This window comes from Monodelphis domestica, chromosome 3 (assembly GCF_027887165.1).
Source record: "Monodelphis domestica isolate mMonDom1 chromosome 3, mMonDom1.pri, whole genome shotgun sequence".
NCBI lineage: Eukaryota > Metazoa > Chordata > Mammalia > Didelphimorphia > Didelphidae > Monodelphis > Monodelphis domestica.
In genome coordinates this window covers 527,704,769-527,776,857 of record NC_077229.1, presented here as the reverse complement: position 1 = coordinate 527,776,857, position 72,089 = coordinate 527,704,769, and the positions used below count along the sequence as shown (strand labels likewise).

General features: G+C 37.3%; 1 pseudogene; it reads right to left on the bottom strand.

Annotated features, from left to right (window-relative positions):
* Positions 1-38,345: 38,345 nt before the first annotated feature.
* On the bottom strand, positions 38,346-52,736 carry LOC100616885 (pre-mRNA-processing factor 40 homolog A-like; annotated as a pseudogene).
* Between the last annotated feature and the right edge of the window lie 19,353 nt (positions 52,737-72,089).

The following is a 72,089-nucleotide window of genomic DNA, read 5'->3' as shown; positions in this document are numbered from 1 at the left end:
GCTTACCTGTCTGCAGCGACCATGCTCTTCTACATGTTCGTCCTGGTGGAGGGAGGACTGGCTTGGAGTCGTGCTGGCTGAGGGTCTCTCTGGCACTCCACATCTGTCGAGTGTACAAAGAGTGTCTGATGGCACCTCCCTCATAGAGCCATGAGGAGCATTCCATGAGACGATGCTTCCAAAGTGCTCGTCACGGAGTAGGAGATGGACAAGCACGTGTTCCCTGACTGCCCTCTCCAGAACAATGAATGGAGCCACCTAGGCACCTCTTGTAAGAAACTCAGCACTGCCAACGGCATGTTCACCATTTTCTCCACCAATCCAGGCTCTCTTTTGCCTCTGTAGCAGCATGCAAATTGCCCCAAAATGGAGGGAAATCTGAGTGACACAAACAGCAGAAATTGGAGAAAAGGGTAAACAGAAGGAAATGGACCTCAATTTATTTTGGCCTCAGCGCTCTAGGCATCATTAACCCATTAGATAACTCTTCAGAGCCTGCTGTGTCTCTCAAGCCCGTTGTTCTCCACTCACAATTCATGTAATTTGTCTCCTTCATCACCCCAATCTTGGACACCTTTCTATGGCTGTCTTAAGGCTGAGTGATCCACGGTGTAGGGTCTGGGTTCCGGGCAGTTAAGATCAGTGTTAGTCAATTTATTTCAACCAATATTTTATGAAACCAATGCTCTGTGCCCAGCTCGGCACTAGATGGTAGGCAACACACAATGCTTCCATAGGCTCCCTGCACTCATGAAGCACACAGTTAGCAGGGAGATAAAAAGCATGTACAGATAAAACACCAAAAACCAATGATAAAAAGTGAAAAGAATGAAAAACAAACGCAAGTGTAAAAAGTAATTGCCAAAATGATGGAGGTAAACGAGTCAGGGGGTGGTTCAGTGACACTCAAGTAGGAGGAAAATCCCTGGAATTGGAGGCAAAGGACCTGAGTTTAGATCTAGCTCTACTGACTACCTGCATGGCCCTGCCAAGCATCTCAAGTTTGGGGTGTCTCTGTTTTTTCATAGGCCTAGAAGATCTCGTAGTCCTCTTCCAATGGTCAATAACGTGATTCTATGTGAGCACGCAATATTGCTACTGAATTGTAAACGATGGAGACATAAAAAATAAGGGAAAAGGAAAGGAAGAAATTCCAAAAAAGGGAAAAAACGGGGAAGAGAATGTGAGGGGTATAAATGGATATTAAGAGGATAATTTGGCCTGGCTAAAGTTTCACGTGAGTGGGAGTAAATTATGCCGAGAATGGCAGAGCAGGACCAGGTGAAGAAAATCCTTTAGTGCAGAGCAAAGACACGTTAACCGTGAAGTGGGGCACTTCAGAAAGCTAGTCTGGACGCCCAGAAGTTCAAATGATGGATCCAATATTCATTTATTAATCTATTGATTAATAATACATATCTAACTGGCCAGGGCAGCCTTCCTAGTGAAAGTTGCACTGGGCTGAAGTTACAAAGCAGCTTTTACAGGGTGCAAGGTACAAAGCAAACAATGGTCATGATGAGACAGACCCTTGATGGAGCGAGGGAGCAGCCTTATCGTCTAGAAGTCAGTGGCAGGGGTACAGGGCATTCTGTGTATATCTTATCCCAGCCACCGGCATGAAGGGAGTTATTTTCTCACGGATTCTAACTATTCGGATCTGGCTGACCTTCACAGGAAAGCTCAGTTCTGATTTCTACTTTCCCAGAAAAACGATTTTTCTGCTCAGTGACTCAGTTTATCTGACTTTAACAGTTTTCTTTGTAATAAGGAATAAACAAAAACTTTTTAGTAGAGTATTATTCCTATGCCTAATTTTAAGAAAATTCATTCTAGTGTCAGCGTAAAGGCCCTATGTGAGGAAGAATTTAGTGAGTAAAGTGAATATTAGACTTTCATTCAAAGGTCTGGTTGAATGCCATTTATATCACTTGCAACCCCTGTGACCTTGGGCAAATAGCTGAACCACTCTGGATTTTGGTGTTCGCATGGATATGATGTAGTCGCTCCTTGCCCTGCCCAGTTAATGAAGTCACAGAAAGTAAAGAGAAGCAATAAGGTCCGGATTTCCCTGTACAGATCATGAAATTCCCCTGATAATAGTAAAGACATTGGATACCACTTTAGAAAAACTAAACTTGCTAGTTCTGGAAGTTAAGGCAAATGAAGCAGGAAGCAGATAATAGGATGTGACTCAAGCAGTGCACCAGAGAGCAAGAGGAATAGGGAATTGCTGTTTCTGAACTTCCTCTCTTAACAGCTAAGGGAACTTGTAGCAGAGCTACTCCTCTTATGAGACAGACAGATACACAGAAATAGACGGAAAGACAAAGAGAAGCAGAGAAAAGGATAGAAAGAGACAGGAGGGGGAGGATGACTAAGAGGAGAAGGAGGAGGAGGAAGAGGAGGAGGAGGAAGACGAGAAGAAGGAGCAGAAGTGCACATGATGAATTGGCATTGGCAAAGAGAAGGGTCAATATTTTGTTAGAAATTAAAATGGAAAGGAAATGGAGGATGACTTCAAGGGGTTTTAGGATTTAGTAAGAGAAGAGGAAGAGTACAACAAATTGTGTTTGTCTTCTAAGTATAATAGAAGATGATTTTTTGGCTGAGGAGGAAGGAATTTCAGGTTTTGTAGGCAGGAGGGTTGTAGGTAGCTTGAGAACAGAAGAGGTTTTGAATAGTCCCTGAGAGAAGTTGAGTCGAGAATTAATATCTTGTTGCAAAGCAGGCTGAATTGAGATTAAATGCATTTGTAATGGGTCCAGTTGGCTCAATTATGTGATTTTCTCCTTCTCTGTTCAGCACTTAGTGATTAGGAGCAGAGAATATGGATGATGGAAGTAATCAAGGGCTGGAATTGGACAAGGAGAAAAGACTCTAAAGTAAGGTCAAGTTAGAGTTTACCTTATTAACGATGGGCTTGATAGTGGGCAGAGATTGTAGCACTACAAAGGTAATGACTATGATTGGAACTGAGGGATGGAGGACTTAGAAAACCTCGTGAAAACAAAGAGGATTTTGAGGAATATGGCACAGGGAGAGTGGTAGTAGGGATGAATCCAATAAAGGGAGTTCCGAAATTTAGATTTAATGGAACACCTCTGGGTGATGTCAAGACAGAAGTGTGTATGTTGTAGGTGCAAGTTAAGGAGACGACTCAAGGAAGCAATTGAGAAGTTGTTATTTTTGAGGGGAAACCAACATGTGATTAAATTCTTCAGAATAAAGCCAGAATGAGGGTGAAGTGGATGGACATGAAGTTAAATATGGAACTCCTTAAGAAAAAAAGGAATGATTATAATAATATTCAGCTTGGTGGCAAATTTGTTGTTTTTATATTATTCATAGATATTTCCCCTTTATCTTCCATAGATGTCTCAATTTGAAAGAATAAATGGGTGAAAATTGGAGAGAGAAAGATCAGGCATGGTGTATAGAAAGCTTTCTAATAATTTAGGTTATCCAGAAATACATCAGATTGGGTGCCTTAGGAGATGATGGGCTTCCAACTAGAAGTCCCCAAACAAAGGCCATATGATCCCTTTTATAAGAGGCAACAGATGGGATTCTGGTTCAGATAAAAGTTGGGATACTTTCCAAACCGAGATTCTATGATTTCCTATGTATATACCTAAAGATGAGCATCATGTCCTTGTTTCCCAGTGACGCTGAGATGAAGTATCTCTAGTGACTACAAGTCACTGCGTGTAATTAATTAATTGAAAAGTATTTTCATGCAAAAATCTCACTTGCATAAGTCAATGCAAAACCCAACGATATTTATTTCAAATCGATGTATCCTTTTCACTGACTAGAAACTCTACGTTACCTAGAAAATTACTGCAAAAAGCCAAGATGGCTATGCTGGTGAGAAGGTCACTTCTCTCTGGAACATCCGAAGACTCCTCATATTCCTTCAGTGATGGTGCATGTCTCAAGGCTGCATTTGAATTAGTCATTTATAGACAAACTGCTCAACAGCACCCAGCTTACTCCTAATTCACCCTCCTGAAAAGAGCTTGTATTCCTCTTGCACTTCACATGCTCCTGTCAGATTAGCTTCACCATGACTTGTGACGTAAGCAGGGCTGCCATTATGATCTTTCTTTGAAGATGTTCTCTGAGATCCAGAAGGACCACACAGCTTCCCTGAAGTCATGCAGATCATCAGAGATGGAACCAAGAAATGAATTTGCCTCCCACTGAAGGGCTTATTCCTTCATGTAAATTCAATGCAATTTAAGGGCTTGGAAAAGCTCTTTTCTCAAGGCCAGCACTGCCACCTCCCTTTCTCCTTCGCAGGCTGCCTCCACAAACTTCCCATCATTCATCATCTTTCTGTTGTCTAAAAAGTGCTGACAATATAGCTTTTATTCTAAATTCTGTCTTTCTCAACCCATCTCTTTGCGTCCATTTCCTCTCTTTTCAGTCTCTTCTTAGGCATCTGCAACCCATCCTATCTTCGGAACATATTCAACTGAACAAACTCTCTCCAAAGCTATCAACAATCTTCCTTTAAAATAAATTAATTAGCATTTGTTTTCTCTGTTTCTGATGCCACCCCATTGAAAAAAGAAGGAAGAGGAAATCATTTGTAACACATATTAGTCAAGAAAAACAAATTGCCCCCAAGCCCTGTCTAAAAATGCAAGTCCTTTGCACCTTGAGTCCTTCATCCCTCTGTCTGAAGACCAGCACCCTGTTCTGTCTTCCGTCCTCTAGAAATATGATGGGTGATGTCACCGATCAGAGATCTTACTCTGCACTATTTTTATTATTGCATAAAATTAAAATACACTCAAAATTCATTTTAAAAAATAAAAGCATTTTTAGCTCGTGGATCTTACCAAAAAATGAGCAGGTCTGATTAGGCCTGCCGGCCATAGTCTAACCATCCTTATTTGTTTGTTTTTTTAATGGACTCCTGTTTTGGCTTACTTGATTTATGCAGCTAACCTGGAAAGTTTCCCCATGTTTCTCTGAAATCATCCATTTCACCAATTCTTAGCATGGAATGATATTCCATTATGTTTATATGTCTTACTTTTTTCAGTTCCACCAATTTTGTGTACTTCATTTAGTTTCATATACTTTATGATGATGAAAATAGCTGTTATAAAAATCTTAACATGCCCATGCATATATTTGTAGATATTCATATTTTCCCTTCTTTTTTTCCCTCTTCATTTCCTTTCTCCCTTTGGTGAATTTCTTTCAGAACCTCCATTTTTAGGAAAGGTCAACCATCCTTTATTTGCTGAAATTCTCTCTCACATTCTGCAACCCCCTCCACTTACAGCTCTTTCTTATTAGAATGTAAACTCCTCGAGAACAGGGACTATCTTTTTGTATCTTCAGTAATTAGCAGTGTCTGGCACTTAGTAAGTGTTTAATGCTTGTTGTTGACTTGACGTGATCTCTGATGTGAAGGACTAGTATAATTTGCTTTACAAAATGACTGGACCAATTCACTTTCTCCTCCCTCCCACCCCAATAGCATATTAGTGCACCTGTTTTTCCACAACCCCACCAACATTTATCATTTTGCTTTTTTGCCATTTTTGCCAATTTGACAGGTAAGAGATAGATCCTCAGTAGCTTTAACTCATGCTTCTTTAATTATTACTTAATTGAAACATTCATGGTAGTTAGTTTGGATTTCTTCCTTGAAAAAATGCCTGTTTATATTATTTGACCATTTTTCAACCAGATGAATTATATCATAATTTTGAAACAATTCCTCATAATGTCTTGGAGATGAGACATTTATGAGAGAAACTTGCTGCAGAAATGGTTCCCCCTCAAGTTAAATATATCTCTTATTTTTGTTTGAAGCCTCTTTTGATTATATGTAACCAAAAAATGTCCATTTCATCCTCTATCTCTCTATTCCACATCCTTTTTGACCTGTGCAGCGCTTGCTATAGCTGGACTCTCTCTTTCCTCTGTTTTTCCAACATCGGTTCTCCTACTTCTTATTGGTCTCTCTCTTTTCTCTTTTTTTCTGGGTTCATCATCTAGATCACTCCTCCAACAGTGAGTATACCCCAAGGCTCTATCTTCAGACATATTTTCTTCCACATCATGTTTTCTAAGAGTCAGAATTTTGTACCAACAGATTAATAATTGATTTTGTGTTTCCTTTAGAAATGTTCTCTATCAGATAGTCCCATCTATGCTTCAAATTACCTTGCCCTCATTGGACCAAACTGAGTGGCACTTTGATAAATGTTATCACGAGAGTGCAGTAGTATAATCCACATAGATCAAATGATTTTAGATCCCAGGAAATTAAACACATCCCAACTGATCCAAGAAAGGAAATTCACCATCTTTCAATTCCTCTAAATCTGCAACATTTCAGTCCTTCTTTCAACAACCATTTTTAAGTGCTTCATATTTTCCAGCTCTGGAAATTAACCATGTGAATTGAGCCAAGTAGATTGCTAGGATGCAGCTACTCACAGGGTTTCCCTTCCCTGCTGTAATGGTTGATCTGCTAAAAACTCTGGGCTTATCCTTCAAAGGGCAGTGGCAGTCAGCAGTACCTGCAGTCTCTAGCTCAGCTGTATGCCACTGTTCTCTTTCCTTTGAAAAACAATTTAATTCTTTTCCCAGATTCAATGTTGATACAGTTTTAAATACTCATTTCCTGACATGTTGCCATCCATGTTGTCTCCCTTTTCCCCATTCGACTCCTCTCCCCGAGAGTACAAGGCACTTTGATTAGGGTTCTACAGATGTTATTGTACAAGTGTATTTCCATGTTCAGTAAGTTGTGGGAGGTCAGTATTCTCTTTTCAGGTGGAACGTTCGAATCCTTCCGATTTTTGTCTTTGGGGTTTTTGTCTTTAAGCGGGGGGTGAGGGGGGAGGTTTCTAAGTTTCCTGTTCTAAATGCTTCTTGACTTGGATCAAGGTTCCTCCAGTGAGGAAACATCTTTATGGAAGGGGGATGCCAGAAAAATATGCTGACATACATGTTTTATGCAGATTAGTAACTAAGTATAATGGAAACAGTTTCTTCCCTGGGTAGTAAGGTCATTCTTTTTGGTGTCCCTTAAATAGGCAGTTCTGATCCAGCCTCCCAGGGTGAAATGCTTCCTTTAAATCTGAAAGAGATCCCTATTTATATTTTATTCTGCTCCTTTTTCCCTTAAAAACACCAGAATCAATTCATTTCAAAGGGGGACAACCTTACATATGCATTTATGTTTTCATGTAATTAGTCATAGCCATAAAATAGTAAAAGTCCTGTCATACTCCTTTAGTCACAACTCCTGTAACAGAATGTCCTCTTTAACCCTTGATCCATGCCTATTGTCTCTGTCATTCAAGAAGCTTTTAGAAAACATCCCTTGGCTATTCTAGGGAATACACTAAAATAGAATTTGGCCCAGGACTTGGAAAAAGGAGTTGACTGAATAAATATCTGTGTTGGGATATTTAACAATGTACACAATTGAGGAAGAACAAGTTATGATGGCTCTCTTCATTTGGATACACACAAGTTGAATTTGTCCCTCAGGGTGCTCCTGTGTCAAATCAAACTTCCCCATTTAAGTGAATGGAAATGCAATGAATCCAATCCAGCCCATCCAAAAAAAAATGCATGCATTTTTGGTTTTCTATGCTTTTAAATATGAAAATGTACTTTATAAATAACAAATAAATATATTTATGAATACCAAGAACGACTATAAAGAAATAAACTTGATTATGAAAATCCTATTTGCTTTCAAGGTCCAGGGCAAAGATGCTGGTGGAGAAGGTTTCCATTTCGTGTGCTATCCCACAGGATAAGGTGTGAATCAAGTGGCCTCCAATGCACAGCCTGTTGCAACTTTTTCTGGGTGTGTCTTTTCAATAAACTAATTTTTTTCCCAAATCTTCAAAATGTCCTTAATCTTGCTTATACTGATCACCTCATCCATCTTGGGCTCCATCCCACTAATTCCCTCCAAACCTTTGTGTGCTGCAGCTGCTGCAACTCCTTCAATTCCTCCGTTGGCTGGACCTATGGTGAGGGGTTAAGAAATTTTCCCCAAAAAAACTGATAATATAGATAAAAATAAAGAAGAAAGCAAAAGCGATTCAATGCAGATGCCTGCATGGCCAGAGAAGCACTGAACTACACGAGACAGCATGTAGTAACTTGTGAAACCCAAGTGGAGGGTGGCACAAGCTCGTGATTCAAATGTCCACTCGTGACATAAAGCGAAAAATCCCCATCGGGACTGCTCGTGATTTAAGACACTCGTGTATCAAGGTACGGCTGTCTATACTCCATCCTATTCTTCATTTCCTTGATTTTAAAATGTCCTTCCTTCACTTTATTCAATTTGGGCAAGTATTTGTGAACCACAAAGTGGAGACAAAAATGACTTCCTTGGAACTGCCTATCATGTGCCAATTTAGGGTAGTTGTTGTTGTTTTAATCTATACTTTCCTTCCTTCTTCTACACCCTGAATATTGTAGCCTATCAGTGAAGCAAGTAAACAGGGAACTACATCATCCACAGTGGGGCTAAAGCATCCAAAGAAATGTGAACGTAAATGACTGATTGCCAACAATGATCAAGTTGATGACTTTTCAAGTTGTGACTCAAACCTGCAAAAAAGCAAAAAAAACTCTCCCATCTGACACACACCTCTAAAGCATGCACACACACACACACACACACACACACACACACAGTATTTCTATCCCTCCATCAATATTTCATGATTATAATTAGTCATTTAATCATTATAATTAATACCAGTTGCCTTGTCTGAATCTGTTTCATTAATCCCTTTTTATTCAGTTTCCAGTAGATTGCTAATACATAAAATATTTTGAAATAAAAATGAAAATTTTTAATACAATAGCTATATTTTTCACATGTATTTATTTCAAAAGTCAAATACCAATCACTAAAATTTATGACTATACTAAAGAGTTCCTGCTTATATATGCATGGATATTTTCTAATACTGTAACTAATAATACTATTTGCAAATTCCCTTTATTTGCATAGCACTTTTTTTCAAAGTGTTCCACATGCATAATTTCAAATTATCTTCATAATAATGCTAAGGAAAATGAGATAAAGAAGGCTCAAATCATTTGTTCAGAAGAATACTGATAATATCAGAATTAGCACTTGAACAGTAGTCAAAACTCTTACCAAATTTATTCATATTTTTCAAATTCTAAAAGGCAACTGGGAACCTCAGTGAATATATTACTCAGTCTGGGGTCAGAACGATTTGAGCCTCAGCTACTTACTTACTAGCTATGTGATCCTGGGTAAGTCATTTGATCTTTGCCTTACTTTTCTCAATTATAAAATTAGAATAAAAATAGAACCTACCTTACAGGATTGCTATGAGGATTAAATGAGATAAAGTTTATAAAAGCATATAATCCATTTTTAGAAACTGGAAATTTCATATAAGGGATGCACACGAATATACATAATGTAGCACTTAAACATAATTAAATTTTATTGAGTTAAAAAACAATTTTAGCTTAAAAATAAGAATTAAGTGAACTATAAATAACTAATTAAAACACTTTAATGGAAGTCTAAGAAAAATTAAGTTCCTTTGAATTGTTTAATTTAATCATATTTATTTAAATTAACTTATGTATCATTGTTCCTTAAACATTTTTTTTTCTATGTGTAGGGTAGGTCTCATTAGTCAATTTATACATTGCATTTTTTTGTTTGATCTTATTTTGTTGATTCCTTTTGTTATCATATCACTACTGTTTATAAGTTGAGAATTCCCCTTCCTGGTGTTTGAATTCTTCCTTGCTAAAAAGGAAAAACTTATACCAAAATATTGGAACCAGTGAACACATCTAAATTACACATTATTCCTTAATAACCTCCTGAATATTTAGACATTAGAAGGAAAGTTGTATTATCTGTTACCAGAAAGCTTCATTAGATAAGCTTTCTTTCAGTACTGTTTTTGTTTGATTTTAAATTGATTTCATTGATATCTTTGTTTTATGCAAGCTAGTTCTTCCTTAATATTCCTTTCTCTCTCCCCTCTAAATACTCATTTCTTATCATAAGTTTTTTTTTTTTTAAAGAGAGGAATGAGAATAAAGAATCAGTAAATATATATCAATGTCAGGAAATAAAGATTCTCCTATCTTTTTATTTTGAGACAGGCTTGTTCTTTATAATTTTGCAACATTTAAAGTCAATTGTTCCTGTTTTATTTTTTAATTTTATTTAATCATTCTACTCATGTATATTATCCTGGATACTTTACTTTCTATCAGTGTTTGTACTTTCCATATTTTTTAATGTTTGTCAATTCTTACAACTTTTATTATAATGTAATATATACTACAATAATATTTGTCAGACTGTTCCCCAATTGATTGGGATCTATTTTATCTTTAGTTTCATTTTCATTAACCTCTTAATAGTCAATGTGATTCAGCTTATTTCATTCTATATAAGAATGAATTTCTTCCACGACCTTTTTATCCTCCTTTTCCATTTGACCCATTCTACTTTTCATGGAATTTTGCTCTTCCTTGAATATTTTTTTTGCTTCTTTTCCCAGTAGGTCATTCCTATTTTTTAAAAATTCATTTCTTCATTGGCTTTTTGTGCTTCTTTTTTCCAACTGACTAATTTGCTTTTTAAGCTGTAATTTTCTTTTTGCATTACTTTTGTTTCTTTTTCCTCATTTTTCTTCAATTTGTCTTATTTGATTTTTTAATTCCTTTGTAAGTTCTTCTAGTGCTTCAGAACAACTTCCATTTTTTCTTGAAGTTTTGCATGTGGTTATTTGGATCTCACCATCCCTTGTTGACTCTAGACTTTACTCCTTGTCTCCTAAGAAATTTTCTAGGGTTAGGTATTTCTTATAGTATTTGTTAATTTTCCCAGCCTTTTTTTGCTTATGGACTGGAAATTCTGAAAGTTGATGATTCTATCTCCTCTGTCACTGGCTTACAGGATTCAGCACTGTGAGCCATTTTGCCCTGGGGTTAGGTCCTCACCACAGTAGAACAGGCTTGAAAGGGTCCAGCTTTATCGACTTCTGTGCCTCACTGTGGTTTGTTTCCAGGTCCTGGGACTTTAAGGAGTGGGTCTGAGGTCTGAGGTACTCTGTTGTTGGTGTAGCCAGGGTCCTGGGATCCTGAAACTGGCCTATTCCCAGGCTCAGAAGCTGGCACAGTAGGTGGGGTGGGTGTTGTCAGCAAGCACTCTGCTAGGTATAGTTTTGATTCTGGTTACCCTTTTCCCATGAAAATCAACTCTCTCTCTGCCTACCTTTCAAGTTTTGTTTAGTGGGAGAGCCCCCTCACTGCGTCTTGGAGTAGGTTTTTGACTCCTGTTGTTTGGAAGGATTTGGTTTGGAAGGATTGTCAGAGCAGTTTCAGCTTTGATTGCTATTCTATGTAAGTCCATATAAATGTTCCATTATTTTTGTGGATTATATTGGAATCCTTTTTAACCTCTCTAACAGTAATTATCCAGCTTCTTTTTCAATATTTGCAATAATGAGTTGCTCAAATTGTTTACCTGATCAAGCTCAGAGTAAGACCAAAATCTTATGCCCAAACCTGAGGCAATTCTTTAAGCTATCAGTATCTCAAGGGTTAATTGAATCACCAGTGGGTGATAGCTCTCTGAGCTCTCAATCATCAAGCCATCAAAACTGACAGAAACCCAGAAAAAACCCAGAAAAAAAAAGACTAAAGTTTAAGAGGGTATCATAATCTCCCAGAAAACAGAGAAAATGAGAAACAGAGAAAATGAGCAAACAACACAAAAAGCATCTAATGTTAAAGAATTTTTGTGGAGACAAAGACCTCAGAAGGGGACAGTGAAAGCAAAACAAACATATTCAAAGTCCAAAAGAATAATATGGATTTGACACAGATTCTGGAAGAGTCCAAAAAGATTTCAAAGAGGGGCAGAGGAAAAGTGGTGGAGAGAAATGAAAGCTATGCAAGGAGACATGAAAGAGAACCAAAACCTGACAGAGGAAAATCAGGCCTTAAAAATTAGAATTGAGCAACTGTAAATTAATGATTTCATGAGAAATAAAGAAAGAAACAAAACCAAAAGAAAGAAAAAAAAGAAGAAAATATTAAAAATCTTATTAGAAAAACAAAGTCATGATTAAAAAAAAGTGGACATTATAATACAATTGTTGAAGAAAAGTATGTAGATATTCTTGAACAACAAAATAAAATTAAAATTGAAAGCATTCAAAGATCTCCTCCAGAAAAAATCCTCAAAAGACAACTTCCAACAATATAATAGCTAAATTCAAGAGCTCCTCCAATCCAACGAGAAAATCCTGCAAATAGCCAGAAATAATTCAAATACCATGGAGCTACAATCAAGATCACATAGGTCCTATGGGATTCTACATTAAAAGATTGAAAGGCATGGAATATGATATTCAGGAAGGTGAAAAATCTAGCTTTATAACCCAGAGTCACCTATCCAGGAAAACCAAGTATATTATTTGAAGGGAAAAAATGGACATTCAATAAGATTGAAGATACTAGACATTCCTTGAGGAATAAGCCAGTCCTAAACAAAAAAATTTGAAGTTCAAACATGAGACCCAAGAGAAGCTTAAAAATGTAAATAAGAAAGAGAAAATTTAAGGGATTCATTAAGGTCAAATTGCTTGTATTTTTACATGGAAAGAGGTTATTTGTAATTTTCAAAAATTACTCTTAGTAGAAGAGAAGATAGAAGTAAAATATTCGTAAAAATGGGTTGGGAATTAAGCTGATTATGATGATATGATGTATATGATGATATATGATTATGTAATATGTATAAATATGTGATGATATGGAATGATATATGTATGATATGAGAAGTATACATATGATATGATATGTAACAAAATCAAGGGGTGAAAAAGAGGATTGCTCTGTGAGAAAGGGAAGAGAGGGACAGAATGGAGTAAATGATATAATATTAAGTGGCTAAAAATCATTATGAAGAAGAGAGGATAAGGGTGCTGAAGGCAGTACTTAAACTTTACTCTTATCATAACTGGCTCAGAGAGGAAAAAACAAATATACTCAATGGGAATATAGAATTTTATCGTACCCTACAAAGAAATAGAAAGGGAATAAGACAATGGAAGAGGGAGAAGGAAGTATGGAGGGGTGATATAAAGCAAAACATTAGTGAGGAGAAACAGAGTGAAAGGAAATAGAGCAGGATCAAAAGGGGAAACAAAAATTCATAATATGGAGAGAAGTATCAAGTTACATTTGTATAATCTAATGAAATTGCTTGTCAGCTCCAAGAGTGGGGAAGGGAAAGAAAATGTATCATGTAAACATGGACAAATATTTTTAAATTTTTAAAAAGTTAAAAAATAAAAAAAATAAGAGTTGCTCATTTACTTATGAGCCTGGCAATTCAATTTTGGATAATTCTTATCATTTGAAGTTCATTTCTTAATTGAAATTTACCTCCATGCAAATTCTAAATTGTCACAAAATCTAAAATTCAGAGATTTCAGAGACTATGAAGCCTAATTCTTACCAGACCAACATTAGCTGCAATGATAACAGTTACTGTTTATAGAGCAATTTAAGGTTGTCAATGTACTTTGCAGATATTGTTTCATTTTATCCACACAATAACCCTGGGAGTTAGATGCTTTTATCATTCCCATTTCATTGATGTGGAAATTAAAGCAGACAAAGGCTAGCTTGCCTTGGGTCAGTCAAATTATTATGTGTTGAAGACCTGGTTAGAACTCCGGTCATCCCTTCAATCTGTTGTACTACCTGGCTACCATGTAGAATGTCTTCTCCATTCATTTGAGAAAATGTCCTATATCTCAAGATAACCCATCCCATTTTTGCACAGATCTAGGAATCCATGCCCATTTTCTCCCAACATAAAACTTAAATTTGTTTCTCTACAACTTCCAAGTATTGTTCCTAATTTCATCCTCTGTAACCAATCAGAACAAGTCTAATATCTTTTACACATAAATTATTTTTATATACTTGTAGACAAATGTGATGAATGTCCTTATTAAATCTTCTTTTTCCAGACTAAACGTCCCTAGTTCCATCAAGTAATCTTTGCTTGGGATATCTGTCATGTTTTGCCTTTTATTATTATAATGTAGTGCCCGGCATCCACTTCTCCCCATTCCCCAACTCAGTGAGCAGGTAGCCCAAAAAGCGACTTGCACAGATTTAAGATTGTTTTGGGGTCTGGTCTTCGGACATCATATCTTACATGCCTTTATTTATATTTACCTTTAATAGTCGGCCAGTGGACAAATTATTCAAAGCAGAAACATTTCATAAAATGACAATTCAGAAAAATAACAACAAAATTTACCCCCCACAAGATTTGGATGCAATCTCCCTCAAACATGCATTGGCAATGTAGACAGCGATAAAGAACAAAGGTAGACGGGTGCAGACATAAAGAACATAATGTTGTTAGAGTACACACACAGGAAGAAGCACACCCACAGAAGGGTCATTCTCACTTTCAGTGCCTCAGGACCTCTGTTACCTTCTATTGATTTCATCACCCTACCTCAAATAGGCCTGTCTCCTCACTGATCTTAGTTTCCATCTGAAACTACGGTTTTATAATTACTAATTATATTGCTAATATAATTAATTGTGTTATAACAATGATATCATTAATATAATCTATAATAAAATAAAATATTAATTATTAAGTTAATGGGTAGGAACTGGGGGGCTGTATAGTCTTTACTTCTGCTCCACTAGACAGAGATTCTGAGGCTGAGATCAAAGTGTTCTTCTTGCTATCTGTCTATTAAATTTAGGTAGAGAAATGCCTGGGCAAAAAGCCTTCCTTTGGGTTCTCTTGGCTTGTTGCCTCAAAGACTTTCATTTCCCTAGCAGGAGATTCTCGGAGTCAGCAAAGAACTTCTTCAGATCAAAGATCAGAAGCTTCCCAGCTAGCTAAGCCCTTAGGCTTAATATTATACTCTTTTCTTTTGGTTATACTTTCTGGTCATTGAGCTTGGCTTCTCCACTGACAACCTCACTCCAGTCCACGAAAAATATTTTGATCTCTGTAGGCTTGACAATAAAGCTGAAAATGGTTATGTACTCATTAACTAGCAAGCACCTCAGAGGTTAGGGTGCCTGGTTTTCAAACTCATCCACTCTATCAAAATGGGGGTGAGAGGGGACGAGGAAAGAAAATGATGCCAAGCACCAAGGGCAAGGTCATTGTGTCCTCTTACTCAAACTGTATTTTTAATCCATGGAGATACAACCAGCCCGAGACCGACCTCAGAGGTACTTTGAGTGTCTATACATCTATTTTTGTTTTTATGCCTTAATACTGCTACTAGATTATGAATTCGTTGAGAGTGGTGGATTATATCCTATTTATTTTATATCCTCATATCACAGTCAATTCAATAAACTTTTATGAATATGTCCTGCGTCAGGCCCTAGAAGGAATAAGAAGATTAGCAAACATGTCCTCTTTCCTCAAAAAGTTCACAATTCAGAGGAAGGAAAAATTGACTTCTCCTAAGAGTAATTGTGATGGGTGAGGGGAGGAAGTGACTCTTGACAAAGACATAAAAATGGATATGATTGACAGGCAGAGATGGAATAATTCCTGGCAGAAGGAACATGAGCAAGGACGGAGAGATGGGAAAGCCTCCGGTGACTGATCAAAAATAATAATTGCCATTTTCATTCATAGAGAACTTTAAACTCTAGAATGTGCATCATAAACCGAAACTCCTGCCCATTTTGCCAGTGTTTGTAAGAGTTAGAAAAGGGAGCTCCAAATGGATCAACATCTAGAAGACAAACTAACAGAAATATACAAATCAAATATATGTCATGCCCAGTGAATAGCCAAAGGGTATGGGCCAATAGTTCTCCAAATGAATGGCCAGTTAAACATTACAAACTCTTAACCATATTAAAGATTTCTCTAATAATCTAAGAAATGCAAATCAAAACCCAACTGAAGTATCACTTCACAGAGCAAAGAGCCAAATTTGACAAAAGTTAAAAATACTTTATATTGGAGGGGCTGTGGATAAGAAAGTATTCTAACTTACTGTTGGTAGCTCCGTGAATGAATTCAATCATCCTGAAAAATCATTGTGAATTAGACTGAAAAAAGGTAGTAAAATGTCCATCCCTTCATATCCAGAGATTTCACTGTAAGACATATCTCTCCAAAGAGAAATACCGGAGCTTCCCATAGATATCTCAAGATATGAATAGCACTGCCTTTATGGTAGCAAAAACTTGAAACACAGGAAGTATTCTTTATTTGGGAGATGATTAAATGATTTGTGTTCATTAATGTAATAGAATACAATTATTGCACTTTAATAAATAGTGAATATGAAGGATTCAGAGAAGTATGGGAAGACACAAACTTAGGAAGAATGAAAGAGGGACAGCTAGGTAGCACAACAGATAGAATCCCTGGAGTGGGAAGGAACTGGGATAAAATCTGGTCTCAGACACTACCTAGCTGTGTGACTCTGGGCAAGTCACTTAACCCCATTTGCCCTTGCCACTTTTCTGTCTAGGAATTGATACTAAGACAGAGAATCAGGTTTTTGGTGGTGGTGGTATTTTTTTAAGAATGAAGAAACCATAGCACAGAAAACCCGGTGTAAATGATTGCAAACAGTTAAACAGAAAGAAAAACAAAGTAAATTAAATTCAATGCTATTGTAATTAACAAATATTTGTCTCTGGAAAAGAACTGAGAAAATATATTTTTCCTCATTTCTAGAGAGGGTAGGATACACACACACATATATTCACTCTCTGACATAATTGATTTGGTTACTGTCTCCCCCTTTTCCTTCCTTCCTTCTTTCCTTCCTTCCTTCCTTCCTTCCTTCCTTCCTTCCTTCCTTCCTTCCTTCCTTCCTTCTTTCTTTCTCTCTTTCTCTCTTTCTCTCTTTCTCTCTCTCTCTCTCTCTCTCTCTCTCTCTCTCTCTTTCTTTCTTTCTTTCTTTCTTTCTTTCTTTCTTTCTTTCTTTCTTTCTTTCTTTCTTTCTTTCTTTCTTTCTTTCTTTCTTTCTTTCTTTCTTTCTTTCTTTCTTTCTTTCTTTCTTTCTTTCTTTCTTTCTTTCTTTCTCTTTTCATTGTAACAATCCTTACAGCAAGACTTGGATAGGTTATTTTTATGCGTTTAACATCTTTGTAATTTAAAATTTTTTTCCAGCTAGAAAAACAAAAAAAATTGTTACTAGATCAGAATTAGAAAGAAGACTCTAATATATATTAATTATATATGTATACAGATGCATATATATGTATATATATACATACATACATACATACATACACACATATATACATATAGAGGCAATTAAAATATTTTGGAAATCTTTGGACAGAGTGGTTAGAGGGAGAGAATACACAAATAAAAGGGGGGTGCAAATGTTTGCCCCAGCCACATTAGCAGCAATTGCACTGACCAAAAGAGTCAAGCAGTTTTGTAATAGCAGGTAAACAGTTTCCTTCCTTGGATTCATGCCACAAGGTAGACTTCAGAGGTAAATGCTAATGGGAAAAGTAGCAAGAACTATTCCTCCCTTTGTCTTTTAGTTAGGGCTACTCATTCAGGAAAAATAATGACACATTAAGCAAAATGTGGAGGAAACAGTGGTTGAAGTCATCCTTTGTATTTGCTTGTGTCTCTTTTCTTACGGTAGGAGGGTAGGAGACATTTCTGGAAGCCACACAGGAGATTGGGACCTTTCCTAATGCAGAGCTGGGATACCAAGTCCCAGGCCAGGCCTGGGGTTGGGGGTGGGGTTGTTTCTCTAACTAGACATTCACATTCATAACTACACCCCCAAGGTCAGTTGTTCCAAATTCAGGCTTTTTAGTCTGCTCCCACCAAAACACAAGCCTGTCCTGTTGTGACACCTAGTGCTATAATCTTTTTCACCAGTGATGGCTTGCTGCACTGGAGAGGTCCCATTAACTCAGAACTGAAAGAAAAAGAAAAACAAAGAATAGCAGGAAACAAGATAAAAAAGACAATTACTCTGTCCATTGGTTCAGTTGAGCAAACATTTTTTGGCCTCCTCCATCTAGTATCATCCATGTGCTATTTCTTTCTCTCATCTTTGCATCGTATATACTTCGATAAAAGTTTATAAAACTTTATAAAAATCCCTCATCAAAATGTTGAACAGAGGAAGACCAAGGATAAATAATCTGTTGGATTCATATATTGAGGCTGGCATTGATTTTTTATTCAGCATTCTTTGGAAGAAATCATTCAACCAATTGTTAACCCACCCAATTCTATTATTATTGAGTCAGCTTCTCTTCGCTTTGTCTTCATTGCTACCATAAGGGATCTGGTCAGATGCATTTCCAAAATCCAACCATCATTTGTAAACCCCAAAGTGACATAAAAATATGAAATGAGATTAGTTTGTGTACTTGCAGGTACTCCTGCAACAGGAACCTGAGGCAATGATGCCACCCCATCCCTAAGGCAAAAATCCGCTCTTTGTGATTGGAGTCCATCCCATTTTATTCTCCCACAACTACGAACCATGAAGTTCCTTCACTTATTTTAAGGCTTTCACTTAATTTTTAAAGGTAAATTTACTTTTCTCATTAAAACTATGAGGATTACAGGAAAGACAATATAGTTATCTAGTTCCCTAATGGGTAAAAGAAAAGGAGTTCTCTAGCTGAAAGGAACTACAAAATCCTGCTACTCTGAATCTTCTCAGATTCAAAATTCCCTCCAAGCATGCTGTGGGGTCCTTATATTGTCGAATCATGTGCCCCAAAGTAGGGGGCATGGCCCCTCCCTTGCATGGGATTGGTCCATTCAAGACCAATCCCATGCCAGGAAATAGTAGGGTGGGACCCCTGAGCCATACTGCCCCCCAACGTTTTAAAACCTACATGGGGGACTTCCAGGTAATCATGGCTGCAATCTAGATGCCACACGCTTCCTCTCCCCGGCACTGAATGAAATAGACTACATCAAAGGAGTATAAAAATCACCTTTGGAGGAAGAGAAGGACTCCCCAGTACTCCCCAGTACCCCAAAGAGGCAAAGGTACGTGGGGTTTGAACATTTCCACACTATAATAAGAAGGAGGAAAAGCATGCACAAAAACATGAACTGAGCTGCCCTTCCCCCCCCCCCAACTTCCCCACCAAACCAGAGTGAGCTACCTGAGCACTCACTGGGACAGCGAGTGAATGGGGAATGTCTCTGTTTGGGGGAACACACCAGGGTCCTTGGGATCTGGGGACTGCCAGGAAAAAAACGTCTCAGGGTAGTTTCACGGGAGAATCCTGCTCTGAGCACAGGGGGCCCAGGGAGCCATACTCGGGGAGGTTAGCTGAGCATCTGGGCAGAGCTAAACACCTGGGCAGTGTGGCTGTGATCAGTGGCCCAGCTCTCTAAGAAACCTCCGAGGCTGGGAAGAACTAGTCTAAGGCAACCTAAATTCACAGAAAACCCACCCATACCACCCAGACCCCAAACCAAAAAGGAAAGGGGAATAAAACCACCAAAGGGATGGCTCACATGGCCCAAAATCAAGCATCCAAAAAGAAAGGGGGGAAAAAGGTGACTATTGAAAACTTTTATGGTGGGAGTACCCAAGGAAAAGAAAAGATTGAAGATGAAATCCAAACAAAATTAGACAATGCCTCCCAAAATGAAAGCTATAAACAAGCTCTGTAAGATCTCAAACAGAACTTACCCAAAAAATGGAAACCTGGAAAGAAAAATGGGAGAAAGTGATCAGCAGTCTGACAGATAAGACTGCTCAATTGGAAAAAGACCTAGAAACATCCAATAGAAGGGCAGACAAAGCTGAAAAGCAAAACCAGTCCCTAACGACCAGAATTAAGCATGTTTCTGTGACCTAGTGTATGGTCAATCTTTGTGAATGTGCCATGTGGTGCTGAGAAGAAGGTGTATTCCTTTTTGTCCCTATTTATTTTTCTCCTTATGTCTATTAAGTCTAATTTTTCTATGATTTCATTCACTTCTTTTACCTCTTTCTTATTTATTTTTTGATTTGATTTATCTAAATTTGATAATGGTTGGTTCAAATCTCCCACTAATATTGTTTTACTGTCTATTTCTTCCTTCAATTCTCCTAGTTTCTCCATTAGAAATTTGGGTGCTATATTATTTGGTGCATACATGTTGATTAGTGATATTTCCTCATTATCTAAAGTCCCTTTTAACAAAATATAATTACCTTCCCTAGCCCTTTTAATCAGGTCTATTTTTGCTTTGGCTTTATCAGATATCATGATTGCAACTCCTGCCTTCTTTCTATCAGTTGAGGCCCAAAAGGTCTTACTCCATCCTTTAATTATGACCTTGTGGGTGTCAACCCGCCAGATGTGTGTTTCTTGAAGACAACATATGGTAGGGTTTTGGATTCTAATCCATTCTGCTATTTGTCTACGTTTTATGGGCGAGTTCATCCCATTCACATTCAAAGTTATGATTGTGACTTGTGAATTCTCTGTCATTTTGATATCCTTCCCTAATTCTAACCTTTCTTCTTTAGCTCTAACCTTTTAATCCAGTGATTTTCTTTAAATCAGTCTCCCTTGTCCCCTCCCTTGATATTTTTTCCTTTCTACCCCCTGCCTTTTTGTTACCTCCCCCTCCCCCTCTCCTTTGCTCCCCTTTTGTTTCCCCCTCCCCCCCCCCTTGGTTTTCCCTTCTCCCTACCCTTTTTGGGTAAGATAGAATTCAAGATCCCAATGGATCTGGATGTTTTTCCCTCTCAGAGTTGATTTCCCTGAGAGTAAGGTTTAAGTGAAAACTCTCTTCCTCTCCTTCTTATAGGAGTTTTCTTCCCCTCCCCTTCCTGTGTGAATCTTTGTGTGAGAAAGATTATTCTATTTGATTTTTCTTTTCCCCCTATTTACACATTACATTTTTCATATATTAATATACATAGATTGGTATAAATGTAGTCCTTATAGAAGAGAGTTTGAATAAATTAAAAGATAACAATTTTCTCTTTTTCCCTTTTCATCATATTTAGCTTTTTCAGGTATTCCATGCTCTTTGTTTTTCGATATCGAACTTTCCACCGAGCTCTGGTCTTTTCTTTCCAAAAAGTTGGAAATCTTCTATTTTGTTGAATGCCCATACTTTCCCTTGGAAATATATAGTCAGTTTTGCTGGATAGCTGATTCTTGGTTGAAGACCCATCTCTCTTGCCTTTCTGAAAATCATGTTCCATGCTTTACGATCATTCAGAGTGGAACTTGCAAGGTCTTGTGTGACCCTGATTGGCATTCCTTTATATCTAAATTGTCTTTTTCTGGGTTCTTATAAGATTTTTTCTTTTGCTTGAAAGCTTTGGTATTTGTCAATTACATTCCTGGGAGTTGTCTTTTAGGGATTTAGTGTAGAGGGTGTTCTGTGACCTCTTTCAGTGGCTGTATTGCCCCCTTGTTCTAGAATCTCTGGGCAATTTTCTTTGATTATATCTTGTATTATGATGTCGAGTTTGCTGTTTATTTTTGGATTTTCTGGTACTCCTATTATTCTTAAATTATCTCTTCTTCCTTCATTTTCCAAGTCTGTCACCTTGTCAGTGAGATATTTTATGTTTTCTTCTAGTTTCTTGATCTTTTGGCTTTGCTTTATTGATTCTTGCTCTTTTACCTGCTCGTTGTCTACCAGTTGCCTAATTCTTACCTTTAAAGCCTGGTTTTCCTTTTCAGTTTGGTCAAACCAGTTTTGTAGTTGCGTGAAATTCTTTTGCATTAATTCCAACTTTTCCTCCCAGAAGGCTTCCATCTTTTTGATCATTTTCGATTTAAATTCTTCAAAAATTTGTGGAGAGTTTCCATTTCCTTTGGAAGGTTTTGGAGCATTTGCTTGTGTTTCCTCTTCTATCTCCTCTGTATTTTGTGTTTTTGCTCCATAAAATGTGTCCAAAGTTACCCTCTTCTTGTTTTTCTTGTTGTTTTGAGGATTTTTTGCTTCTCTGCTTTTTGCCATCACTATCTGAGTGAGGGGGCCTGGCTCTTCTGTTATCTGTATGGTGTTCAGTGGCTTTAGCCCCAGGCAGATTGTCTGTCTTCCCCAGGAAGCCCAGAATTGCTGATGTTTCAGTGTTTCGGTGTTACTACCCTCCTCAGTTCCCTCCTGATGCTTATCTGTTGCCTTATTTCTATGCTCTGCACCTGGCTTGACACTCTCAGATGAATTTCAATGTCTTTGCTGGCCAGTGGAGCCTGCACTCTGAGGGGGAGGGGCCATGGCTTCCTAGAGCTCCAAGGGCTGGTGATAGGATTAACCTCAGACTGAGTATGCCCTGAGGCAGGGACCTTAGGTGAGACTCAGATGGAAGGATCTGGTCAGGGGGCTACAGGCTCCCCCCATCTCTCTCTGTTTCCCTGCTGTCTGGGTGCCCCCTCGACTGGCTCAGGTTGTTTTCAGGGTGTGGCCTTCAGAATAGCTGGCTCCCGAGGCCCTTTTGCCTGCCCTGAGGTTCCTGCTGCTGCCTAGGTTTCAGCGCTCTGGGTTAGGGGGGATGGGTCCTGGGACCTCCCTTTTGCCTACCCCTTAGATCCGAGTGATCTCGGGTTCTGACTTTTGGGGGGCCGTACCTTTTGATCCAGGTCCAGGAGGAGTGTTCCCAGGGTCTATTCTGTTGTTTGTTTTGAATTTCGGTGCCCGAGGAGCATTCAGTTTGAGATCGGTAAGGAAGGGTTTCTGGAGCTCTGAACTTTATCTTTCTCTAAGCTGCCATCTTGACCAGAAGTCCACACTTGGACATTTGTGAAACTCTACACATTTTATACCGTTTTATCCTCACAACAATTCTGGGATCAAGATACTATGACTATGCCGATTTTGCAGATGAGGAAACTGAGGCAGGCAGGGGTGAAATGATTTGCTCAGAGTAATAGGTAGGAATGAACTCAGTTCTACTTGTCTCCAACGACAGCTGTCTGCCCTGAGATTTGCCTGAAAATGAGGAAACTGGGGCTAATAGAGGTGAAGGGACTTTCTCAAAATCAAATATTAAGAGTAGAAGTCAAAATTTGACCCCATATCAAGTACGTCTTATTCAAAGACTCTATCCATGGTACCACACTGTCCTTTCTATGATACTACTATAGATAAAATAGGGGCAGCTAGGTGGCTCGCTGGATAGACAACTCGGGATCAGAAAGACTCATCTTCATGAGTTCTAATCTAGCTTCAGACATGTGTTGGCTGTGTGACCCTGGGCATATCACTGAACCTTGCTTCCCTCAGTTCCTCATCCATAAAAATGAGCAAGAGAAGTAAATGGCAAACCAGTCTAGTATCTTTGCAAAGAAAATTTTTAAAAATGGGGTCATGAAGTTTTGGACATACTGAAATAACGCAAAACCAAAAGTATATAAAATACAATCATAATCCTTCAAAATAAAACTTGTAAAAAGAGGAGAGAAAAAAGTAATCCATTATCACCACCTAATGCATAGTAAACAGAGAGCTAGGCTTGGAAACAGTAAGATTTCAGTTAAAGTCTTGCTTCTGACACCAGTTAAGTGATCCTTTTACTTAAGTCCTCAATGCCTGCAGTCAACTCCTAAATCACAAAGTAGCTACCTGTCCGCAGAGGGAATTACCTCACAGGGAATGGCCTTCACTATTGGGCTCTAAAGTGGCATGGCCCTAGGAGTCACTATCACCATCACAACGGGTATGTCCATCAGCCATTGGAGAGTGGAAATTTGGATTATTTTTCAATCTCTCTATGATAGCCAATCATAGGAATAAAATGTCCTACCCTCTTCATTCTTTATCACTCCATATTCTTTTATTTATTTTAAAACTTACTCACTCCACATTATTTCCTTCCTCTTCTACCACTTACCTCTCAGTGTTGCTCCCTCAGATTATTCTCCCCTAAGCAAAATCCAGTGGTAGCAGCACAAGCCACATTCTGTCTCTCATTCAATGAACACGTCTCCCCCAGATGACTTTATGGCTATAGAAGGTGTCAATCATTAGGTAAATTATATCCCAGGCCTATGACTGGTGTCTAACAACTACAACCACCAGCCTCTTTATTCTATTTGGTACAGAGTGAATGATCTAGAATCCTAAAACTGACCCTTTGTCAACTAACTGCAAATCATCTTTGGAATGGATTAGGAATATCATCTCTTGTCCTGTTTCTTCCAAGTGCCCTGCCATCTTTGGAGGTACGCAAGTGCATGCATTTGGCATTATCCTTCACTCTGTGTTCTCTCCCTCATCTGAGCACCCTATTTAATCAATTTCAAATCTTGCTATTTTTATCTGTGCTGCATTTCCCACAACTAACTCCTCTCCACTCATAGATACTTTGGCTGAGTGCTCAGAACATAATGAAGCACTTAATACATTTTTTGTTGACTGAATGACCACCTTAGTCCAGGACACCATAACCTGATCTATTATAAGAACCTTCTATTTTTTCTTCTCTGTTTCAAATCTCTCTCCACTCTCATACGTTCTCAATAAAGCTGTCAAAGTTATGTTCCTAAAGCTCAGGAAAGCTCTTGTTACCCCTTGAATAAATTCTGCTGGTTCTTCATTGCTTTAGAATCAAACATTATTTCATCTTTATTCATTTTCCTTGACTACAGTTCCCTTTTCTTGTGTTAACTCCCCACCAAATAGAATATAAGTTGCTTTTTTATTATATCTGTATTTCCAGAGATTAAAACTATGCCTGACACATAGTAAATGCTCTACTTTTACCTTTTTTATGCTCTACTTTTTTGCTCTACTTTTTTAATGATAGGCAGAGGCCTATCATTATCTATCTATATTTTGTTTATTGTAATTATTACATTTATATAATATATTATACACCATGTATAATATATATATTATAATTGTTTATTATAATGTATGTAATTTTTATATAACACATGCATATAATGTATAAATAAGAAAATGTACACATATTGTGGTATATATGTAAAAAATTTTCATGGATTGGATATGTGTTCAAAAATGTTTAAAGAAAGTATTTGACAATGAAATCAAATCATACTAATAAAAAAGAAAAGAAAAAGCTGAGACCTCATCTAAGTGAATAATTGTCCTGTTTCTCAGCTATCAAATTTTTTCATTATACTCCATAGTAATAAATGCTGCTTATTTTGCTCCTTACACTAAAGGTAATATTTGTCTTCTGGTTGACACCACATAACAATTCATTATGAGAAAGTTTCCTAAATGTATAGTAGGAGGAGAGTATTTCGGAAATTCAGACTTGGAAAGGACCACAGAGTTCATCTGGCTCAGTATATATCTATCTGAATTAGAATTACCCTCATAACAATCTCATGACTGGTGGTTATCCTACCTCAATTTGAAAATGTCTCTCCAGGGAGAACTGTCTACCCATTTCACTTGGGAAGTCTTCTAATACATCAAATTTATTTCTTCCTATTTGCAGCATTACTCTGTTGTTATTAGTTCTGAACCTCTTTGGACAAGTAGGAGAGGTCTTATCTGATTTTCACATAACTGACTGTATTTCAGATTCTTGGAGATAGTTATTTTACCCATCTTACATTTATGTTTTCTGGTAAAAACTTTCCCATTTCCTTTAAGCAATTTTCATATAGGTTTTTGGCTCCCTCCGGTTCTTCACTTATTACTTTGGTTGCCCTGTTGTGGTTACACTCCCATTTGTTAAGTTCCTTGCTAGAATATGATACCCAGAATTGAGCATCATTCTTCAGCCATGGTGTCTGACATGATCCATCCATCCATCTATCAACAAATAGCTAACAAGCACTTTCGATACGCCAAGCACTGTGCTAGGTAATGAGAATACAAAGAAAAAACTCGAACAGTTCCTGCCATTGATGAACTTACATTCTATCAAGGAACCTATTTGGGGGAAAGAGGAGACATTAATTTTAAAATGAGAAATTCAGGAAAGGACTTATCATCTAGCAGGAGGCACTGATATAAACTTGGGGAGAAACTACGGGGTGAGGCATGGAGATAGTCAATGAAAGGCACAGAGGAAAGAAATTGGATGCCATGTGGGAAGAATGGCAAGAAGGTCAGTTTTACTAAACTGAAGTCTTTGCAACAGCAAAAAATTAGAAGTCTAAAAGGGCAGATTGAAGCCAGGCTAAGAAGAGTTTTAGATTCCAGGCAGGAGAAATTTTATTTAATTCTACAGGAAATAGGGAGTAAATGGAGTTTCTTGTGTTTGGAAGTGGCATGATGAAACCTATGTTTTAGGAATATTACTTGTGCAGTTGCAGTATAGAGCAACAGTTTTCAGAGGTTTTGGTCCCAAGATCTTTAGCACTCTTAAAAATTTCTGGGGATTTAAAAGAACTTTCTATGGGGATTATAGCTATCATGTTTAATATATAAAAAATTAAAACAACATTTTAAAATATGTATTGATTCATTTTAACTTAACAACAATAAACATCACATGAATAACATTATATGAAAAATAATTCTATTTTATAAAATAAAAACAGTGTGAGGAGAATGGCATTGCTTTGTTTTGCCTATCACTTTAATGACTGGCTTAAGAGAAAAAAGAGATTCTCATATTGTCTACATCTAATCTGTTATGGTATGTTGTTTTTCTTGAAGTAAAGGAGGAGAAATCTGCCTCTGAAAAGATGAGTAGTTTAAAAAGAGTGCACTATTTTAATTCACTTTTCAGATAATTGTGGATATTTTTAGATATGACACCAAAATTCAACAAGTGGCAGAATTTTAAAGTTAATTGAAATTTGAAATCTGAGACCATATCAATGAATTTTTCCCACTCTGTTACATTAGAACCCACTGATTTATCTTGTATCTCTTACCCACTCATGATTACATAACATCATGCACTGGTCATTTGGAAATTATTAGTTTGCTACCTTATACAGATCTTCTAAATGCTGACAAATTTAATTGAACAATTTAAAAAATTATAATTAACATTATCACTAATCTCAAAAAAATTGACATATTTGGATTCTGGTAAGTTCACAGAGGAGAACACAAGATTTCTAAAAATTTTAAATTCACTTGAAAGCTTGAATTTTTTTCATTAATAACAAATACTCTCAGTTTTTTTCCCTAAAGTGATACTCATTTGGTTCATTTTTTTTAGAAAACGATAGTAAATTGTCTAAGTCCAAATAACCACAGTTTGTCCATTGTTCTTTAAAGTAAAAATGATGTTTGATGAAGCTTGGAGCTCAAAGTTATACAAATATTTGACATCAAAGCAATCATTGTATTTCTTTTTATAAACAACATAAATTCTTTATGTGTACTTCCAATTTTATCAGCCAGAATAGCAAAAATAGATATGTACTTGAGAACTGAGATTTAGTAAAATAAATCATTTTAAATGCTACATTAAGGACACACTTAAGTAGAACTGACTTCTCTTTCCTTTTTTTGCTGCAAGTGTGTGGCAGAGAAGAATATTATGATCTTTGGTGTATTTGGTGCCCCTACATTGATTTGTGCTAAGACACTAGAAAAAATCTTACTTGCCATTGCTTTTGCATCATCTGTTCCAGGATAAATGAAAACATTCAAAAATTCTTTCAGAGCTTAGTATATTTCAGCATAATTTGTGTTTGTGGACAAGAATTTGCATATTAAATAGAATTTTCTTTGATAATTAGTTGGTACTGATACTGGATGGAATACTAACATAATCTAAAAGGAACACAAACAAAACAAAGTCCAGCCACATTTGTGGCTTCATTGTATAATTACGATGCAGATACAATATTAACTTAATGTTCATACTTGAAGCTCTATCTTTAAATTCACAGATTATGGAGCCCCTGGAAAGCTCTGCTGTACACTCATGAAAGAATGGAAGGGGAAAGTAAATATTTTAGTATTATGAAAAACATTTCTATCTTGGGGAGCCCTTGAAAGCATCTCAGAGACTCCAGGGGGCCTGGACCAGACTCTGAGAACTACTGGTACAAAGAATAGATGAGAGAGGCTTTATTGGGGAAACATTAGCATTCTTCACTTCTTCACTTGATACTATGCTTCTAGTTTTGGACCCAGCAATATCCTTCTCTGAAAAATCACTCCCATGTAGCAATAGAGCACTAGGCTAGCAGAGAGCAGAGAGGCGGACCTGAAACTACAGGGAAGTCATCTGCTTGCTCCCATGGGACAGGAAAGTGTTTAGGGTGGCAGCACCCAAGGTGGGGAGCCTGACCAGCCCAGGCCACATTACAGGGCAATGAAGCAGCAAGGTGGGGACCAGAGCAGCACCCAAAACAACAGGAGAACCTGGTAGTACAGGGTGTGGAATAGAGCTGGACAAAAGAGCTGCAAATCTCCCCAAAGCAAGTCAGCAGGGCCACCTCCTTGACAGACACACGATGGGGAACAAGGGTGGCCAGTGTTACTCCACGTTCTGAAAAGAGTACTCTGCAAGATGGTGCTTCCTCTACCCCAGGAACAGAGAGAAACATCAGCAGACTGATAAGATAATGGAAAAGCAAAGAGCAACTCACAAAACAAGCAAAAGACCAAAACAACAGCAACAACAAAGGACCCAACAACCCCAAACACACAAACAAACAAATGCAACCTCTGATCTTAGAAAGTTACTTTAGTGACAGGGAAGACCAGAATGTCAACTCATATAGTTCTACCTATATTTTATGGCTGTATAACTTCACACATTTGCATATGTGCCCATGAAAGTGCACATCAGTAGTGACATTCTAGGAAGGAGACCGGCAATGGACAGATACCATGTAAAGACGAGAACTAATTCTGAATCCTGGGGAGGGAATGCAAAACTTGCAGCTGGCATTGAAAAAATTAAATCTTTAGGTGTCCAAATCCTAGTCAGTAGTTTCAGGTCGATGATTTGACTTTGGTTTACTGTCATTTCTAGTTGACATGCCGAGGTCTCAAAACCTTTCCAGCTATAATAGGTAGCCAAATCATAGACTTCTCTAAAGCCATTATCTGTCCACATATTAGAGGAGGATAAAATAGTTCACCAATCTGATCAGTGGATGAGGGAAGAAAACATATAGAACACCAAAAGATGTAAAATAAATAACATTGACTATATTAATTTTAAAAGGCCTTGAAGTTAATGCAGTCAAAATTAGAAGGGAAGCAACATACTGGGGGGAAAATTATAGCAAGTGTCTCTGACAAAAGCCTCATTTTTCAAATATATAGAGAACTGAGTCAAATTTATTAGAATACAAAGCATTCCCCAACTGACAAGTGGTCAAAGGATTTGAACAGGAAATTCTCAGATGAAGGAATTAAGATTATTTTCATCATCTGAAAATATGCTTCTATTCATTATTAATTAGAAAAATACATATTACAATTCTGTGGTACCATTTCATAACCTATCAGACCGACTAATATGAGGCAAAAAAGTAAAATGATAATAAATGGAAGAGATGAGGAAAAACTGTTGGTAGAGCTATGAACAGATACAATCATTCTAGAGAGCAATTTGGAGCCATGTCCAAAGAACCGTAAAACTATGACCCTTTGACCTATTAATATCACTAATAGTATCCCTAAAGATCAAAGAGAGGGGATAAGGCTCTACTTTCATAAAAATATTAATATCAACTCTTTTGTGGTTGCAAGGAACTGAAAAATGAAGGGATATCTATGAGTTAGAGAATGGATGAACATGTTGTAGGATATAATTTTAATGGAATATTCCTGGACCATAAAAAAATTGTGAACAAAATGATCACAAAACACCTGGAAAGATGTATATGAAATGATGCAAAGTACAGTGAGCATAACCAGGAGAATATTTTACACAGTAACAGTAATAATGTATGATGATCAATTGTGAATGAATTAACTATCATCAGCAATTCAAGGATCCAAGATAAATCCAAGGGACTCATGATGAAAAAGGATATCCACCACAACAGAAGAAAATGACACTTAAATGCACATTGTGTAATAGATAATTTTTGAGGGTATATTTGATGGATAAATGATAACTAATGGATCAGGTAGTTATCTTCTTTTGCCTCCACAATTGAAGCATATCTTTATCTTCACTTTATCTCCTCTATGCGTTTTTCTCTAATATAAGTGATGTGTCTTCTTTCATAGCATGATGAACATGAAAATATGTATTATATCACATGAAGAAGTGTTCTAAATCCCTCCTGATTAGAGAAATGCAAATAAGAACAACTCTGAGGTATCACTTTACACCTAGCAAATGGGCCAATGTGACGAAAAATGAAAGTGGTAAATGTTGGAGGAAATTGTGAATCTTAAAACTACTCAGACTGTACCTTAGAAAATTTGATTAAGCTATTCCCCATTTTAAACAATGGAGGTACTTAATCAGGAATGTATTGAGAACTTGGAAATTACTCCACCCTACTCAGACAGTGCCTTAGGGGAAGATAAAGTTGCAAACTCCTGACTGAACAATAAAAAGTGCCCAACTTATACTTATAGTGAAGCAAAAACCTTAAGCTAGGTGGTCTATTTTTAGATCTAATACAAAAGGGTGCTAAGTACCTATAAAGGCTAAATTAGCCACTAAAAGGTCAAGCAACTTACAAAAGGCAAGCTTAACAAAAGGTGTGAAATACTCAGAGTTTTTTTTCTAACCAGAGAAGGTGAGAACCAAAGAAGATGAGAACTAAGAATGGGCAGTCCTGGGAAAAAGCATCTACTGTGATTCATAGATGTAAAAATTTAGGGGAGGAGACAAGAGAAAAATCTCTTTAAAAGGGAAGTGAAGGAACAAGTTTAGGGCAATTGAAATCAGTTAAAATTTGAATTCCGTTTGGAGGCTAATTTCTGTTCAGAGTGGAAGAACACAGCCTGAAGAAGATTTTCTGGTGAGTGATAAAGACTGATTCGCTCTCCCTTAGGCTCAGGCCTGGGCCATTTGGCCTATGAACTTTCTACTATTTTCTCTTTCTCCCTCTCTCTCCCTTCCCTTAATTCCTTCATTTATATTAATTAAAATCTCCATAAAACCCAGCTGACTTGGGTATTTTCATATTTGGGAATTTTCTCATGGCGACCACTTAATTTTAGATTTTAAATCAAGACACTAAAAATTATCTTTAAAGTTTGGCTGAAACCTTTACAGTTTGGGCAATTCACAGTCTTGGCAAACCATATTTAGATGGTTACAGGATGTGGCAAAATTGGAACCCTAATACACTGTTGGTAGTGAATTAATCCAACCATTTTGGAGGGCAATTTGGAACTATGCCCAAAGGGCACTAAGAGACTATCTGTCCTTTGACCCAGGCATACTACTGCTGGGTTTGCACCCCAAAGAGATAATAAGGGAAAAGACATGTACAAGAATATTCATAGCTGTGCTATTTGTGGTGGCAAAAACTTGGAAAATGAGGGGGTGTCCATCAATTGGGGAATGGCTGAACAAATTGTGGTATATTTTGGTGATGGAATACTATTGTGCTAAAAGGAATAATAAAATGGAGGAATTCCATGGAGACTGGAACGACCTCCAGGAAGTTATGCAGAGCAAGAGGAGCAGAACCAGGAAAACATTGTACATAGAGATGGATACATTGTGGCACCATTGAATGTAACAGACTTTTCCATTAGTAGCAATGCAAGGATCCAGGACAACATTGAGAAACTTATGAGAAAGAATGCTGTTCACATCTAGAGAAAGAACTGTGGGAGCAGAAACACAGAAGAAAGACATTTCCTTGATCACATGCTTCAATGGAAATATGATTGGTTTGTCATTAAAAGATCACTTTATTGCAAATATGAATTAACATAGAAATAGATTTTGAATAATGATATGTGTATAACCCAGTGGAATTGCTTGTCAGTTCCAGGATTGGGGAGGGAAGGGGGGAGGAAAAATTCATGAATCATGTAACCATGGGAAAATATTCTAAATAAATAAAAAAAATGAAAATATGTATTATATAAAAATACATACTACCTATGTCAAATTACCTTCTTCTTGGATAAGGGGGAAACGTGGGAAGGAGGGAGAAAATATGGATCTCAAAATGCCAGAAGACAATTATTGAAAAAATTACAAACATGTAATCTTGGGGGAAAACATTTCCTAAAAATACCATTATTGGTTATACCATAAAAGTTTCTCAATTCAAACTTTTTCCATTTAACAATAAGTCTAACTTAAAGAACAACTCTAAATAATACAGTTTTACTATTTAAAATACATCAAATAACTTAAACTAGTTAGTGTTGTCAATTAGAAGTCTTTAGGGGTACTATCTTTAATGAAGAGATAAGAAGGCTTCACAATTAACAAAACAATTATAAGTAAATAAGGATATTCATTACTCCTGAAAGCTTGAGGGCACTTGAAATCAGATTATTTTCTTAATTAGTTTAAACATTCCATTATTAATTTACTTAGCAAATTACTTTTTTTTAATATAATTCACTTTAGAGTCTCTTTATAGATAGATAATGTGAAATGATCTGAATAGTCAGACAAATGGTTCCTCAGAGCAAAGATTAGAATGAGTAAAGAAACCACAGTAATAATAATGAAAACTTGGGGCTTATAACTGACACAACAGAACCTTGAGTTATTTAAACAAATAATTGATAATAGAAAATAGGCCACAGATAACATTGATGAGAGTTTAATAACTCAGGGTATTGGGGATCTTTAGGGAGGACTAGAGCATGTGGTGAGAGGGTTTACCAAGTCCTTTTAAGGCTACTCACCCACCTTTTGTGTCCATTTATCATAGTAGTAGCTGGTAAACTCTATCTGCAGATGGGTCAGACCAGCCTAAGGGTAGGTCATGGCCCTTAGACTTGCTGGTAAGTTAGGGAGATGCCTACATATGCCACAAAGCATGTGAATACTTCTCTGGGTGGAGAACAGATTTGTTCCAACCATCCTTAAGGGGATAAAGCGATTGTTGTGGAGCTTTTAGGGCTTGATCAGATGACGAAGATGCTAAATCATTCACTGCATCCTGGTCCATCACCAGTCATCCTGTCTACTAGTCTGATGCCTCTGAAAAAGAGTCAGTATGAGGCTGATGACCGTGGGCAGCTCTATCTCACAAAGGACAAGGGGCACTTCTGAAGGGATTGAGAGCCAACCACAATACCACAACTTCAACTCTGGCCTGAGATACCTCCTAGCTATGGGATCCTGGGAGAGTCACTTAATTCCAACTGCCAAGACTGGCTCTTAGCATTCTTCTGCCTTGGATCCAATACTTCATATTGATTCAAAAACAGAAGGTAAAGTATTTTTAAAAAAAAAGAAGAAGAAAGGAAATATGAACTTATTCAATTCAGAGCTACTTCCACATTAAATGTTCAAGTGAGCCATTTATACCTGATACACTTTCTGAACTTGTATTGGTTGGATAAGCCATAACTAAACACCTAGTAGCCTGACTCCAACATTATGATGTCTTTGGTCTTCTTTGAAAATGAAGGAAGAACTGACAGCTTGGCGACTCAGTGTATTGAGAGATAGATTTAGAAATGGGAGATCCTGGGTTCAAATCTGCCCTCAGAGACTTCCTAACTCTGTGACACTGTGTAATCCTAATTGCTCTTCTGTCTTGGAACCCATACATAGTATTGATTCTAAGAAAAAAGGTAGGACTTCCGGGTAATCATGGCTGCAATCTAGACGCCACACGCTTCCTCTCCCCGGCACTGAACGAAACAGACTACATCAAAGGAGCATAAAAATCACCTTTGGAGGAACAGAAGGACTCCCCAGTACTCCCAGTACCCCACAGAGGTGAAGGTACGTGGGGCTTGAACATTTCCACACTATAATAAGGAGGAAAAGCTTGCACAGAAATGTGAACTGAGCCGCCCTTCCCCCACCAAACCAGAGTGAGCTACCTGAGCGCTCACCGGGACAGCGAGTAAGTGGGGAACATCTCTGTCTGGGGGGGGCACTCCAGGGTCCTTGGGATCTGGGGACTGCCAGGAAAAAATGTCTCAGGGCGGTTTCACGGGAGAACCCGGCTCTGTGCACAGGGGTCAGCGGAGCTGTACTTGGGGCAGCTGCGCTGAACATCTCCGCGGAGCTAAACACCAGGGGTGGACCACGCGCTGATTATCTGGGCGGAGCTGAACACCTGGGCAGTGTGGCTGTGATCAGGGACCCAGCACTCTAAGAAACCTCGGAGACTGGGAAGAACTAGTCTGAGGCAACTTAATTCACAGAAAACCCGCCCATACCACCCAGACCCCAGACCAAAAAGGAAAGGGGAATAAAACCACCAAAGGGATGGCTCACATGGTCCAAAATCAAGCGTCCAGGGAGAAAGGGAAAGGTGACTATTGAAAACTTTTATGGTGGGAGTACCCAAGGAAAAGAAGAGAATGAAGAGGAAATCCAAAAAAAAAAAAAAATCAGAACATGCCTCCCAAAATGGAAACTATCAACAAGCTCTGGAAGATCTCAAACTGGAGCTTACCCAAAAGATGGAAACCTGGAAAGAAAAATGGGAGAAAGAGATCAGCAGTCTGACAGATAAGACTGCTCAATTGGAAAAAGAACTCGAAGCATCCAATAGAAGGGCAGACAAAGCTGAAAAACAAAACCAGTCCCTAACGACCAGAATCAAGCAACTCGAAGAAAGTGAGATCATAAAACAGCAAGAATCAATAAAGCAAACCCAAAATATTAATGAATTAGAAGAAAACATAAAATATTGAGAAGGTCACCAATCTGGAAAACAGAAGGAGAAGAGAAAACCTCTGAATTATCGGTCTCCCAGAAAAACCAGAGATAAACAATAAACTCAATATTATTCTACAGGAGATTATTGAAGAAAATTGCCCACACGTTCTGGAGCAAGGGGGCAAAATAGAAATAGAAAGGGTTCATAGAACACCTTCTATACTAAATCCCCAAAAGACAACCCCTAGTAATGTAGTTGCCAAATTCAAGAGCTTCCAAGAAAAGGAGAAAATCCTACAAGAAGCCAAGAAGAGGAGCTTCAGATATAAGGGGGCTCCCATAAGGATCACACACAACTTAGTGGCTAACACACTAAGAGACCGCAAAGCATGGAACACGATATTTAGAAAGGCAAGAGAGCTGGGTCTCCAACCAAGAATCAACTACCCAGCAAAACTGACTATATACTTCCAGGGGAAAGTATGGGCATTCAACAAAATAGAAGATTTCCAAGTATTTGCTAATAAAAGACCAGAGCTCTGTGGAAAGTTCGATATCCAAGCACAGAAAGCAAGAGAAACATGAAAAGCTAAATATGAAAGAAAGGGAAAAGGAGATAAATCTCATCTTTTTCTTTAAGTCAAACTCTCTTCTATAAGGACTACATTTACATCAAATTATATATATTAATATGTGGGGAAAATGTTCTGTGTAACTCTCAAAAATTGGAGCATCATAAGAGTAGTTAGAAGAAACATGCATAGGGAAAGATTGGGGCATTAAGAAGATTTGGGGAAAGTGGGGGCAAAGAAAGGAAAAGGGAGGGGGGAACCATCGATAATACTAAGATTTACTTCAAGAAATAGGGGGGGAATCAATAGAATAAACTTTCCCATATAAAGATACACATGGGAAGGGGAGGGGAAGAACTCTCATATGAGAAGGAGAGGAAGAGAGCGTGAAGTGGAATTACTTAAACCTTACTATCAGTGAAATTAAATCTGAGAGGGAAGAACATCTAGATCCTGTGGGATCCTGAATTCTATCTTATCCATTAGGGCAAGAAAGAAAGGAAAATTTAGGGGGGGGGAGCATAAAAAGTGAGGGAAGAGGAGTGGGGAGGGGAAGGGAGCACAAAAAGGGAGGGGCTAGAAAGGGAAGCATCTCAAGGGAGGTGACTAGGGGGACTGACCTAAAGCAAATCACTGGTTCAAAAGGAGATAGCTAAAGAAGAAAGGTCAGAACTAGGGGAAGGTATCAAAATGCCAGTGAATCCACAAATGGCAATCATAACTTTGAACGTGAATGGGATGAACTCACCCATAAAACGTAGACAAATAGCAGATTGGATTAGAACCCCAAACCCTACCATATGTTGTCTTCAAGAAACACATATGAGATGGGTTGACACTCACAAGGTTAGAATTAAAGGTTGGAGTAAGACCTTCTGGGCCTCAACTGATAGAAAGAAGGCAGGAGTTGCAATCATGATATCTGACAAAGCCAAAGCACAAATAGACCTGATCAAAAGGGATAGGGAAGGTAAATATATTCTGCTAAAAGGGAGTATAGACAATGAGGAAATATCACTAATCAACATGTATGCACCAAGAGAGGGAAAGGTGGTGTGTGTGGGGGGAAGAAAATGATATTTGTTTCCAGTGAATAATGTTTGGAAATAACCAAATAAAATAATGTTTAAAGCCGGGGGAAAAAAAAGAAAGAAAGAAATAGGAAGGCAGGAAAAGAGCTATACAGAATGCAGTCTCGTAGGATGTCGTGAGCTGGTGGCTTTAAGATCTAACTGTTCAACATCCCAGACTTCCCAAAGGTCTAGTGGAAAAGGAGAATAAATCATCCCTTTTCCATTACAGTCCCTGCTTCCTCAAGGCCTCTCCTCACACACAGGGAACAAAAAGATCCCCAAGTTTATACACTAGTTGATTTTATAGATTCAGTTTTCTCATCTCAAGGCAAATTGCCCTTCATAAAACTCAATTGGTCATCAAAAAACCTTTCACAACTTCTCATCCAAGTTTCTCAAACTTTCCTTTGTCAATCCGAATTGACTGGTCTGGGTCATGCAGTTCTCATCTTCCTTTTTATTACTTAAAATCACTAAGTTCTATCTCTTCTTGCTTATTCCAGGATTAACAACATGAACATAATTATTTGTGACAACTTGGCTCCATTCTTATCCAATTTTGGTTCTTATCTCATTCCCAACTTGACTTAGCATCAAAGGATCCTAGATATATAGGTGTTAAGATCCTGAGAAGTCACAAAATCCAATCAATTTCTTCATTATAAATAATAGTTACCGGGAAGTTAAGGCACTTAACCAAGGTAGCATGTAGCAACACTGAAATCAGAGCCCAAGTCTTCTGACTACATCAAATTGTAAATCAAAGGACTATATGCTCACATTCCAGATTTTAAGATATAGTTAATGAATGAACTGGAAAATTCAAAATATATCTTTAAACCTCTTAAGTAGCTTATTATGCCCTCTTTTAAAAAGTTCTGAACTCTCTGTTGGAGAGATCCTAGGTTCTTCTTAAAGTCCAGGTTCTCCACTTCATTACTACACAGGATCCACCCTGCTCAGAGGTTTGGTTTGGTTTTAGTTCTGCTCCAAATAAGAACACATACGATTTATCTATTAATAAAGTCCCAAAAGGAAGGATGTCAGCTTCATCACACAGTGCCCAAGTGACCTCCACTGTTTTCTGTAGGGACAGTCTACTTTCTATTCTATTGTCAGGCAACACATGGAGTATGGTAGTCCCTGGGGGTATTCTTAGATGACCCCAAACAACTCTGTGCTGCACCCCTCAGTCATTCACAGCATATTATAATTTAAAGTCTCCTGTTACCTGATTTCCATTTACTCCTCTGAGTCTCTTCTATAATTTTTGCACAAAGCAATTATTTACCAAGTAAATCTAGAAGAGTTTAAAAATTCCTTCTTAAGGAAGAACTAGACTAACTTGCATGTACTAAGGTCTTACATAGAGTGTTGCTCCCAAAATACTAATTGATCTGTGAGAGCAGCCAAACCCATTAGAAACCAACAGGATCTAGAAGAGCTTTGGTCAAGCTTCGCTTCAACTCTCCCCATGACAAAGGGACTCCAGGATGCACTTTTTGAAAGACAGCTTGTGAATTAGTAGTAGTAGTATTAGGAGGTTTGGGGGGGGTATAAGTAATGTTTTGAATATCGTGCAAGTATTCCAAGCAGGTCCTCGTCTGCTTTTTAATTCCCCTTCACTCAGTTCATTACCAAAAGTATCCCAATTATCTGAATCCTTTCTATATATTTGGGTGGTGGTTTGTATTTTGATTCTGATCTCTGCCTACTTCTATCCTTTTCATTTTCTCATTCTTCTTCTTTTTTCCTTCTCTCAATCAGCATCAAACTCTGGAGAATTCGATTTTTGCTTCCTTTTCTTATGCTTTAAAAATGTCTTATAACTTCTCTCAGACTCAGTGTAGGAGATCATTCTCAGTCAGACCAATATTCTGACCACTGCCTCTTTTTCCTTCTTTGAATGCCGCTCATCTAAACCCTACCAAGCATGTGAATGTTTCCTATTGTGTTTTTTAGATTTTTGCAATGTTTCTTGTTCTTTGAATGATGGGATTTAACATTCATACTCAAACACATGCATGGAATCTTTCAATATCCTCACATGCGGCTTTCTTTAGAAATCTTCCTCGAATATCTTCAGACTGCATCCAGTTCTATCAAAGGAGCAGCCTGTTTCAACATACTGTTGAATGTAGACTCTTTCTGCTCCATATTAGACACTTCGTCCTTTTCTCTTTCTCTCTTTTCGAATAAACTATTAAAAGCCATTTGGATGTTCCTAACATCTAATGTCCATCCTTTAGGTGAACTGATTACTGCAACAAAATCTTCAAGAATAGGAATGCCTTCAATGAGAAATCGCTGAGGATGCCTTTTGTTATCTTCTTAATCATGATAACATTTGAATCCTCAACATCAAACTTGAAAAGATCAAATACAGTTGACTCAGGGCAACAAAGCATGTTGGGAAATCTAATATCAGAATCAATTGTTGGATGCAACTCTCTCCAAGATGACATAGAATGCAACTGTCCATGGTCGTGCAGCTCATCTAAAAATAGCTGAAGAGCTTCCCTCTTTATATGCTGCGACTTCCTTTCTTAAACTTCTTTTCTTCCTTTTTCCCCCTAAAGCCCAGATACATTTTCCAAAACATCAGTGTAGCTTCTTTATCCATGTTTTGTAGCTCCTCATCTTCTGCAAAGGCAGGGCCATCTATTGGGCTTCAGATCAAGAAGTGGGGCAGCTAGCATTAGCCGTGTCGAGCATATTTTTGGAAAACCTTCCTACTTCTCTTTTTCAACTGCTTTGCTTGTTCCTTTTTTTTTTTTAAAGAAAGATCACAACATTTTCATAAATTAGAAGATGATCTCACTCCTATATTGCATCGCATACTTCTGTCTCTTTGAACATTTATTCAGCTTGTTTTTCTATCTAGTAGCTGAAGTCCTCTTTTTGTAGTTTTCAAGAAACTGTTGAAAGGATTCCGTGGCTTCCTTATATTTTGATTTTGCTTCTTCTTTTTCTTCTTTCTCTGTCTTGTTATGTTTAAAATTCTCTGGAAACTGTATCTGAATTTATAATTAGTTGTTAAATACTTAAAAATGGAACAGAGAAAGAAAAAGCACGAGCCACATGTCATGAATCATTCACTTCACAACCTCCTCCCAGAGCCGACTGTGCCAGCCCTAAGTCAGACCTCTGACACTGGCCCTCTCCCAGCCCCTTGCCCAACCAGTTGTGACAGCCCCCTCCTCTGTTTGGGATTCCAAGACAAGAAACCCTCCTTCCTTCCCTTAATTCAATGTATGCTCCTCCATTTAATGTCCCTTTCCTGAGCCTCTCTGAGTTGGAGGACTCTGACTTGAGACCAGAAAAGAGGGGGATCTTCTGGACACCAGGAGCCTCCACATGATCTTGACAATGGCTGCACAGCATCAGTACAGTATCTCCTAGCATGGCAGAGAAGATCTACTCATTGCCTCAGAGAGAAATGGATCCAATGAGTCAAGACCTTTTGTTTTAAAATCCAAAAGGGTTGTTTTGCTACAAAAGGAGTATCGATTAATATTAAATGTCCACACTCTTGTCTTTATAGTCATTAAAGGCTTTCTTGATTTCTTTTTCCCCCCTAAGGTTTGCCAAAGTCCTATATCAGTGATCACTACTAACAATTTTCATTGCTTGCACCCAGATGGCATTAGATGGTACTCTTTTTTTCTTTTAACAAGTTAAGGATATTAATAAGAATAATAATTCTAATATTTAACATTCATGTGGTTATTACATACTGCCTATGTGATAGATGCTGTGTTAAAAGCTTTGCAATTATTATTTCATTTGATCCTCAAGAATCTTAATAATTAAGTGTTATTATTTCCTCTTTACAAATGAGGAAACTGATCAAACAAAGTTGAATTGACTTTTACAGGGTCACACAGAGAGTATGTAGTGTCTGACACTGGTTTTGAACTCAGGTCTTCCTGACTTCAGGATCATGTTCTATCTGAAATAATAGAACCAAAGTAATTCCTTCAATTTAGAACTTGAGCTAAAATATTGTTGTAAACATTCATCTAAATTATTTCATTGAAAAATAGTTCACTTAGATTTTTTTCAAAAAAACTCTGTATTTATTTTATATATCTCCTGTGTTTACTTATTGGTGGAAATATTGTGTCTTCCTAAATATGAGTTCCTTTAATGTAAGGACTGACTTCTTTTTGAGTGTACATCCTAAAACTTTGTAGTATAGTGCCTAGCAGCCACATAGTAGGGATTTAATAATTGCTTGTTCTATAATAGTTTGAAAAAATATCAAACCTATAATTATAATTTTATGAAGTGACATAAAATCAAATATGTAATAGTTGATGACGTTGCATTTATAAGATGTTTGTGGTATTAAAAGCCAGGGATATCCTTTGAGCATCTACTAGCAATTTGAAAAAGAGAAAAATCACCTGTTCAAAGCCTATGACTACTTAGCTTTCAGGACATTGCATCTTTGAAATGAGTTCACTTGGTTTTATGGTATGACTGTTTAAAATAGGTGCTTTGAATGTTTGCTTCTTATATGCAATAGCATGTCATTGGAACTTATGGCATCTTAAGCTATTTTTAGATAGCTCAATAATTTTGCCTTAAATTTCCCTTTTTCCTATCAAAAATGAATATATTTCTGTCTACATGACAGGTGCTTTATGAAGTCTGTTGAATTGAAAACCATTCCTGATTTTATATTCCACAATTTATTGAAGTTCAATGGAATGAGATTATATTTTCTTTTTAAAAATCAATACCTAATTTAATTTGGACTATATTGTTATGTGCCAGAAGTATTGAACATATTCTAATCTGAATGCTTAACGACCCACATATTTATTATCAGTCAATTTATATTTCCAAACACTAAAAATGGTCTATTATACACTTTACACCGTATATCCCATAAGCATCTCAAAATCAACATACCCAAGTAGGATTTATTATCTTTCTCCAAAATCCACTCCTCTTCCAGCTTGGATGCTACCATCTTTCCAGTCTCCTTATGTCACAATATTGCAATTAACTTATTGTTCTTTTGTCAATACTCAGGCTCCTTTTGTCTTTTTTGCAGCTTTTCACGTTGATGATCACACTCCTATACCTAATAGTTTATTCTCACTAGCTTTTCATGATATTAATCTCATAATACCCCTTGACAACTTTTGTTCATTCTCCTTTGCTGTATCATATTTTCATCCAAGTCATTCTAAAAACCAGAAGTGCTGGTAAATATTTAACAGAGTCCCCTCCCCACTCCAATATATATATGAAATACTTTTAAGATTAATTTACATTATTAACATTATCTTAATAACTTTCTTAAGTTTAGGCAATCAAAAAATAAATCAAGCCCCAAGTTGTAGAATTTATTGATTTCTGACATTTAAAGCTGAACATTTTGAAATCAGCTCATGAATTGCCTTCAGCAAATCACTGCCACTAAATATTAGTGCCCACTAAGTCTTTATCCTGGACCCTCTTCTCTTCACTCTACACTATTTTACTTAGTGATTTCGTCAGATCCTCTAAGTCAATGATTATTTATGGGCAGATAATTCTCACATCTACTTATTCAGTCTTAAATTCTCTGATGACTTCTGTTTTCTTATCTCCAACTGATAGATATTTCAAACAATGTCCATAGACATCCAAAACTGAGTTATATTTTCCCCAAAATCTGTCTTCTTCCTAGCTTTTCTAATACCATCAAGGCAATAACCATCTCCCCACTTGCCCAGATTTTGAAACAGGTGTAATCTTCAATTCATCACTCTCAACTCCATTCCTATATTCAATCGGTGGCCAAGCCCTATCCATTCTACCTTCATGTCATCTCCCCTCAATGCCTTCTTCTTCCATCTGACACTATAACCACCTTGGTCTCTGCCTTCATAACATCATACCTAGACTATTAAAAAAGTCTACTGGTTGGTCTCCATTCTTAGTCGCATCTTCTACTGAGGTATCAAAGTGATCTTTCTAAAGCACAAGTTGAATCATGTCACCTCCAGTTATCTCCAGTGGTTCCTTTTTACCTTCCATATCAAATATACAATCTTCTGTGTGTCTTTTAAAACTCAATGGCTTGGTCTCTTCCTACCCTCTGCCTTGCACTTTGTCTGAGACCCAAATAGTCACCACAATAACTCCCTTTGTGGCTATCTCCATGTCATATCAAGCTCTCATTCCAGAACCTTCATCTCTGATTAACCTCCACCTTGTTTTGCACAGAAGTTCAACATGCCACTGCTTGAAATAGCCATCTCCATGATATACTGTCACATTCAAACCCTAACTCCTTTTAATTCTTACCGCTCAGGAAAAAATAATGACTAGATCAAAACTATCAGTCTTCAAAAAGATTGTCAACTTTAATTATGACACCATTGAGGATTTTCTCTGACTTCTCTCTTCAAACACTGATCCTTAGCCATCATTTCTTGAGTGTGATGCCTTACTTCCCCTATTATAATTTCCTTGAGAGAGGGGCTATTTTGCTACCATTAAACACATCACCTAACATATAGCAAGCACTTCTAAAGGCTCATTTGTTTATTCATTCATTCACTCATTCCTTTCATTCATTCACACATTACTTAGTTGAATAATATGCCAACCTTTCCTTAAATTGGAGTTTCCCATTACTATTTCTCTCTGTTACAAGAACCAAACTGCACTCCATCATACATCATCTTTCTGTAGAATATTTCACAAAAGATTTCATAGTCTAACCAATTGTTGCCTTTGATAATTTCCTCCCTATTCTTTAGATGAAGCCAATATCAAATATTACTGAATCAGATGTTTCCTAAAATCTTTTGAACAAATGAAGGAAAAGATATTTTATTACTCAGCACTTTCTTAACTGCTGAGACTCCAAATAGAAATGATCACAATAATCCCTGCCCATAACTGGATGTGTACAGGCAACCAGATGGCATCCTGGTAAGAGTTCTGGGCCTGGAGTCAGGGAAACATAATTTAAAATCTGACCTCAGGCACTCACTAGCTGTGTGACTCTGGGCAAGTCACTTAACCTCTGTTTGTCTCAATTTCCTCAGCCATAAAATGGGAATAAAAAAAGAGCCTCCTTCCTAAGACTGTGGTGAGGATCAAATGAGATGATAATTGTAAAGCACTTAGCACAGTTGGCTGGCATATAGTAAGCACTATATAAATGCTTAGATATTATTGTTAGGAGGAGACAACATAAAGTGGGCAGTGGTAGTTTGACTTTATGCTTATATTCCAAGTCAAAATAGAAAAGCTGAGAATGTGGTGTACAGGCTAAAGCATGGAGTGAAGCTAACCTGTGATGAAGTGCTTTGAATTTCAGGCTAGAAATGATTCTTTCACACTAATCAAGACCCAAGATCACAAGTTTTAACCTGAAGTAAAAAGGTGGAGATGGTGGCCAGAGCAAAGGAGCATGATGGCAGTATGGAGGTGGCTGTGGCTGGGTTCCAGCTACATGTGATGTTCATGATATGGAAGTTAATTTATATTGGTGAAATTTCTGCATGAAAATATATTTGTTTTCTTTTCCTTTGTTTCCTTTTCTTTAAACAGTTTTTATTTAAAAAAATTTTACCTTTTTTCTTTTTTTTCTTATTTATTTATTTTTCTTTTTTCTTATTTTATTTATTTATTTATTTCCTTTTTTATTTCTTTATTTTTTAATTTTAAACATTATTTTATTTGGTCATTTCCAAACATTATTCACTGGAAACAAAGATCATTTTCTTTTCCTCCCCTCCCCCACTCCCACCACCTTTCCCTCTCCCATAGCCGACGCACGATTCCACTGGTTATCACATGTGTTCTTGACTCAAACCCATTTCCCTGTTGTTGGAATTTGCATTAGGGTGTTCATTTAGAGTTTCTCCTCAGTCATATTCCCTCAACCCCTGTAGTCAAGCAGTTGCTTTTCATTGGTGTTTTTACTCCCACAGTTTATCCTCTGCTTGTGGGTAGTATTTTTTTTTAGATCCCTGCAGATTGTTCAGGGACATTGCATTGATACTAATGGAGAAGTCCATCACCTTCGATTATACCACAATGTATCAGTCTCTGTGTACAATGTTCTCCTGGTTCTGCTCCTCTCGCTCTGCATCACTTCCTGGAAGTTGTTCCAGTTCACATGGAATCCCTCCACTTTATTGTTCCTTTGAGCACAATAGTATTCCATCTCCAACATATATCACAATGTGTTCAGCCATTCCCCAATTGATGGGCATCCCCTCATTTTCCAGTTTTTTGCCACCACAAAGATTGCAGCTATGAATATTCTTGTACAAGTCTTTTTCCTTATTATCTCTTTGGGGTACAAACCCAGCAGTGCTATGGCTGTATCAAAGGGTAGACATTCTTTTATCACCCTTTGGGCATAGTTCCAAATTGCCCTTCAGAATGGCTGGATCAATTCACAACTCCACCAGCAATGAATTAGTGTCCCCACTTTGCCACATCCCCTCCAGCATTCATTACTTTCCATGGCTGTCATGTTAGCCAATCTGCTAGGTGTGAGGTGGTACCTCAGAGTGGTTTTGATTTGCATCTCTCTGATTATAAGAGATGTAGAACACTTTTTCATGTGCTTATTAGTAGTTTTGATTTCTTTGGCTGAGAACTACCTATTCATGTCCCTTGCCCATTTATCAATTGGAGAATGGCTTGATTTCTTGTACAATTGATTTAGCTCTTTGTAAATTTGAGTAATTAAACCTTTGTCAGAGGTTTTTATGAAGATTGCTTCCCAATTTGTTGCTACCCTTCTGATTTTAGTTACATTGGTTTTGTTTGTACAAAAACTTTTTAATTTGATGTATTCCAGATTATTTATTTTGCATTTTGTGACTCTTTCTAATTCTTGCTTGGTTTTGAAGTCTTTCCCTTCCCAAAGGTCTGACATGTATGCTATTCTGTGTTCGCCTAATTTTCTTATAGTTTCCTTCTTTATGTTCAAATCATTCACCCATTTTGAATTTATCTTGGTGTAGTGTGTGAGGTGTTGATCTAAACCTAATCTTTCCCACACCATTTTCCAATTTTCCCAGCAGTTTTTATGAAATAGTGGATTTTTGTCCCAAAAGCTGGGGTCTTTGGGTTTGTCATATACTGTCTTGCTGAGGTCACTTACCCCGAGTCTATTCCATTGATCCTCCTTTCTGTCTCTTAGCCAGTACCAGATTGTTTTGGTGACTGCTGCTTTATAATATAGTCTGAGATCTGGGACTGCTAGGCCCCCTTCCTTTGTATTTTTTTCATTATTTCCCTGGATATCCTTGATCTTTTGTTCTTCCAAATGGATTTTGTTATGGTTTTTTCTAAATCAGTAAAAATTTTTTTGGAAGTTCCATGGGTATGGCATTAAATAGATAGATGAGTTTGGGTAGGATGGTCATTTTTATCTTATTGGCTCATCCCACCCATGAGCAGTTAATGTTTTTCCAATTGTTCAAGTCTAGTTTTAGTTGTGTGGAGAGTGTTTTGTAGTTGTGTTCAACTACTATATTTCCGGTGCTTGTCTCAGGAGATAGATTCCTAAGTATTTTATTTTGTCTAAGGTAATTTTGAATGGGATATCTCTTTCTAGTTCTTGCTGCTGAGCTGTGTTGTAGATATATAGAAATGCTGATGATTTATGTGGGTTTATTTTGTATCCTGCAACTTTGCCAAAGCTGTTGATTATTTCGATTAGCTTTTTGGTTGAGTCTCTAGGATTCTTTAAGTAGACCATCATGTCATCTGCAAAGAGTGATAATTTGGTCTCCTCCTTGCCTATTTTGATGCCTTCAATTTCTTTTTCTTCTCTAATTGCTACTGCTAGTGTTTCTAGAACAATGTCAAATAATAGAGGTGATAATGGGCATCCTTGTTTCACTCCTGATCTTATTGGGAATGCATCTAGTTTATCCCCATTGCAGATGATATTAGCTGAGGGTTTTAGATATATACAGTTTATTATTTTTAGGAACGACCCTTCTATTCCTATGCTTTCTAGTGTTTTTAATAGGAATGGGTGTTGTATTTTATCAAATGCTTTTTCTGCGTCTATTGAGATAATCATGTGGTTCTTGCTAGTTTGCTTGTTGATGTGGTCAATTATGTGGATGGTTTTCCTAATGTTGAACCAGCCCTGCATCCCTGGTATGAATCCTACTTGATCATGGTGAATGATCCTTCTGATCACTTGCTGGAGTCTTTTTGCTAGTATCCTATTTAAGATTTTTGCATCTATATTCATTAGGGAGATTGGCCTATAGTTTTCTTTCTCTGTTTTTGACCTGCCTGGTTTTGGAATCAGTACCATGTTTGTGTCGTAAAAGGAGTTTGGTAGGACTCCCTCTTTGCTTATTATGTCAAATAGTTTGTGTAGTATTGGGATTAACTGTTCTCTGAATGTTTGATAGAATTCACTGGTGAGTCCATCAGGCCTTGGGGATTTTTTCTTAGGAAGTTCTGTGATGGCCTGTTGGATTTCTTTTTCTGATATGGGATTATTTAAGAAAACTATTTCTTCTTCTGTTAGTCTAGGCAGTTTGTATTTTTGTATATATTCATCCATATCTCCTTGGTTGGTATATTTATTGCCATATAGTTGGGTAAAGCAATTTCTAATGATTGCCTTAATTTCCTCTTCATTGGAGGTGAGATCCCTCTTTTTCATCCTTGATGCTGTTTTTTTTTATTAGATTTACCAGTACTTTGTCTATTTTGCCTGTTTTTTCTCAGCCCAACAGCCCAGGTGTTCGTCTCTGCCCTATTATTCAGCATGTGGTCCTCCCCCTCTGTTTAGCTCCACCCAGGTGCTCAGCGCAACTGCCCCGAGTTCAGCTCTGTGGGCCCCCTCAGAGCAGGAATCTCCCGTGAAACCGCCCTGAGACGCTGTTTCCTGGCAGTCCCCAGATCCCAAGGACCCTGGTGTGCCCCCCCAGACAGAGACGTTCCCCACTCTTGCTGTCCCAGTGAGAGCTCTGATAGCTCACTCTGGTTTGGTAGGGGAGGTGGGGGGGGAGGGGCGGCTCAGTTCCCCTTTCTGTGTAAGCTTTTCCTCCTTCTTATAGTGTGGAAATGTTCAAATCCCCCGTACCTTCACCTCTTTGGGGTACTGGAGAGTCCCTCCATTCCTCCAAAGGTGATTTTTATGCTCCTTTGATGTAGTCTATTTCGTTTGGTGCCGGGGAGAGGAAGCGAGTTGCATCTAGATTGCAGCCATGTTTACCCGGAAGTCCTGCCTTCCTATTTCTAATGCCCAATTCAGGAAGGTGCTTCTATGAACAATAAATCCATGTATATTAGGCAGGATTAAACACTTATGAAATCATAGACAGTCCCTATCAATACAGAATATAACTTGTCAGAATCCTCGTGGATGATCCTCAGGAAAAACTGCCCTCAAGAAGCAGTCACATAGTGGCCAGAGCTTCTGGTGATGAGTCTCTCCACACTTCGATACTCTGGTCCTCTGATGACATCCACATACTCTACTGCTTAGCCTGTACTTAGAGCCTTTGCTTGCTTGATCTGACTGAGCCTTTGCTCCACTGGCAGTCATTGAAAATGCTCTTCTACGTCAAGATGAAGCTCCGGGGAGAGAAGACTGAAACGTAATGTTACTGCGCAGAGATGGGTTAAAGTCACCGCTCAGATCTTGTACTGTGATTTTATAGAATGAATAACAGATTTTTGATCCTATTAAGGTCACCATTTGCTGATCACAGGATGTGGGTGAAAGTGGAGCCACCTCCAGAAATGGAGATTTATTCTAATGAGAGCATCCAATTTCATTGAATCAGGCGATGAAGTTCCCTGACATCAGACACGGGGGATAATGAAATTTCAAAATGAATACTTTCATTTACATTTTATAGCCAAGTTAACTAATATGTTCAAGTCAAAAGGTCAAACCGTTATAGCAAATCAGACGTCAATAAGCAATTTAAAAATCACTTTGGAAGTGGAGAATTCCAGGTGCTAAACTGCACTTCTAGCTGGACAGCCAGGGCAATGAAGACCCAACAACCAATAAGTCTATTAAAGGGTAAAGAGAACTAAACCTAAAAGAGCAATCCCCTCGACTCCCTTTAGTTCCCATCACAAGCTCCCCTTTCTTATTGCACTTGGCAAATGTTTTGTAACACACTGAAGATTTGTGGCAGCAGAGCACGAGATGAGTCTATCGGTGCCATTTCCCCAATAGCATGTGCTCACGTCATGTATCTGCGTAACCTATGGGTAATTCTCGCACTATCTCAAGCCTTTTCTTCACTCCATCTCTTGCGGTGATCTGTGATCAGTGATGCTGATGTGTTAGAATTCTTTTGGGGCACCATGACGTGCATTCATAAAAGAGAGCAAACTTGATCGATAATGTATGTGTTCTGAACACTACATTGACTGGCCCTTCCTCAGATCTCCCTTTACAGAGGCACAACAATATTGAAATGGGGACAATTAAGAATGCTACAGGAGCCTCTCAGGGTTCAGGTGAAAGGAAGAGCCAATGAATGAGGTGAAGGTCCTTGCGACCTTACTGACCTAAGCAGCCTCCACTCTGATGAGTCAGAGGTTATCCACAGCAAGGCGAGATCCCCCACCTTTAGCAAAGATGGTAACTTTCTCAGGGTCAGTCAGTAATGAGCACATTTAGGTTTTCTTGGGTATGTTGGTAACACATAAATCTCCCTTTTCAAAAGTCTGTCCATTGTGCACTCTCTAAGAAATCTGATTTACAATCTGACGTATGTCATTCTGATCATGAATATATGAAAAACCCTGTAGATTTGGCTTAGAAACCAGTGATTCAGGAGTCAGCCAGAAATCAAAAGGAGGAAATTGAGGGAAATGAAAGGATCAGAATAGCAAGTGGTCCATTGTGAGAATTGGGTGAACCACGTGGTCTCTATCTAGTGGCTCGATTCTGGAACTAGATTGGTTCATTTTCGATTTGATTATGAGTTTAGTCCAAATTCTGCCTTGTGAAAAAGCTTTATCCAATTGGGAGAATTGGGAGAAAATCTTATTGCATTGTTTGAACCTAGCCCTTTGTGTCTGAGAAGCTTGGCCACTGCTACCTGTTGCTTAGAGACCCTTAACCAAGGACCTCTGTTTGGTTCACCAGGAACCTAATCAGATCCAAAGGCTGATGAAAGGATTTTTCTCATAATTATATATCTCAAGCAACTCATATGTCTTCTCTGAAAATTGGCCCTGTCCTGATTAATCAGTTATTGTTTCCATGTTCCTTTGATTGTTTACATAAATTTGTGGGGAGTTGGATATCTCTTTTTCTGAGTTCAAGTAATTACACCTTTTCACTCTCTCCCTTGCAACTTGGAAAGTCTTTCCTCCAATTAGAAATCAGATTACCTACTGTTGTATTCTGTTGAATTATTTTATTTTAATTAACTGGTCTTATTTCATGAACTGTTTTTGATATTTAAAAATCTATATCCCCCTTATATCTAGGGTCCAGCCTAAGTTTAGTTAATTCATCTTTCCCCCCTCCACAACATTGTGGTAAATGCTGGAGATACAAAAGAAAGGAAAACAAATAAACAATCAAAGGGGAAAAAACAGTCCCTGCTCTCAAGTTGCTCATAGTCTAATGGAAGAAACAATGTACAAATAACTATATACAAACAAACATATCCAGGATAAACTGGAAATAATTAACAGAAGATAATAGAAATAAAGAGGACTGAGAAAGATTTCTTGAGGCTATGAGGGCCTAGACTGTGGTGGCAGAGGAGATAAGGTGGACTGAAGGAGAGGTGTTACAAAGGTAGAATAGAGAGCTTGACTACAAATTGGATATTGGAGGTGAGAGTTGGTGAAGAGTTAAAGATGGCATCCAAGTTCAGAATTTAGGGGAATAAGTTTTGGAGAAAAGGAAAGTTCAATTTTGAATAAAGTGAGTTTAAGATGTCTACAGGACATCACATCCTATTTGTCTAATGTCCATTTGAGAGATTGTAGGTCAAAAGAGTGTTTAGGGCTGAAAAACAGATCTAAGAATAATTCTTGGCATAGAGAAGATAATTGAAATATGGTGCTAATTAGATCACCAAGCAAAATAGTATAAAAGAGGTATAATAAATAATATACATATAGACACAAATATACTATAATAATATAGAAGATGGCCCAGTACAAAGATTGGGGGCTACCCACAGTTAGCAGACATGACCTAAATGAAAATTCAGAGAAGGATCTTGAAGAGTATTCTGACATGTGGGAGAATGACCAAGAAAGAGGAGCATCACAAAACCCTAGAGAGAAAGGAATATCAAGAAGAGGGTAGCTGGCAATGTCAGATGTCAGAAAAATCAAGAATAATGAAGTCTAAGAAAAAGCTATTAGATATAACCATTAAGAGATCATTGGTTACTTGGCAAAGAGCAATTTCACTTGAATGATGAGGTTGAAAGTTGGATTGTAGAGAGTTAAAAAGAGAATGAAAGGAAAAGCAGTACAAATATTGATTATAGATAATCTCAAGGAGTTTAGCCAGAAAATAAAGGGGAGATATGGGATACCTAGTACAGTTTAATGGATCAAATGAGTGTTTTTTTTTTTGAGGATGATGGAGACATAATTTTGTTTGTAAAGAGTAGAAAAGCATTCAGTAGTAAGGAAGAGATTGAAGATTAGAAAGTTGATGTGATGGAAAGGATAATCTACTGGAGAAGATGAAATAGAATGAAATAATTTATTCAGACAGAGTTTGCCATGGCAAGGAAAGGGGCCACTGGTTTGGGGAAGACAGTATGAAGAGAATATAGTGGCAGAAGGCAAATAAGTGATATGAAATGATGAAGAGGGGAGAAGAGAGAACTCTAGGTGCATGCTCTGGATTTTTTCAGGGAAAGATAAAATAAGGTGCTCATATGAAAGGGTATGTATGTGGGAGTTATGGAAAGTTTAGGATCAAGATTTGGAATAGACACTGTGGTGAGTAGAATAGTAGGAATGTTGAATTGCATTGCTATTAAATGTTTTTGTTTTTGTCTAATAGGTATTTATGAATCTTTTTATTTATACACTTATTTTTTAGAGTGAGAAATAAATAGCTATCCTATAACTGAGATCTACTATTTTTCATATTGAGTAACCTTTCTAAAAAGTACCTTGGTAATCCCCTTTAGGAGATTCTACACATAAGTCCATCCTAAGCTTATAAGATTTTGGTTAGAATTCTAAAGTGGTGCAATTGTGAATCAGTGAATTAAAGAAAATAATTGCTTCTCCCCTTTAGAGATCAGAATCACACAGAAATGAACTTGAATCCACTTGATTCTAGAACCAAAGTCCCAAAGCAAGACAAGGTCCAAATTTTGCAGCCAGTCAGGTGTAAATGCCTTATTCCCCTGGCATTGATCCTTTCCTCAAAGAAAGGTGGTTACAGAAAGCATTTTCTACTATCACTGAACTCTCAGAAACTCTCAATCTCTCGATTTCATGAGGTAGATGCCAAGAGGAGAACCATCTCTTTTAGGATCGCTTTTTGGTGATTTATTCTCGGGGAAAGAAACACCAAGCAGAATGGACATCTAGAGACTTGAGACACAATCTCAGACTGACCTAGGAAAACACATAGACTCAATGCCATGTGTGTAGCCATCACACCCCTTCCAGTTTGTAACCTTTTCTCTCTCCTCCTCTGCCTCAGAACACCCAAAGGAGAGCCATTACAGTCTCAAAGCACAGGTTGGAAAGCAGAAAAGATTCAGAGAATTTTTTTTCCTTTTAAAGCCTACAAAGTAAATAATTCTTCCTATCCAATTGACAATCATGTTCAACAGGGCAGCTCCCCAACCCAGGTTCCTGAGAACCAAGGAAACAAAAGGGGGCAAAACTATGTCACTCAACATAGCCCAAGTAAATATGCAGCCCCATCATTCAAGCCTTCAAAAATCTGTGGAATCTTTAATCGCATACTCAATTGCCAGCTCAATATGCAGTTCTCTTTATTCAAATTTTGGTGTAAACAAACACACTCACCTATAGGTAGATATGCACGTCTTTTCTTTCCTTACAACTTAGTTATCCCCAACTAAACTTGAGCGATGACTTCAACAGAACCATGACTCCTTGCCACCTCTGAGAAAGGATCTGCCTCTTCTGTGACCGAATCCCCCAGTCTTGCCAAGTGGAACTCCTCTTTCCTTTCGCAGAAGGACTTCTGATTCCATTACTTACAATTCAGGTAAGCTTTTATAAAACCACATGAGCATGAATACAATGTAGAGATGAGTTGGGTACCAAACGCCTGTTATTCCCTTTCCTAAGCAGATTTTCTCTTTGCGTTATCACTGGACAATTACTCGGTGACGCACCTGCTCACCAGCAGCTGCAACTCCCTGGTGTACTGTAGGAGTAATAAAATAGTTCCCAGGACCTTCCATGCTCCACTGTACAACACAACTTCTTCTTTCAGAGAAACTAAGAAAGACAGATACGTTTTACTAATTATTGATTCATTTGGGGTTTTGGGGGGCAGAGAAAGAACAAAATGATGTTTTTCTTAGCCAATTTTTATACCCTGATTTTCCCCTTAATATCTCATTATGAAGCGTGAGTATGTGCTTTGAAGGTTTTTATCCAAAAGGAGGATTCTAAGGCCATATACTTAGATCTGGGCACAGCTAAAATGAAGATTGAAATAGTTCTGTAGCATGAAAGTGTGCACTCTGGTGCCTAAGTCTTCCCTTAAAGCTTGATATCAGACTGAAGTAAGAAACTATTGTCTTCGATGTTCTGTGTCCACTGTACCAACTAATTCAATTTAACTTGAAATATGTGTTGTCTCTCTTCTCTACAAGCACTGAATCAAGAGGATGCAAAGCTAAAATAAACCGTGTTCTTGTCCTGGTATTCTGTGTTCGCGTGTGTGGTTTTATGTGTCTATATCCATGCTGTGAGAAGAGAAGGAGAACTCCTGGGAAGCAGACCAGGAAGGCTGATGTGCTGGTGGTGCCACTTGAAGGTTGATGTCAAGAGGGAGTGCGTCACTGCAATTGGGTCAGGCTGTGTAATCTTAGGAGATGGAATACTCAGTCCAGGAAGAAGGGAAACATGCACAAGTTGGATAGTTTCTCTAGTGTGTGGAGCACCGGGAAGAAAGGGAGAATAATATGGAATTTGGGAAATGTAGGGCGGGAGAAACATAAAAGTTCATAAATGCCAAACTGAGGAGTTTCGTTTTTTTAACCTCAAGGCAATCAGGAACTATTAGACGAAGCAGTGACTTGGCCAGACCTCTGCATTAGGAAGATTGTTTTGGCAATTTTGTGGAAAGATGGATTAGAGAGGAAAGAGATTGTAAACTGAAAGTGTAATTAGGAGACTTGTTTAATAGTCCACATGAGAGGCATTATGGGCCTGAACGAGGGTAGTGACTGCGAGTTGGAAGAGAGGGAAATATTTAAGAGGAGGAGTTATTGTGGAAGCAGAATTGCTAAGACTTGGCAATGGATTGAATATGAGTGGCAAAAGATAGATGCTGAAAATGACTCGTCCATCTAAACCTCACACAAACGTGAGCAGTCATGTTATAAAATTTAAACCGAGATTTCTGCGTCTATTTTGTATGCATGCACTACAAATGCCACAGCTTGACAAAAATCAAGCTTTCTACTCAGGTTTCAGAATGTCCAGTGTATCCAGGAGGAGGCGGCTGACCTTCTCAGGGTCGGGGGCCTTTGGGAGGGCTGTGCTTGAGTCACATCGAACCTCATGGGTGCTAGTTCATGGGAGTTCAACATTTAGTATGAACATTTTTACTTCCCAAATCAACAAATGCTACAAATCAGGACATGATTCATTGTTCTGTTGATTATCTAGATTTAAGAAAGTGAAGGCAAAATATGAATAATGTATATCAAACTTAAAAGTATGTCCTGCCATATATTTTGTAGGGAATCAGTCAAGCTACTAATACATTTCTGTTTCTTGGCTTCTGGATCCCTACCAAAGTCATTGTCTGTTTATGTAGTTTACTGTCAAAGATTCTCCCTCCATCAGAGCATGTCCTGGCCAAGATCTACAGTTCTTCTAAAACACCCTAGCAGCTGTGGAAGCTTTCTAATTTGGGGGAAATATGCCTGTGTATACCAGATGAAATGTTCCATTCCCATTAGGATGTCACTTAAACATTTTCATATAGATTTCGTATTTTGACCTAGTAAAATCTGCAAGCACAAGATTATGTCCTCTCTACCCAAGTGTCCAATTTAATGGATTGTCATATTCATAGATAGTATCAAGAGTTCGCTGGTACTGTGGGTGTCATCAATCACAGTCAGTTACAACACTTAACAATGTTTGCCTTTTCAGTGATAGTTTGAACTCCAGGAAATGAACTTTGAGCGCCTTGGGAATTAAGTTTTTCTTGAAATTTTTACTTTCATAATTTCTCATTGTCTTTATTGTGAGAAAAGATAAATTAGTTCTAATTTTGAAGGAGAAGAGGAAGAGTAGAGAAAGAAACAAACAAATGAAGGAAGAAAGAAAGATAGATGTAGATAGATAGATGTAGATAGATGATAGATAGATAGATAGATAGATAGATAGATAGATAGATAGATAGATAGATAGAGATAGAAGAGAGATAGAGATAGATGATAGATGGATAGATAGAGAGAGATCAAACAGACAGACATATAGATTAGATAGTAGATCTATAGGTAGATAGAGATAGATAGATGGATAGATAGATAGATAGATAGATAGATAGATAGATAGATAGATAGAGTTATTCTTCTGTATCTTTCAAGAGAAAAACTAGCCTAGCCTATGACCTAACAAGTAGGGAGTGACTACAAAAGGGAAAAACAAGGGGCAGCTGGGTCGTTCAGTGGATTGAGAGCCTGGCCTAGAGATGGGAGGTAGCAACCCTGAGCAAGTCACTTAGTCCCCATTGCCCAGCCCTTACCGCTCTTCTGCCTTGGAACACAGTATTGATTCTAAGAAGGAAGGGAAGGGTTTAATAAAGGAGGGGGGGACAAAACAGAGTGGAAATAAGAAAAGATCCTGTTTCTCTCTTTACAGAGACATTTTCCTAATCATTTCTAGCTATGTACATATACCAGAAGCTCATTTAACACTTAGAGATTCTAGGCAGCATGTACTGCTGGCATTTGCTTTTGCTTCAGTTGGTGATGTGATTGTACAAACCAACCCTTTAAGAAGAATGAGTCAGAAGACAGTCAATGGGCTAAATTTACAATCCCCAAATATTTTATCTCTCCCAGTACTTTTCATTGATTTCAACTGAGAATGTTTTTCATCATTCGTTTCAAAGAGGACCAATGTCATCACACAGTGATGTTTTGGCTTGCACATGAGTTGGATGTAAGTGAGGTGGAGTTAAATAAGACTCAGTTTCACTCTCTTCCAAAGTCACAGAATTCCAATTGCAAGACAAAAGTTAGGATGATGCTTGCTTCAGTCACTTTCACAATCATTGGAACACATCCACCCAATCCACCAGGAAAAGTCCTTACGTGCTTAGGGAAGACATCCTAATAAGTACAAGACCTGTCATTTATCCTCAACCTCATATAGCCTGGCTGTTAAGACAATTTTATTGTGGTGTGGCTATTGTGCATGCTAAAGCTTCTTGGAGTCATAAGTGAGAGGCAGGTGACAGGTAGAAACCTAAAGTGGACGAGCAGTTGGGAAAAGAACACAGCAAGCCCTTGCATGAGAGGGAGGTGCTGGTCCTCTCTGTCTATATACCACACCTTATAGGAGGATGTAGCTCTTACACCAGATAATAACGCAAGACAATGGTGTTGTCAAAAATCCTCAATGTACAGTAACGTAATGATGAAATATCACTGAGTTCACATAAGGTGTTAAAATAATAAGGACAATTTATATTCCTATTATATAACCATGATTCATGATACTTTTCTTTTTGTATATGAGTGAATGGATTAATTGGCTCATCATTTGCCCTCATTTTTTTTGGAAACTTTATTTAATTAATCAATTTAGAATATTTTTCCTTGGTTACAAGGTTCATGTTCTTTCCATCCCATCCCCACAACTGCTCCTGTAGGTGACATACAATTCCTCTGGGTTTTACATGTGTCCTTGATCAAGACCTATTTCCTTATTATTGATGTTTGCACTGGGGTGATCATTTAGAGTCTACATCCCTAACCATATCCCTTCGACCCATGTGATCAAGCAGTCGTTTTTCTTCTGTGTTTCTACTCCCACAGTTCTTTCTCTGGATGTGGATACATTCTTTCTCATAAGTACCTCAGAATTGTCCTGTATTGTTGAATTACTACTAATGGAGAAGTCCATTACTTTCAATTGTGCCAGTGTGTCAGTCTCTGTGTACAATGTTTTCCTGGTTCTGCTCCTCTCACTCTGCATCACTTCCTGGAGGTTGTTCCAGTCTCCATGGAATTCCTCTACTTTATTATTCCTTTGAGCACAGTAGTATTCCATCACCAACATATACACAATTTGTTCAGCCATTCCCCAATCAGAGGGTCATGATACTTTTCAAAGCAAACAACAATGGGAAAAATTGCATTCATAATAATAAAATAATGAGATTTGACAAAGAATAATAATAATGGCTAACATGGACATCGTGCTTTAAAATTTGTGAATACTTTACTGTGTAATTTCTTTTGCCTTTACAGTAACCACAGATGCTATTATCTCATGAATATGGAGGATGAAAGAGTAAATGAGTAGACGAGATCACAGCTGAGAAAAAAATAAGGGATCACTCAAAACAAGGAAGATACTTAAGACTGGCAAAAGTGGCATAATGTCTCCATACTGTGGGAACTACATTCATCATATATCATTCTCAAGCCAAGAAGAGGTTGTCAGCACGATCATTCTGTTTTGTTTTAATATTAACCGCTAGAGAGAAAGGAGTTTTTTAAAAGTGATAACTGTGGATTCAGATTTGAAGGTGGGCTGACATATGTGGCAAGCCTCCTACCCCATTTTATTTTTAGTATATTTCTGGTTAATGACTTTTTCTAATGTTCTGTAGTGGACCTTTTTCTGACAGGGAAAGGAAAATCTTTAATGCTTGACACTAATATCTTATAATAATTGAAAAACTAAATATCTCCAAAGATATAAAAGTAGATCATTGTTTCAATTTCTTGAGGTTCTATAAATAGCATATAGGATAAGAGAATACATAGCATCAATGTCTAAAACACCCTGCTTAGCACAATGCCTAGCATATAGTAGAGGCTGAATAAATGCTAGTTGACTGACTTATAAAGAAAATATTTTTCTAATACATTTGGTTAAATCAGATACTTTCAGCTCAGGTAGAGATATGTTGTAATTTACTCCAACATAGCAAAAGTCTGTTTAATTTTTAGCTTTTATATTTAAGGAAAACATTCTCAATATGAATTAATCTTATCTGTATCTAAGCCTAATGCAAGCTTTTAAGTGAGCAATATTCAAAATGTAGTTTCAATGAACAAGTTTAGATTTCAAAAATATTTGCTGTATTTTCAAGATGTTTTAAAAATTTCACCGTATTAATATCCTTAGTCATAAAGGACAATTTTCCACATCAGTTATAATATCATTTTGACAACAAAGATCAATTTTATATTTTGAAACTATTTTTATGCTCATTAGAATTAATTATATTTTCACATTAAAATTTAATCTAAAAATTTCAAACACTAAATTAAGGTAATATACAGCATACAATTCAATCCTGGTACTATATACAGATGATTTGTAATTTGCATTTGCCCTAAAATTAAATATTCTCTTTTGTTTTCATAATAAAGTATTAGTATGTAGCTCAAAAAATGGAGCAATGATTAGTACAAATAATTAATATAGCAGAAATTTCTGCACAAGTTACCTTTTTTACCATTTAATTATATTCTAAATGGTCATAATTCTTGCAAGTTATATTTTTCAAGGTCAGCACTAAATAATCAATGGTTTTTCTACTCCATGTCAGTGGTTTAGATATCATAATTTTGGTATATAGAGGGGAAAACTTATTTGGAGAAGCTGATATTCATAAATTTATAAAACCCATTTAAATTCTTATATTAATATTAATCTAAATCTTAAATAATTTTTAAATTTTCATGGTCTCCTTTTCTCAGGATAAAATTCATAAAAGTTATGAAAATTTTTGCTTGTTTTATCATATTGAAAAATGTTTCACGAATATTTCTTGTGGCATAATGAAAAAGTGATCAGGTTTCTGACCCTCTCTCTCTCTCCCTCTCTCTCTGTCCCTTAGGGAAACACAAACTCAAAACTGCCTGCATTTCAATTTAAAATTTCACTCTACACATTTCAAAACATCATGTTCTAAATTTTGGTAAATTTGTTCTAGAATTAAGATTTTCACTTCATGTTTACAATCAAAGCTATAAATCTCAGAAAAATAAAGCCTGAGAGGAAGAAAACGCGTCCTTGCATCCTTTCGTCTAATTATCTTCAAACTATATGGTAATCAGGCAAGCTACAATGAAGGGAAAAAAAGAGAATTTTTTTTTTTACATTTCCTCAAAGCAATTCCAACAAAATTTCTAATCCCATTTAAGGGAATTTACAGGTTCCCATTTCTTAAACTTGACTCCAACTATGAAATTTACTTGAGGCTCTTTTTCTCTTCTCATTGAACAGGTTTGTAGTAAACTTGAGAAGGAGAGAGGGTTTTTCTTCTCCATTCCCCTCCCTCGCCACATACCCCTTTTGCACTGAGTGAAGTGCTAGAATGGAGAGAATGTCAATAACTGCTCCTAATTAAGCCTAAGCATTTCTAAATAAAAACTTTAAATCTTCCCCAAATGGATCATAACTAAGTTCAAATCTGTTCACCATTTTTATTGGATAAAGGCATAGCGGTAAGACAAGAAGGATTTGTGTACCCCTCCTCCCCCCCAAAAGAGAACAAGGAAGAATATTCCCTCTTTTCTGGGGAGTCACTTCAGATTTTGAGATTCTGTCCCTTCTCTCCACCCTCAGGAACAGTTACAATTGTTTGGGCTTCCTTTCACAGAAAGATCCACTTTTAAAACTGTCTAGACAATGTTTTCTTGCTCTTGGGGATTGCATCTTACTTTAGTTAGAGAAAAATTGAAAAGGAGGAACAGGTCTACCTATGGAGTTTAGTGGAGAGAGGGAGTACTGCCAGAGTGAAAAATGACCTCAGCACAAAAGGGTAAGGATGCCAAGGTGCTTTCCTTTCCCCACCCCACGACTCTAGATGTAGGTGCCAAGGTGATCCTTAGTAGTCTAAAAACGTCATCACTAAAATTTCTCAGAGTCCAGTTATTAAAGAGAATTTTGTTAAACTTAGAACCAATCTTAATCCATGGAATAATCTCACTGAAAAAGATACCTTGAAGGGCCATATTTCCAGGGATCTTGAATTTCCTCATTTTCTTCAGTTTTCTTGCCTTTCTAGCAATATAGCTAACATGAAAATGTGTTTTGCATGATTTCACATGTATAATTGCTAATCTATTTGCTTTTTCAGTGTGGAGGAAAGGGATGGGAGGAAGGGATAGAATTTGGAACTCAAGCTCTAGTTCCAGCCCTAGAAAACCTTTTGAGTTCCAGTCTCACATCACCAATTGCTATCGAACATTTCTTTTTCTTTTTTAAAACATTACCTTCTCTCGTAGAGTCAATACAGTGCGTTGGTTCTAAGCCAGAAGAGTCAGGCTAGGCAATGGGGGTTAAGTGACTTGCCCAGGAAGTCTCTGAAGCCCCATTTAAGCCCACGACATCCCCTCTCTGGGCCTGGCTCTCAATCCACTGAGACATCTAGCTCTCCCCACTAGGAACACCTCCATGTGTACCTCTGAAACTGAATCTAATTCAAGGCTGAACTTCTTACCTTTTCCCCAAAACTTACTTCCCTTGAGAACTTCCCTCTTCTGTCCGAAGTCACCCTCATCCTTTAAGTCAAATAAGTAGACAAATAGGCTCTTTCATCCATTTATCTCACATATTTACTCAATTGTCAACTTCAGTGCTTTTTTTAACCTCCACAATATCCCTCACATCTATCCCTTATACTCACGACACCGCACCAGTTCAGGTCCTCATGAACCATTGCCTGGACTGTTACATTGTCTTCCCAATTGTTCTCTGTCTCTCCCTTCATCTCCACACAGATACCAAAGGGAGCTTTAATGAAGAGCAAATCTGGTCGACTTCAATTCCTCAGAATAAAATAAAGTCATCTGAAGGTTATTAAAAACTCTTCATAACTTATTTCAGCCTAACTTGTTAGACTCTACTCTCCTTCACATGGTAGTCTAGTCAGAGGGGCATTATTATTCCTCAGAGGTGGCATTCCATCTCCCTTCTACCTCTTTGTCTTCACTGTCTCCCATGCCTGGAATATATTCTCTCCTTCCTTTCATTTTCAGAACTCTTAGTGCTTTAGGTCTTTTCTGATACAGAAAATGCTTTATATAAATTGTATCTGTATTTATAGATTTACATATGTGTTCATATATTTGTGTGAATGTTCAGTTACATGTATGTGTGTACATGCATGCATGTAAGTATGTATATATATATACACATCCACATACAAATGTATAGGTAAGTGTTATGCATTCTTGAAGGGAAAAAAACTATCTTCACTGGTTCATGGTAGATACTTAATAAATGTTTGTCAATTGAGAAACAAGAAACATTTTCAATAACCAACAAATACTATTATGTGAGAAAGTGCCCAGGACTTGTAGATCCGGGTCAGTGTCCAGCACCAAGTTTCTTCTTGGATTTGCATAAACCAAGACTGGAGATTGTAGGAGGCACACGATGTAGTTGTTAAGAACTTTACATGCTTTTCAACCCAACAATCCCAATAGTGATTAATTGCTCTGTATAGTTTCTCTTTTCTTATCCTTCTGTTTTTGGATCTTCCCAAACACACAGTCATGAACAACAAAATTGATAGAACAAAATTGATAGAAAAAATGTTCTCAAATTTTCTATTATAGCCACTAAATCCTAGAAAAATATTCATTTCTTGGAGGTTCTTTGAATATATAAAATTATTGAACATAGCTATATTCTTTGAATCAATGTTTACTCCCTTCTGATAGGCTACATGGTTCCTACATTTGTGATAGCATCTCCAAAATCATCACTTGTCAATGCAGACTAGAGCCCCTTCTTTTAAAAACTGCATGAAATATATTTTCCTGTAATTCTACAAATTACCCAGAATTAATTTTTTTATCTTTCAAATACAAAGAAGATTGAGTAATTTAGTGCTAATGTAAATACTTTATTCTTACTGGCATTCTTCATATTTCTAACAATTTTTTTACCTTCATGATTTGTCCCTATTTGGAAGTATGCATTGAATGGTGGATTATTCTTAGGATCTGTGGAAAGTTATCTTTTGTAAAGAATGATTTACTAGTGACCACTTTTTTTTTAGTAGTGATGTGCTTGCTAGATGTGATCTTGCTAATGGTCATTGAAGCAATAATGAGAAAAAATGGCTAGTGCTATTACCTTAATTACATATTAAGAGTTGCTTGGAGTGATAGTTGTTAAAAAGTTATTTGTAATAGAGAAAATCTATCAAGAACTCTTTGACCCTATAATGAAGTAGTATTTTTATCCTGGTTATTCCTAGTGTATCATATAATCCCAGTAAATTAAAAACTCCATGAAGACAGGAAATGCCTTTGTAAATTTTTTATCTTTCATAGTGCTAATGTGATAGGAGAGGATTATTAAATGTTCTTTATATTGGGAAAAAAGAAATTAGTTGTCAAGTTATGAATATGGTGAAGACAGTCCATAGGGTGCTATCCTGTAGGAGTCCAGGTCAGGCTGGCCCTTACCTAAGCTCAAGATGGATCCCCAAGGCAAGGCAGTCTATAGTATTCCTAACCATATCAAGACCAGAGGGAGAACAAAAGTCTCAGCCCAAGGATGAGTCTAGAATTTGAGCCATCAGCAGTCTCACCCAACGATTGAATCAGCAGTGGAAAGTGGCTCTTAGAGCTCTCAGCCCGCAGGTCATCATATCACCTTGGAAGAACTGTAACTTACAAAAACTGAGAAATAAGGCTAAGGGCATCATCAAGGAGGAACTGAAGTTTAAGGGAGGATTCTATCCTCCCTGAGAACAGAGTATACCTTTAAAATAAATGTTAAAGTCAAGAAAAAGACTGGGAAAATGAGCAAACATAAAAAACAATCTCCCCATAGAAAAATTTTATGAAGACAAAAAAAAAGGAAGACACAGAAAGAATCAGTGAAAGCAAAGTAGATACACACAAAACCTCAAAGAACAATATGAATTGGACTCATTTTCTGGAAGAACCCAAAAAGTATTTCAAAAATCATTTAAGACAGAAGAAAAACAAGAAAGAAAAATTAAAGCAATGCAAGATGAAATGGACCAAATGGAAAAACAGGCTCAAAAGCTTATGGAAGGAAATCATTTCCTAAAAATTAGAAATGGCCAATGATAAGCTAATGACTTCATAAGACATCAAGAAACAATAAAAGAAAATCAAAAGAATGAATAAACTGAATGAAAAATGAAAAGGGTACTACCAAGGAAGAGGAAATTAATCAACCACTAATAGATATTTTGCCTAAGTATATGGCAAAAAGTCTGACAATCTAAGTGAAATGGATGAATATTTATGAAAATATAAATTGCCCAGATTAACAAAAGATGGAATAGAATAGTTAAATAATCCCATCTCAGAAAGAGAAATTGAACCAGCTATAAATGAACTCACCAAGAAAAAATCTCCAGGGTCAGAGGTATCACAAGTTAATTCTATCAAACATTTAAAGAACAATTAAACCCAATACTACATAATCTATAGGCAGAGAAAGAATTCTCTCAAATTCTTTTCATGAAACAAATTTGGTACTCTTATATAATCCAGAAAGAGCAAAAACAGAAAGAAAATCATAGACCAATTTTATTAATGCATATGGATGCAAACATTTTAAATAAGATAATAGTAGGAGACTACAGCAATATTTCACAAGGATTATTCACTATGAACAGGTGAGATTTACACCAGAAATTCAGGGCTGGTTTAATATTAGGAAAATTATGAGCATAATCAACCATATCAATAACCAAACTAGCAGACATCACTTGATTATTTCAACAGGTGCAAAAAAAGCCTTTGGCAAAAAACAACACACATTCCTATGAAAAACTCTTCTAGAAAACATAGGAATAAATGTGTCATTCCTTAAAATGATAAGTAGTATCGACCTAAAACCTTCAGTAAGTATGATCTGCAATGGGTGGAGGGAGAAGGGGGTAAGGGAGAAGTCTTCTCAATAAGACAAGGAGTGAAGCAAAGATGCTCATTATTGCTACTATTATTTAATATGGCATTACAAATGATAGCTTTATCAATAAGGAAAGAAAAAGAAATTGAAGAAATTAAAGCCAGCAATGAAGAAACTAAACTATGACTGTTTACAGATGATATGATGGCCTGCCTAGAGTATCCTAGAGAATCAATTAAAAAAGTAGCTGAAATAATAACTTTAGTAAAAGTCTCAGGATACAAAATAAGTCCGCATTAATCATCAGCTTTCCTATATATTTCCTACAAAACAGCAGCAAGAGTTAGAAGGATAAATTCCTTTTAAAATCACTCTAAACTATATAAAATACTTGGGAATCTACTTGCCAGGTCAAACACAGGAATTATATGAAGACAATTACAAAATAGTTTTCACAAAAATAAAGTCAGATCTAATTAATTGGAAAAAATTAATTGTTCATGAGTAGGACAAGCTAACATAATAAAAATGAAAATTCTACCTAAATTAATTTATTTTTCAGTGCCATGCCAATCAAATTATCAAACGAATATTTTATAAAGCTAGAAAAATTAGAACAAAATTCATCTGGAAGAACAAAAGGTAAAGAATATTAAGAGAAGTAATGAAAAATATGTGAAGGAAGGTGGCTTAGCAGTACTAGATCTTAAACTGTACTATAGCACAGTAATCATCAAAACAATCTGGTTCTGGCTAAAACATAGAATGATAGATCAATAAAATAAATAGATATATAATATAAGAGCATAATTGATCTTAGCAACCTAGTGTTCGATAAACTCAAAGATCCCAACTTTTGTAATAAGAATTCACTATTTAACAAAAGCTGCTAGAAAATTGGAAAGCAGTTTATCAGAAGCTAGGTATAGATCAATATCTCACACCTTGTACCAAGATAAGTCAACATAGATATATGATTTAGATGTAAAGAGTGATATCATAGCTAAATTATAGGAACACACAATAGAGTACCTGGCAGATCTTTGGAGAAGGGAAGAATTTATGACTAACAAAAAGAGATAGAAATTATAATATGTAAAATGAATAATTTTGGCTGTATTAAGTTAATAAGCTTTAGTAGAAACAAAACTAATGTGACCAAGATGAGAAGGGAAACATCAAGCTGAAGAAAAATGTATAACAAATTTCACTGATAAAGATCTCATTTTTCAAATTTATAAAGAACTAAATCAAATTTATAAGAATACAATTTCCCAATTAACAAATGGTCAAATGATATGAAAAAGCGATTTTCAGATGAAGAAATCATAACCATCTATAACCATGTGAAAAAATGTTCTAAATCAATCTTGATTTAAGAAATGCAAATTTAAATAATGTTGAGGTACCACCTCATACCTATCATATTGACTGAAAGGACAGTCAAGGAAAGTAACAAACATTGGAGGACATGTGGCAAAATTAGGACATTAATGCATTGTTGGTGGAGTTATGAACTGATCCAACAATTCTGAAGGGCAATTTGGAACTATATAAAACTATGCATACTCTTTGATCAGGTTATTACAACTACTGCATCTGTATCCTGGAGAGATAATAAAAATGGGTAAAGAACCTACTTGAACAAAAATATCCATAGCAGTTCTTTTAGTAGTAGCAAAGGGTTGGCAATTGAGGGGATGTCTTTTAATTGGGGAATGGCTAAATAAATTGTGGTACATGTTGTTGATGGAATACTGTTGTGTTATAAGAAATGATATGCAAGATGATTTCAGGAAAAGCTGGAACGATCTCCAGGAATTGATAGAGAGAGAAATAAGCAGCCCCAGGAGAGCATTGTGCACAGTAACTACAATTCTGTAAGATCTGTGAAAACTTAGCTTCTCTCAGCAATGCAATGATGTAGGACAATTGTGAGTGATTTATGGTGGGGAATGTTGTCTACCTCTAGAGGAAGAGCTGTTGGAACTGTCTTTCACATCAATGTATTTACGGTTTTATTTTGGAGTTTTGGTTATGTATTGGTTTGTTCTTATAACAATGATGACTAATATTGAAGAGTTTTGCATGACAATGAAAATAAAAATAAATTTAAATCAGCAATGTACTAATTGACTGACTACAAATCAATAAAAGATAGAAATGAACCACTTCTGCAAACCAACCTTACCTCCACTTCACCAAAATCAATAGAATCCCCTAAATATTGGCCCCCAAATACAGCAATCATACTGTCTGCTTTATCTGCCAAATGACTTTTGATATACTCAAACCTGTACATGCTGCTTCAGATATATTCTGCAGGTTTCATAGTAAATTGAAAACAAATGACCTTGTTAAGATGACTTCGTACCCTGCTTTAATGACAGAAAGCTGTTGAATTATCCATGGAATGACATGAAGCAGGCAACTTCCATTCAGGAGGGATGTTATGGAGCTGAGCTAGGCACAATGGAGATCAGAGCCAGGAGGAGGAGCTTTAGCCAAACATTTGTATAATATTCCGCATACCTGCGATTTCCAGAACATCATCACCACACCCAACAAATGTGTATGGAATTACAAAAACTGAAATAGAGCTCTTTTGAGTTTCTGAGCAGTTTCCACAATGTGAACCTGGTTTCTGATATAGATACTTCCCAAAGGACTAATCTGTGCCTCTATTTCCCACTCTGAAACATTTGTTTTGCTGTGGTTGGAGAAGAGAGGCAGGAGCCATCAAGCAGGGTGGCCTCCCAAACACCAAAATTTCCTGTCTAATGGCTTTTCCAGCTGTTTCTTCAGCACTGGGCATCCATAGCTCTCATAGACATGAAGTAGCTTCCCAGGAGTCTTTCCTCTCATTAATCAGCTTCTAGCAATGTTAGGGTACTGGCTATTCTTATTATTCACAACACTCCAGGTTCTTTTCCTTAGCTATCATAGCTCAATGAATGAGAAATGATAGCATAGGAATTGGGTCTTGAATGTTATATACTACATGTTGACATTCACAGCTCACTGACCAAAGCTGCATAACAATTAAGCTTTCTCTGCCTTGTTTTCCCCTATTTTTACCCTGCATATTTAATTCCTATAACTGAGAATGACTTAGGCAATTTAATTTGCAACACACTGTGGTCATGCAAAACAGCCATCAAGAAGCTCTTAGGTGAATAGGGTCAATTAATTGACTTAAGTCAAGTTGAGTTCATTTCCTGGAAGAAAGTGTGATAGGAGCCTCCACATCACTCAAGTGCTAAGTCCTAATGGCATATAGCCTTGACTTTAATTACTATCTTTATGTATCTATCCAGAGTTTCCTCATTCTTTGATGCAACAGAACTTTGTGGGGTAGTTGTTACTAGAAGTAGTTATAGGCAGTTATAGAATAACTAGTATGGACATTAGGAAAATTTATTTCTTTACCTCTTTCCTATATTTCCCTCCTTTACTATATTTGTTTTACTATATTCTTTACTATCTTTATTTTAGTTAAACTAAATTATTATTTAAAATTTTTAGAAGTTTTCTTTTCTCTGCCTTAATTGAATATTAATTTATAACTTTATTATATTCTACCATATTCTCATTAAAATTAAGTTATTAAAAACTGCTCTTATTTTGTCAAAACCCCTATTTTAACCCTTAAAGCCACTTGGCTCTCCTGATTAAATATAACATTTAGGTCATGGATATATTGAATATTTCCATAGCCTGCTAGTGTAGAAGAGAGAAATTATAAGAAAATGCATGCAAGGGACAGAAAGCTGAGGATGGATCATCTGTCAGTCAAATGAAAATTCCTTTCTGGAATGTTACTGGGAAAAGCAGTTTGGAGCCAAGTCAATGGTGACTGTTTGGAGGGCTTTTGGCTTCTGGCTGATGGTGGTGACTGAAGCTGAAAGGCTTTTGATGGCCAGCTGATTTGAAGGAGGAAGAAGAAGAAGGACAGCTGTCCTCATATCTCTCTGACTGACTCTGTTTCACAATTGTGATGGAATTGACATTTCCCTCAATATCCTCCAAACCAAAACTCTCTACACTCTCTATAGAGAATAGGGAAACCCTACCCCTCTTACCTTATCCTCTAGCCTTGTCCTGTCTTCCCCAAATAAACCCTTACTTGAGAAAAGAAGAGAAAAGAGTATTTCCTCTTAAATCTCATAGCTCACAGAAGAAAGGGGGGAGGGGAAGCTGAAAGGCTTCTGAAGAGGGAGGAAATGGGAGACATTGAGGGAGTAGGGGAGGCAAACCTTGATCCATTAATCATCTAGCATCCATCCAAGATACACTCTCAAATATATATCTATTACACTAGCCAACTCCATAATTACTTTTTCCTTTTAACAATTATTTTTCCTAGCATTACTCTGTGACAATAGTCAACATTTCATAAATGTATTGTGTTTATATGATTTGTTTCTTTATCCACTCATTGAGAATATCATTAGTAAGTATGCATTTAGGTCTGCAGCTTTTCCCTCATGTTCCTTTTATTATTTTAATTCCATAATCATGATATGTCTTATGTTGGTTGTTTCACATATATTTATCATCTCTATATTTGAGAATCTGATCAATTTCTATGAAAGCACCTTGCGTCTTGATGCTGAGTATTGCATATTCTTTAACATTCCCATTAAGAAAAGTCCTTACCTCTCAGCTCTAATTTCAGTTTCTTTCTCTCTCTCTCTCCCTCCCTCTCATACATGCCTACACAGACACAAGAACAGACACACACGCACACGCATGCCCGCCAATACAAACATCTCTTCAAATCTATCCAGATTTGCACCACACGGTGCATTGCCTACTTCTTTGACATACTCCTCCTTTAGTGGCTTTCATCTTCCATCTTTCAAGTGTTTTCTGCTTCTGAGGAATAGGGGGAAAGATTCTTTCTGGGGAAGGGTGTTGCAGAGATCCCGATTAGTAGAACCCACAGTAGATGTCTACACATTTGTTTGTATTCATCGTTCTTCACATTTCTAATGGGTTAGAGAGTAATATGTTGAGAAATCATTCTTAATATAGCCATTCTACAATGTTAGTCATGACATTTTAACATTCATAGTGTTTTGGTCTTATTTTATACTGCATAATTTAATTTCTTCTGATTTCATTTTCTGATTACTCAGGGTTTCCAGAAGTAACTACTTTACCATTTTGCTAGTCATGTGATCCCAAGTAAATAGTTAAGAATTACTACAAAGGGGAAAGAGCTAAGATGGCAGATGAGGGTCATCTACTCAGCTGAAGCATCTCAATATGCCCTTCCAAATTACTTTCAAATAGTCCTTAAAATCAAATCTTGAAGAGGCAGAGCCATCAAACGGTCATGGTCAGATAGTTTTCTGGCCTAGGAAAACCCAAGAGATCAGAGAAAGAAATCTGTGGCATGGCCAGAGGCCTATCCAGAATCCATAAATCCAAATACCACCCACAGCAGCAACAACATTGCAGAAGCGTTTAACCGGGAGATGGTAAGAGAGTCAGAAAAGTGCTTAGAAAGAGGCCACTGACACTGAGTAGAGCTGAGGCTGATTGGCAACTCTCTTACCAATGCACAGTTCTGGGTCACAGTTCCAGGGAGGGGAGGCACAGTGGTGTTTGAGCACAAGGAAGCAGGTCCCTGGTCCTAGTTCCAAAGCAAGAGGAACATTAGCACTTATGCCTGTAGGGGACTAGGAATCCTAAAGGCCAGAGTGCGGACCAGAAGAGAAGTGTCTATAGCCCTCCCCAGATCATACCACCTTGGAGGCACCAAAAACTTGTAGACCCTCTGAAAGCGTGGCAGCCTCCCCACCCCTCACATGAGCAGGGCCTCACTTCAACGTAAAGTTAAAAGTCAAGAAATAAGCTGGAAAAAGAGCAAAGAATAATGATAAAATAAAAAAGAATCTGACCATAAGAGTTACTATGGTGGCAGGAAAGGCCAAGACATTAAACTCTAAGAATATAATAATATGAAAAGAGCTATCAAAAAATCCTCAAAGAGAAATGCTAATTGCATCCAAGTTCAATATGAATTCCTAGAAGTGTTAAAGCAAGATATGAGTGGTAGAGTAAAAATTAGGGAAAAAAATGAGACTTATGGAAGAAAATTATGAAAAGAGAAATAACAGCTTAGAAAAAGAGGTACAAAAAATACTGAAGAAAATATCTAAAAAATAGAATTTGCCAAGTGGCAAATGAGGAACAAAAACAGTGGGCTGGAGGGTAAGAAATAATTTGGAATTCAAAACTTGAAAAGAAAGGATGATCAAAAATAAATAATTAAAGAAATGAATAAAATGACTGAGTTGAAACTAACCATCCAATGTCAAGATGGAGTAACATAACTTTTAGAATAAGGGAGTCCGTATTTCTCCCATATCCCAACTCCAGATGACAACCCCTTTCAGAACTGAGACTTAAAAGGAAGAAACGCTTGCAGATACTAAGATAGGGATGCCATCTTACCTGAAAGAGTTCTGTGACATTCCAGTGGAAAGAACACAGCATCACTGAGTTAAGTCGGTGGCTAAAGGTGGAAGAGTATAGCTATTCACTGAAGAGCAAATTCAGGAAGCTACAGGATTTAGCTGACCTTAGAAACACCACATACTAAGAACTAATTAAGAACTAATAATCTACTTGTTCCCATTTGGGAGCTGGCACCTAATAGCAGTGTAGTCTGCCCAGTGTTGTTTAGCAATAACTTCTCCATTAGCACAGCTGCCTACCAAGCCCTGCCTGGCAATCACTGTGCAGGGAATGGCTGTCCCAATCCAGGAGCAGCAGAGTCTGCTTAGGAGCCAGCCAAGGCAATCTTTCTCAATACCTCTTAATTCTAGTGCCTTCCTTCTGTTCATTACTTCCTGTTTATCCAGTATAGAGATCTTTGGTACATACTTGCTTGCTTATTTTCTCTGTTATTATACTATGAAAATTGCAAGGGCAGGGACTGTCTTTGACTCTTCTTTTATCCCTAACACATTGCATGGCACTACTTAGCACATATTGGGTGCTTAATAGCGATGTATTGACTGTTGCTAAGTGAATCTTCTTGACTCGGGGGTCTAGACCATGACATTGGTCCATCCAGATTAGAAATTACACCTAGAAAGAGTAAGTTAAATGAAGTCATCAGTCCTAAGAAGACATCACTCCCTAAGAAAAGACAGACTTTGCCCAGTGCTGGCATCATGCCTGAAACAAATGGCAGGAAGGACCTCTGGAGAGAGGAAGAATGTCCCAAGGGGTAAGTTCCTAGTCCATTTGGGTTCCCTACATTTGGGCCTCATGACTATTGTTCTTTCACTCTGTGTCTCTTCTTTGTGCACGTGTGGGAGAATGTGGCCCCCGTGTTAGTGGACATCATCTGTACCCGCCATCCTTCTGGGCTTCCTATACTCTATGAATAAAAGCCTTTGTTTAAGTACTAAGTGACCCTATTGATGAGTTGTCAAGGAAAAGCACACTAGTAGAGAGCCTTGTGAAGTGGTATTGAAGAGAAAAGTCACCCTCCGCATTACCACTAGATCTCTGAAATAAGCAGTAAATGCTTTTCTGGGGACTCACCCTCTAGGGGCAACATCAGGTATGCCAATGAGTTCCATTAGGAAGATGAAGACTGGAGGAAAAGGAGAGCGTTATCTTCAAGGAGGATTCTCATTCTCTTATAGGAGATGGCATCTGAAGTAAGACTTTTAAACAAGCAGGAATTCTAAGAGTTGAAGAACGGCATTTATTGCATAGCAATAGAAAGTAGTTTGTCAAGTTTGGGGGAATAGGACAGCTTAGTTAAAAGGCAGTATGAAAACAGAAAACTAATGTGAAATATGTTAGCAAATGTAGGAAGAGGTTTTTAATTCCTAATTGCAGAGTTTGTATTTGTAAGCATTCAAATTTTCTAGGAGGCTGTATAGTAAATTATAATTATTTATTAGTAAAAGTTGGAGAGAAAGAGAAAAAGATCACCTGGTCGGTCTAACAAAAAAGTCTTCCAAACCTCTGTGCCCCAGCTTGAGTTCAAGTCACTACTGAAAGCAGCCACTTGCCAGAGATCCACTCCTCCCACTGGCTTATAGACCAGTTTATTCCTTCCTTCTTGGAGTCTCTAATTGGCCAGACTTTCCTTCCATCCCTTTGCCAGTGTCCTAAATATCAAACATGTCATCTATAAGAACTTCTGCTGCTCAGGATTTGAATTGCCACATGACAATTTATTCCCAAGACTCAATGACTTCTTATCTAATGAGGTGGGACTGCTGGAATGAGGGGTATGCTTTAAATTACACGCATACATATTTTATTTTAGGGATACCAGAAATCCACTGTAGTCTTTGGAGCAGAGAAATGATGTGAGTGTAACAGTGTTTTAGCAATATTAATTGATGATCAGAAGATAGATTGGCGATGAGAGAAAAGGAAAGTAGGAAAAATAATAAAGTCAGAAATATTGAGGGCTTGAATTATTATATTAACTATGT